The 71,098-nt window shown below is 40.0% G+C and overlaps 1 protein-coding gene and 2 pseudogenes across 1 annotated transcript; 1 reads left to right on the forward strand and 2 right to left on the reverse strand.

The window, feature by feature from the left end:
• Nucleotides 1-21,731: 21,731 nt before the first annotated feature.
• On the reverse strand, nt 21,732-23,112 carry LOC148691534 (uncharacterized; annotated as a pseudogene).
• An 18,735-nt stretch (nt 23,113-41,847) lies between these two features.
• Nucleotides 41,848-44,776, reverse strand: LOC137735968 (protein disulfide isomerase pTAC5, chloroplastic-like; annotated as a pseudogene).
• Nucleotides 44,777-45,489: 713 nt separating this feature from the next.
• LOC148691535 (E3 ubiquitin-protein ligase PRT1-like) lies at nt 45,490-50,761 on the forward strand. Its single transcript, XM_088682188.1, has 8 exons — nt 45,490-45,766; nt 46,151-46,179; nt 46,257-46,436; nt 47,646-47,773; nt 47,853-48,006; nt 48,089-48,256; nt 48,808-48,917; nt 50,172-50,761. The coding sequence occupies exons 1-8, from the start codon at nt 45,633-45,635 to the stop codon at nt 50,544-50,546; spliced, it is 1,278 nt and encodes a 425-aa protein (XP_088538314.1). The 5' UTR covers nt 45,490-45,632; the 3' UTR covers nt 50,547-50,761.
• The last annotated feature ends 20,337 nt before the right edge of the window (nt 50,762-71,098 follow it).

A 71,098-nucleotide genomic window follows, 5' to 3' on the forward strand; every position in this document is an offset into this window, starting at 1 on the left:
GCAGATCAGATAGAAAAAGAATGCCCATAAGGTATAACGGACTCGTTAAAATAGGAAGGATAGATGGGGAGAGAGGAAGCAAAAGGAACGGAAGGAGGAAAAAGAAAGAAAGCGGCCAGATCTTCCACCGACCCTTGCCACGACGAGAGCCGGTAGCAATGAAATCGACGGGTTGGAAGCTACTCACACTAATGGTGGGAAGGACTCTCAAGAAGACAAAACCTCTCACACTCGGAGAGAATGAAATTAAACAACTTTGGTACCAAATAATATATGCATACTAGGAGAGAATGAAATTAATGCCTCTCGCATGCATGTGAGCGGGTGCGGAGAGGCTAGTATGCATAGTATTATCTGGTACCAAAGCTATTTAATTTAATTCTCCCCGAAGATGTGTTGTTTTAGCTATTCTTATATTTCTTAAGTGATTATTTTATAAATTGTGGGTGTGTCCATCACAACAATTTCTTATTATTTTCAATCATCTAAGTTAGTACCAGTTTGGTACTGCTTAAATTTTTTTTAAAAGCAAGGATGAAAATAAGTTAAGCTCAATATTGTGTTTGGTAACTCAGCAACAAAGCACTTATTTTCAAAATTGCTACGAGAAATAGCTAGAAAGTGGAAGCAACTATTTGCTGCTTTCAAAAACTAACTTTTTATCTTAGAAACACGGGTGAACAGTAATGTTTAATGAAAGTTTTCAAATGCCGATCCCACCCTCACCCCTCGTGTTGTCCTCTTCCTTGCTCTAGCATCTCACTAGTTCTTTCCCTCCCATCTCACTCATTCACACCCAACTCGTCGCCCCAAACCCAATCCCCAACCTGAAACTTCCTTCCTCCCAGCGATCTCTCTCGTTCTCCAGGTTGCGTTCTCCGACTCGGCGTCCTTCCTCTGGTAAGCTTCTCTTGTCTAAAATTTCGTTATTTATTTGTTTGTATTTTTAAATTTGGGAATGGGAGAGTGAGTGAAAGAGGGGTGGGAAGAGTGAAGGGATGAGTGTATGGGTGTCGGGAAAAAAAAATGCGGATGGAGGGTTAGGAAAAAATTAATTGGGGAAAGGTGATATGGTTTGTGGAAAAAAATTAATTGGGGAAAAAATTAGGGTTTGTGGAGGAAACAAGAAAAATTGAGAGAGAAGTAAGAAAAATTGATTAATTCTCTATTCATTTTTTTTAAAAGGTCTGGAGGAAACATGTTTATAGTTGTTGATTACATTTTTTAGATTAATTTCTTGTTTGTCATTATCTCAATTGCTCTGTGAACTGCTCTGAATTGGTCTGTGAACTCTGCTTCTAATTTATCTTAGGGTTTAGGTATATATTCTGTAGTGAAAAGGTGTGACCTTGAACCTCCCCTTAAGTGTATAAGCCTACCCATCCTTCAATTCTACAAATACATGTAGTAGGACCGCTCTGCCTGCAACAAAGCTTGTTGTTCGAGCCGCTAGAACTGAGTCCAAAGGGGTCTCTCTGGGGTTCCGAGCTCCCAATTTTGAGGCACCACATATATACTTGTTCTTTTTAAATTGACCGTCTTGTTGAAGCTTATGAAACTAGGAGTTCTGCAAACTCATTGATGAGGCCGCTGCATATAGGCAGTAATATTCTAGAAGTGATAGCGACTATTGCACAATTGCCTGGTAATGAGCCACCGAGTTATGGTTGTTTGCTACATGTTTATTTTGTAGTGCAGAGAAGCGAGAGGTGTTTGCCACGATAAAAGATCCTGAAGTCTAGCTGACTTGGTTGAAATACATGTTCAACAAACAACAATAAGGAGCTAAAACTATGAATTAGGACTATGTGTGGTTTGTACTTTGCATTAAGGTTATGTGTTGAATGTTGCTTGTATGTTGTGTTTATTGAATGTTGGATTATGATTTCTTGTTAAACGTTGGATTATGACTTATTCTTGAATGTCGGATTATGACTTCTTAGTGATTGTTGGATTATGGCTTGTGGAATGTTGAATTATGTGTTAGGTTACATGTGTATATTCAATATGAACACCTCTGATGATGATGTTGAGGATTTGGAGGATGGTCTAATTATATGTGCTGTACCGAAAGCTGTTGAAACATATTATTTAAAATATGTCCACAAAACTCCGTGTATGAATTCTTCCCAAACAGGTAATATTTGGTTGATGGAAGTACTACAAGGAATGATGTGCGATGCTATAGAATGTTTAGGATGAACAAAGATGTCTTTTATAGATTATCCAATGACTTGTAAACTAATTATGGATTGAAAGGTTTAAGGAGAATGAGTGCAACTGAAATATTAGGAATGTTCTTGCATATGTTGGGACATGTGTGAAAAATAGATTAGCGCAAGAGAGATTTCAACATTCTGGTGAGACTGTTGGTAGATATTTTGTTGCTATATTGGATATCGTATGTAAGATGGCAATAGATATTATCAAACCGTTGGATTCGGAGTTTTGTGGCATTCCCCAAGAAATAAGGAGAGATACAAGATACATGCCTCATTTTAAGGTAAAGTTTGACTCGTCTTCTAACTTATTTGCAAACTATAAGTGTTTGCATACTATACGTGTAGGTTGATGGTTTTCGTCTATGTTATTATTTTTAGGATTGTATTGGCGCCATAGATGGAGTAAATGTTGAGGCTTCAATGCCACCTCCGGATCAAGTTCTATACATTGGTAAGAAAGGAATGTCGACTCAAACTTTTATGGCTGCATGTAATTTTGACATGCAATTCATATTTCCTTGTGCCATATGGGAAAGCACTGCACATGATACAAGGGTTTTTCTATCCATGCTACTGACACACCCCGACCTAAATCGAGGCATGTTCGCTGTCACGTGAGGGTGACGTAGGTGATAATGATACGAAAATGTGAGTAATTAAAAACCAAAACGAACTAATTTACACAACGTAAGTATAGAAGTGCGAGTGAAGATGTTTAAAGCACAAATACACATTATCATAGCATGGATAACCTAAGTGCAGTCCAGCAGACAAAATATTAATTATATAGTATATGAAAAAAAACCCTACATTAATTGGAGTCTATCAAAACTGCCGTAGAGTCCTCGTAAGCCACCAACACGAAAATTTAACTAAAACCTGGAGGGGCACAAAACAGAAAACGTGAGTGGGCAAAAACAAAGCTTTTAAAAACCTTTTCACTTTTCAAAAGTAATAACCCCTCACCATAAAACCCGTATAATTTCCCAAAAAATAATAATACATATGTATTTATAGAAATCAAGCTCGAGAGTAAAGAAAACCAAGTATATGCCATGTCACTATCTCAGCAGTAAATATGTAAGCCAGGTGATATAAATCAATGTAAAAGTTATATGCTAGCCGTAGTCACCTAATGTGACATGTACGGCTGAACCTATTGCTCATCAATCCAGCCGGAGTCACCTCATGTGACCTGTACGACTCTAAACTTGCACATGAGTCGAAACCACCTAATGTGGTCTGTACGCTTAAGTGCTATGATCACTTGAAGGTTGCGACGAATTGCAAGTCACCTACGAGTCAGAACCACCTAATGTGGTCTGCACAACAGGCTGGCACCTGACTTGAATCCAAGTTGAGAGTGTGGTAAGGGAGGTGAACGATCATGTGAAGGCTAGGCCCTGGCCACGGGCGAAGCACTAACACTGGGGTACATGACAATGAGCTCTACGTGCATCAACTCATAATCAACTACCATGCAACCATACCGTCAATATATACTCACCTAAACTTACCTGGGCCTCCGTAGCATCATGTAATATTATGCAAAGCTATACTAATGCATATGCTAAAATGTAAAGCAAATACGACATGGCATTTTAAATGAAATTTCATTTAAAGCAAATTATGGGAAACGCCTATGTGTGTGTGTGTGTGTGTGTGTGTATAGATAGAAAACCAAAAGCTCACTCACTAGTATGTAGCAGGGTCTAAATCCCCAATTCTCGCCCGGCTGCGCTCGTCATCCGGAAACGTCTCTCCTATATGTGAAACAACTATTTTAACATTAATTCTAAGCACATAATCAAAACGGTGTAACTTCTCATACTTGCTCAATTGGGGTGCTTGAATATACCATCGTGGCCTACTCAACACCATGAGCATCCCTATATTTTTAGAATAATTTTCCAATGACCCACGCGTCGGCCACGCGCAGTTACTTGCCTGGCACATGGACGGAATATTTAACGCCGTTAGGGAATATTCTGTTAAATAGTAGCATATACCGTTAACTTTTACCTGACACCATTAGTATATTATGTCAAAGTTGATGGACTATTCTCCTTCCTTCTCCTATGGTTCACCAGAATCCAGCGCTGGCCACCGCTGCATTGCCCAAAACTGGAAAATCGTAAAACTTCAATATCTTCTTCATTTTTTAACCAAATTCCACAAATTTTATATCAATTTGAAACCCTAAACTAGTAGAACATGATCTCACCTCTTAGAGGTCCTAAAACCGACGAAAAATGGTCTGAAAATCCTTTGATATTCTGGCTAAATCTGCAACTCGTGGAACTAACCTATCCCGATGTCCAAATCTTCCCAAAAATTGGTCCCAAGTCTCTATGGAGTAATTTTAAGACTCCTTAAGCTTTAAAACTCCGTGAAATAACCACAATCACTGAGGACCAACAAAGCACCACGCCGGAGCTCTTAGGTTCTCGGGTTCCCGTGATCCGTTCTTTGATCCAATGGCACGGATGGGTTCGTGAAGTCACCAAAAACACGTTGGTGCAAAGCTCAAGCTCGATTGATGAAGTTTGGAAGATGTTTGAGGGTTAAAGGCTTGGATTGTATAGACAAAAGAGAGAGTTCGAGAAAGACGGAGAGGAAGAAGGAGGTTGGCATGTGTATGTGTGTATGTGTGTATGCCTCCGGATTGGGCAGAAATAAAAGAGTAGGGCCCTGATTGGTCCATAAGGTTTAAGGCTAGCAATTTAACTCAAAACAAACCCATAATTCTAATTGGACCCAAGAAAGTAGGAGGTATGATGATTGGTCCATTTCCTTAGCCCGATTACACGATCGTTTATTCGTAAGATTTTTGTTACGAACCCAACTTGGCCTTAAATCATGTCAACACTCTCGTGACATCAAGTATGATTTAATTATGTCAACAAGAAAATAATTTAAAACCATATACATACGTCCACGTCACTACAACTCGAGGGTAAACTCGTCCTTTCCACACATTCGAGGATAAATATATATATTAATTCGAGACGGGTTGTCATAACCTACCCCCCTCGAAATTTTGGTACACTAGCATACAACATATCAATATCCATAAAACAATTGTGGATACAAATCTCGCATATGATCCTTCATCTCCCAAGTAGCCTCTTCCACTGAGTGGTTCCACCACAAAACTTTCACCATGCGCACAGTTTTATTTCTAAGAACCTTATCCTTCTAGTCTAAGATCATCATTGGTTCTTCATCATATGTCAAGTCCGGATTAATTTCTAGTGGCTGAGCAGGTATCACATAGGATGGATCAGAGACATAATGATGAAGCATAGAAACATGAAAAACATCACGCACCCATGATAATTTTGGAGGTAACTCAAGTCTGTAGTTGACTTCACCAACTCGCTCGGTGATCTGGTATGGTCTAATGTAGCGAGGACTTAACTTACCTTTCTTACCAAACCGTATTACACCCTTCCATGCAGATAACTTCAAAAATACCCAATCTCCAACTTTATACACCCTATCAATGGCGTGCTTGTCAGAAAGGCTTTTCTATCAATCCTGGGCCATTTTTAGGTCAACTTTAATTACTTGAATATTCTAGGTAGTCTCATCAAGAATCTCTGGGCCCACTAACACCCTTTCACCAACTTCTGACCAACATAAAGGAGTACGACAGGATTTACCATAGAGTGCCTCGAAAGCTGACATACCAATACTAGAATGGTAGCTATTGTTGTAGGCAAACTCCATCAAATCTAAACGCTTATGCCAAGCATCGCCGAACTGTAGCACTGAAGATCTTAACATATCTTCTAACATCTGGATGGTTTTCTCGGATTGCCTATCTGTCTATGGATGATACGCTATATTATAGAGCAATCTCATACCAAGAGCTTCCTGAAATGCCATCCAAAACTTAGAAGTGAACCTACGATCCCGATCAGAAATAATACTAACCGGAACCCCGTGGTATTTAACAATCCCTGCGATAAATATGAGGAATCTACTGTTCACCTTTTCTTCGATTGTTGGATATCTAGGTAGTTGTGGAGGTGGTTAAGCCATCTCCAACTAAAGGGTCCAGAGGGCCAGAGGGCCGAAAATAGCCCGAAAACCGTCTCCAACCGAGGGCTAGGCCAGAGGGCCGGTGGCCCCCACGAAATCTGAAAGGGCCAAAGGGCTGGCCACATGCAACTAGCCAGCCAGCCCGAGGCTAGCCAAAAATTCAAAAATCATGTCGGTTATAACCGAAAGGAATGCTTAAACAAAAATTTGAATCTAACGGCTAGCTGACTAGCCGTTGTATTCAAATTTTTTTTTGTTTTTTTTGTTTTTGGGTTTTTTACACCATTTTTTTTTAATTCTTAAAAATTCTATTTTCCCCCCCTATAAATACCTAAACCATTCATTAAATTTAAGTTCTAATTTTTTTGGATTTTTGGGCTAGTTACCGTTGTAGTTTTTAAATTTAAGTTGTTGTTGGATTTGAATTTAAGTTGTTGTAGTTTTTAAATTTAAATAATAAATTATGTTTGGCCCTATGGCCTTTTGGCCCTCGGTTGGAAACGGTTTTTTGTGACAGGGCTAAAACGAGCCCTATGGCCCTTTAGCCCTCGGTTGGAGACGGAGGAAAATATGGCCCTATACTGTTCATTAAAATATTAATATCTTAGAGGGCCAGAGGGCTAAAATGAGCCCTCTGGCTAACCCTCGGTTGGAGATGGCCTTAGCATGTCGATTTGGTACCTCTTTGTTTTTTTGTTCCTGATTTTCTGGCTATTTTTTGAGATGTCTAAATGCGTAATCCTTTTCCCAACAGTTGCACAGTCTTTGCATTTTGCAAGTCTTTCTACTATTTCGGCAATTTAAAAAGCTCGAAATAAGTTTATTTTTTAGGGTCGCCAAATCTATTTTCATCATCTTTGCATGTCTACCAGTTCTAGGATTGTTCATGGTTGGAAGTTTATTCCTAGTTATTCTCAGGGTTTTGACCCTCGTATCATTTCTTCTTTGGGGATCCAACCTATCCCTCGCAAGGCGTCATCTATTCTTCCTATAATTTATATTCTTCGTGGTTTCCTTGGATTAAACTTAATACAGATGGTTTGTCTAAAGGATATCCTGGTCCTGCTACTTGTGGAGGAGTTTTCAAGGATTACCATGGTCAATTTCTTGGTGATTTATGCCAAGGGATTAACCATCGCAACTCTTTGTTTGCAGAATTATCAGCAATTATTATTTGTGTAAAGTTTGCATATCAGCGAGGTTGTCATTTGGCAGGAAAGTGACTCTTTTAGTGTAATTTTGCTCTCAATTCGGATAATTTTGATCCTCCTTGCCTCTTCGATGCAATTGTCTATCTATTTGGATTGCACTCGGAAGATGACTTTTTACGCTTCTCACATATCTCGCGAAGGAAATGTTGTTGCATACAATTTTGCTAACATGGGATTGTCTTCTCCAACTTTAGTATTGCATGATTCTCCTCTGTTGGCAGCTCGTGCTACTTTGTTTTAAACTATGATGGCTTTCCTAGCTTCTACTTCTCAACTTAATATGCATCTCAATATACAGGTTTGTCTCACTTTTTTTTTTTCTTAACCTTGTGATGTTACTCCATTTGTTTTGCAGGTTTATACCTTTAAGTTTTGACACACCCCGACCCAAAATGTCCACTAAGATCCCAAATCGAGCTGTGCTGGCCGACACCTGGAAGGTGAAGAAGTCATAAAGTGTGATAGTGTATAAAATGTGAATAAATTAAAACCTAAAAGTGCTTAAATACACGAGTGCGTGATGAGCGGGTCTAGACCCATTTCATGTGTGATACAGAGCATAGGTATAGTACAGTAAGGTAAGATAATGATTATACCATCATAAGAAGACATCTGTACTGAAAAGTGCCATGAATCCTTGTTGATACAGAACTCTGCTGCTAGAACCTGGAGGGGTGCAAAAATAGAAAATGTGAGTAAGTGAAATAAAACTTTTCAACCCAATTTCAATTACCAAAGGTAGTAACCCCTCGCCGTAACACCTGTATAATTTCCTAGAAAATAATAGGCGTGACTATAACTCTAAAGTTTAACCAAAATAACCGTCTCATAGTTATGCCATGTCATATATCTCAACAAGAATAAGTAATCCAGGTGAAATAAATCAAAATGAAATGTTATGTCAACCGGATCCAACTATTGTGACATGTGCGGCTGAACCAATAGCTCATCAACATGCTAGTCGGAGTCACCTCACATGACTTGTACGGCTGCATCAGTAGCTCATCAATCAATGCTAGCATATAAGTCGAAAGTCACCTATAGTGACCTGTACGACTTATCCATATCTCATCAATCAATGCTAGTTAATAGCTCAATAACATGTTAGCCAATAGGTCAATAACATGCTAGCCTATAGCTCATCAACATGCTAGCCAATAACTCATCAACAAGCTAGGCAATTGCTCAATAACATGCTAGTCAATAGCTTAATAACATGCTAGCCAATAGCTCATCAATATGCCAGCCAATAACTCAATAAGTATACCTGCACACGAGTCGGAACCACCTAAAGCGGTCTGTACGACAGGACTGGGTGTAAATAAATACGCTCAAGTGCTATGATCACGTGAAGACTGTGTGAATAATCGCGGGTCACCTACGAGTCGAAACCACCTATTGTGGTCTGGACGATAGGACAGTGCACCTACCTTGGATCCAAGGTGAGCGTAAGGTGCGGGAGGTGAACATCATATGAAGAACTGTGCCCTGGCCACGGGGGGGAGCACTAACACCGGGGTGCTGGATTATGAGCTCTAACTGCATCTAATATAACATGTACGACTCATGGGCAACCTGTACGACAAGGTCGGAGTTGTCTATTATTGCAACATGTACGACAATGTTGAAGTTGCCTAAAACATAAATGTAGTCATGCCATAACTCCATCATTTTAACCAATACTATAAACTCACCTAAACTTACCTGTGTGTCCTGCGTTCACCTTTGCACTTCAAAGTATTCACAATAATTATGTGCAGATAATATACATATGGATATGCCATGATGCAATCTAATACTCAACCATAACATAGTGTTTCTAAATATATATATACAACATGGGATGAAATGCATAATCTATAACGCCCCACTTCTAAACTATTTATTTTTTGGAATAATTGTCGGTGATAAGCCCAACTAAACACTAGTTTAATTAACTATCATTACTTACGTTTCCTTACTTTAATTTCTTGATTCTTCACACATTGATTTATGACCAAAATTTAACCACCAAATCATAAGGTTAAATCTCACATTTTCCACCAATGTCCCTCACATTGCTCAATTCCCCAAACAAGGCTATTGTCTCAATTATTATATGGTTGCATCTAACGTCTTGTTAGACTGCCTACGTACCCCAAATAGGGATCAAGCCATTCGTAGTTCGTACTAGTCCTCCAAGGCATTCACAATAATTATATGAAATATTGATGTGATAAATAATAGCACTCAAATTAAACCCTCTTATTGACAATTGTAGTAAAGATGTAAGTAGGGATCGTTCTAGGCCGGGGATTAGGAGAGATTGCTAATCCAATACAACTGACTCAAGAATACAAAACTAAGCTTGAACACACTTAAATAGACTCAAAGACTCTTAACTAAACTTATATGACTCAAAACAAATTGAAAAGACTCAAAACAACACAAAACAATGAAATAGACTCAAACTAGACTATAGGACTTAATTTGGACGAAAATAGAATTGGTTTTGACTCAAAACACTTAAAAACACAAATTGGATAGATTCTAGCTATTTAGACACAACAAAGTAAAGGGGATTGGGTTTTTGGACGAATTTAAAGTTGAACAAGTAACTTAAAGACTTAAACAAAGTTTGGACGAATTTGGGGAAAAACTATGGATGATTAGCTAGCTAGAGGATTCTTTTCCACACTTGATACATTTGAATACAAATTGATTTCTAGTTGCTTTCTCAATAAACCACGAACCTCAACACCCCAGATTAATCGTGACATCACTAATTAATCCTTAGATTGTCCTTTAGTTATTGGATTGGATGACATCATTCAACAACCCAAAACATTCTTCAAAAGTTCCCTACATGACATCATAATAGAGATACAATCAAAGATCATTACGTTCTATGAAAATCATAAGTATTGACAAAGCATTCGTAACTATGACATCATGATACTCATGCCAGGAATTTAACTTAACATGATTGTGATAAACAACCTTAACTACTTGTGAATATAAGTTTGTAACAATTATGTGAAACTCCCTTATATTCTAGCATCAAATTCAAGCATGCAAACTAAGTAGGCCTCCTTAATCAACGTACAAGAATAAGTTCTCAATCAAACGATTAAGTACATTGCATTCACAATTTATGAAATCACAACTGCAATTAATCAATTTATATCACAAATATAATCATGGTTTCAAAGCCTCCCCTAGCTAAAACGGGTTTAGCCTCTCATGTTCACAGCAAAACAAAGAAAACTTAAATTAAACATTGAAAACAAAAGATAGATTACACCTAAAAACGTTCCAACAATCCAACTTAAATGCAAATACATCCAAGGCTTCTTCTATTCTCCTTCTTCCTTGCTAGGCTACGGCACAAAGGTTTTGGGGATGATTTTGGATGTGTTTCTGGGTTAGGAATGGCTTGGGTTGGTAAAAGATTTCGGCAAAGTAGAGGAATAGTGTATGGATGTGTGGTTGAAGGTATGAATGTATGGGGATGGTGGAGAATGAATGTAGGCTACAGCTTGATGTGTGTTAGGATGATGGCTGAATGAATGGAGAGTGATGATTTATGAGTATGGATGTCTAGATGGCAGGTTGTGTATATGAGTGAATATATGTGTGTATGGTGCGGCAAAGTGTTAGGAAAGGTCATTGAAACTTAGCTATTTTGTCCAAGAGCATTAAGGGTCAGAATCTCCTCAGAATAAGTAAATACCATCAGAAATTAAAGGAAATAGGAAGGTGACATGCGGCAAGAAAAGGGAAGGAAAGATTAAAACCAGAAATTAGGAGAGAAAAGGAATGTAGGGTGCGGCATTGACTAGGATTAAGAAGGAATGTGATCTTGGGACACAAAATAGGGAAGAAACGATCTCCTGGCACGGCAAGGATTTAGAATGGGATAGGAATGTGTTTAAAGGCTGAAATTAGGCAAGGATTTAGACTACCTTGTGTGGCAAGGAATAAAGAAAGGGAAAGGGGTACGGCAAGGGCTAGAATGGTGCAAGGAAGGTTTAGTTTGTGTCCTAAAATGCATAAGAGACCTTCAATGTTGCTGGAACTTAGAGACATTTAGGATTAGGAAAGGTCAAACCAAAATAAGAAATCTTGGCTTAACTATCCTACTTCAAGTAGGAAACCTTCTTTGATTATGAATCCTTGCATCTTTAGGTCTTCAAATTCGTCCAATCCTTTTGCTCCAAGCATATGCTATCCATTCCAAGTCCAATTTTGCTCCAAAAGGCTCCAAAATGCACCTTCTTGCTACTTTAGCCATATGGACCTACAAACACACAAAAATAGCTTAAAATACTAAAATAACTATGAACTAACAACATAAATGTAAAAAAAAAAGCTAAGTCGCCTAAATATGCTCCTATCAAATGTTCAATTTATAAACGTTTGTGTAGATGTCAATCTTTTATATATATATATATATATATATATATATATATATATAGAGAGAGAGAGAGAGAGAGAGAGAGAGAGAGAGAGAGAGAGAAAGAAAGAAAGAGAGATATACGATAGAAGGGAAAAGACCAACTTACCTTAGGTCCGCGCTACAGCTCCCAAGCACAAATATCGAGACGTCACGAGCGATCCTCACCTAGAACAATTATTCAGTCATGTCTCAGAACTCTTATCCATAGAACTCATAGTTTACATAAAACACATCCCAATGACGTTCTAGAATGATTTGAGATCCATTGACCAAAAGTCAACCGTCGGTCAAAGATCAACGGTAGGGTCCACAACCCTATATAACTCAATCTGAAATATCCACATCTCGGATTTCCAATCCATAACTTGCAAAGATCCACAACGTGCTTCTAAAACATCATACTAAAGTTTCATTATGATCCAACGGTTGGATCTCCGCCAATCGTCAATTCAAGTGGCGGTCAATGTTTTATTTTACAAACTTACAAATCTAATTCAGGAAGATCCATATGTCAGATTCCCAATTCGTAAGTTTCTAATATTCTCAAATATTACATACCATAATGTATTAAAGTTTGATGACGATCCAATGGTCAGATCGTCAATTCATGCAAGGACCTCGTGGTGGCCAACTAGGTGATCAACTACGAATTTTCATTAAAACACTAAAATTTCACTATGAAAATGACAAATATGGAATCGGGTCATCAAAATAAGCCTACGATGGTCATGTGGGGTCTCAGCCCACGCGCCGCAGCGCGTGGTGGCTGGCTGTCATGGTTCGTTGGAAAAATTCAACTATCTCCTAAAATTCTCAAATTTCATAGAAATGAAGATCTCAATGAGAGGAACAACTTTCATACCTATGGCCAAGGCCAATTTGACCGAGAAACACCTCAAATTCTCCTAAATCCGTCTTAAACCCTAAAATGGGCGAGCTTTGATTCTCATTCCTCGGTGTTCCAACGCCCCTACAACTGGTTGGGTCTTGTTCCTGGGTCCAAGGGAAGTTGATTTAGGGTGATAGTGGGTAATGAAACTCACCGGAACGGTGAAATCGACTTCGAACACCTCTGGTGCTCCGGCACTGTTCTTGGTGATTTTGGACTTAACAGCCCACGAATTTGGGTGAAGATGGAAGATGTGGCAGGTGTTGTATGGTGATGATTCGAAGGAAGAAATGGCAAAAATCGCCAGAATTTAGCTTGGGTGGCGCACAGGTGTATGGACGGGAAAGCTGGGCTTTCCCCCCCCCCCCCTTTTTTTTTTTTTTCTTCTCCTCTCCTTTCTGTTTGGTCAACCTTCTTTTATTTGATTGGTCACTTTTCTTCCCTTAAAAACCGATTGGCTTCCTTCCCATAAAATGGGAGCTTAAATTATTTATCTAACTTTAAATAATAAATTTCAAACATCTATAACTATACCGTTATAATCCGGACTCGCAAACAGCTTTCGCCTACGCATTCGTACCAACAAATACTACGAGGATACACTAAAAGAATAAGTCTCACATCTCGTCAGTGGTAAAGAAATCATAGAAAAATCCTTAACAAACCGTCGATAATACCCTGCTAATCCAAGGAAACTCCTCACCTCATTGACGGTTCCCGGTTGCTCCCATTTCTCCACAGCTGCCACCCTTTGAGGATCCACCAAAATACCTTAAGCTAAAATAACGTGCCCCAAAAACGCAACTTGGTCTAACCAAAACTGGCACTTGCTAAACTTAGCATACAATTGGTGTTCCCTCAACCTTTTCAACACCAAGGTAAGATGTCGAACATGCTCCGCTTTAGACTTAGAGTACACTAGAATGTCGTCGATGAAAAGAATAACAAATCTATCCAAATATGGTTGAAATACTCGGTTCATCAAATCCATGAAAGCAGCTGGTGCATTTGTCAATCCAAATGGCATAACCAGAAACTCGTAATGACCATAACGAGTCCTGAACGCCGTCTTAGGAACATCATCCTTACTAATCTTCAGCTGATAATATCCAGACCTCAGGTCAATCTTGGAGAATACACAAGCACCTCGAAGCTGATCAAATAAATCATCGATACGTGGCAACGGATAACAGTTTTTAATCATCACCTGATTCAGTTGCCGGTAATCAATACATAGCCTTAAAGTCCCGTCTTTCTTCCTCACAAACAACACTGGAGCTCCCCAAGGTGAAGTACTAGGCTGAATAAAACCTTTATCCACTAATTCCTGCAACTGAACTTTCAATTCCCGTAACTCAGCGGGAGCCATACGATAAGGAGTCAAGGAAATAGGATTAGTACCTGGAACAACTCAATAGTGAACTCCATGTCTCGATCTGGCGGCAACGCCACGTCTCACCCCACACTGCTCACCTACAAAAGTAACCACAGGTAATCCAGGACGATGGAACGTAACTATTTTCCCGTAACAATCAATATTGACACGATAGAAATGCAACCAATCTGTGCCCAAAATCACATCAAAGTCAGCAATATCCAACAGGATAAAATCGGCTGGCATAACAACATCCTCCACAATCACTGGACATCCTGGGTACACACGATCTACGATACATCTCTCCCCTCTAGGCATAGCCAACTCTAAATCATACCCTAGAGGTGTGGGGCGAGGTTGCATCACTTGAGCAAATGTATGAGAAATCACAGAATGTGTAGCACCATAATCAATTAATACTCTAGCAAAATAACCTAGGATATTTAACGTACCCATGATCAAATCTGGATTGTTTTAAGCGTCTTGCAGAGAAATGTTATGAATACGCCCCTGGGTCTGCTCGACCTCTGCTCGTCTGGCCACCACGACTCTGAGTACCACGCCCCTGACTGGGCGAACTAGGTTGCCTCGAAGACCCCGCACTACTCGAAGCAATCTCCCCCTGCTGCGTCTGTCCTCCCTGAAACCACTGAGACCCGCCAGCTGAGACTGGAGGATACGGCATATAGCCACCCGAATACTGAGGATAACCATCTTGAGAATATGGATCCTGGGGATACTGATACTGTCCCGGGGCATAAGGAACAGCATCGCCCTGATAGTAAAAGGCACCACCTCGACCCGTCTGCCCATAGCTACTAGGACCAGGAATCTGCTGGATCGGTGCAGGTGGTGGCAAGAAAGTCTGCTGTGGCTTCTGCTGACTCTGGGGACAATTTGCAGCTCGATGTCCCATTTGCCCACAAGTAAAGCAACCACTGCTGCCACGCCTACACTCACCAAAATGCCGATTATTGCACCTGCGGCAAAGTGGGGCCCTACCTCTACCACCATCACCCTGTCTCTGGCCTCTAGCACCACTAACAAACCTACCACCACAGCCCTGACCAGTGGCGCTAAAACCACCGCTAGAAGAGCTAGAACTAGTGCCACCCCTCTTGAAGTTTTGAGTCTGACGAGGCCCTAACGACGCTTGACCTTTACCCTTATCATCTTGCTTCTGATTACCATCTTTCTCTTCCTCTTCACTCTCGCTTGACATATTTTCTGAATCCTCAATTCTCAGTAGAATCTCATAAAACTTCTGGTAGGTATCACAATGGGTAGTGGTCGCCATTGAACGCCACTTCTTCTTAGTGCCTAAACGGAAACGACGAAGCATCTCCGCTGGATTGCCAGCAACATCCGGATGATAGCGAGACAAATCAGTGAACCTCCTGTAGTACTCATTTCCTGTCAGCTTCCCCTATCTCAACTCAGTAAATTCCTGCTTCTTACGGTCAATATACTCCGGTGGTACAAACCTCCTCCTGAACAACTCATTGAAAACATCCCAATCAGTCATCTCCGCTGGAGTCAAACGACGAAGTTCCTGCTCCCACCAGGATGCAGAATCCTTACCCAAAAACCACGAGGTCGTCTTTACCCACTTCTCGACAGAGAGATTCCCCTGATTATGCAAAACACGAAACGTCTTCTCAATATGCTCTAGCCACCGCTTCGCACCCTCAAAGCCCTTGTTGCCTTCGAACTTGTCCAACTTCAAATTGTACATAGTCTCCAGAGGAGTCCTCTGGGGAGGGCGGAGCACCGAATGAATAGCTGTAGCGATAGCTTCCCCCAGCTGAGCTACATCGGGGAAACTAGGCTCAGCAGAGCGACGTGGTTCCCGACGAGGCGGCATAATTCTGACAAAAGACACCAAAACCATTAGAATACTCACAAAAGTACAGGACTGCGAAAACCTATGCTCTGAACCCGACCGAGATCAAAGCATGCTGGTCGTCACGTGGAAGTGACGTAACCATGTGCACAGTGCGGAAGCTAAATAAATAACAATAATAAATGTACGAATAAATAAATTCCGGATTGACACAAGGTAAAGATACACATGTGCAAGCAAAGTGTAAAAACAAATTTCAGAGCACGAAGACCTAATGCAGTCTGGGAGAAAACGACACAACAAAAGTACACCCGAAGGTGGTCCTACACTGGTGACGGTTTGTCAGATATGCAGGGGAAATCCTCAGGGAATCCACCAAACGTGCTAGCCAACTAGAACCTGGAGGGGCGCAAAACAAAAGTGTGAGTGGGCAAAAACAAAGCTTTTCAAAACAAGTTCCAACCCCTCGTCGTAAAACCTGTATACATCCCAGAAACATAATATACATATATATAATCATGCTCGAAAACTGTGCCATGCTAAATGCCTCGAATATATGCAAGTGCTCAGGAATGTCAAAATCAAGGCTATGAAAACTATCAGCCGGAGTCACCTAACGTGACCTGTACGGCTGAAACTAGAGCTCAAATCTCCATCTCACTAACTATACCTGCACACGAGTCGGAACCACCTAAAGTGGTCTGTACAACAGGCCTGGGTGTAATATAAGTACGCTCGAGTGCTACGATCATGTGAAGGATGGGCGAGTGATCGCGGGTCACCTACGAGTCGGAACCACCTAAAGTGGTATGTACGACAGGACTATGCACCTATCTTGGATCCAAGATAAGCGTATAGTGCGGGAGGTGAACATCACGTGAAGGACTGTGCCCTACTCTGGGCGGGAGCACTAACACTGGGGGTGCAGGTTATGAGCTCTTTATGTATCTAGAATCACTACTGAACGTAAATGTAAATCATACTCACGTGGCACTTACCCATGCGTCCGCATCGCCAAACATATATATATATATATACACATGCAACTACTAATGCATAAATGATGGCAAACAATAGACATGGCGTAATAACGAATAAACGTCTCAAATTAATTTTTGGGAAAACATGAGTATATAGGTATATACGGAAAACCAAAAGCCCACTCACTGGTATGTAGAAGGGTCGTAACCCCCTTGCCTTGAGTGACCACGCTCGTCCTCAAGATACGTCTCACCTATATGCGAAACAACTACAAAAACGTTAATTTTAAAGCACATAACCAACCTTATAAAATAACTTCTCATATAATGCTCAAACGGGGTGTATGAATACACCAACGTGATCTACTCAACCTCAGGAAAATCCCCATTTTTTTAGAAAAATTTTCCACCGTCGCACGCGTTGGCCAAGCGCAGGCACATGCCTGGCATGCTGACGGCGTCAGTTAACGCCGTCAGGAATATTCCGTTAATTTTAACAGATTTCGTTAACGCCGTTAGGAATATTCCGTCAGTTTTGACGGAATATTCCGTCAGTTTTGACGGAATATTCCGTCGTCTTCTCCGGACGGTGCCGGAAAATCGAGAAATTTTCAAATCGTGATATCTTCTTCGTTTTTCAACCAAATTTCACAAAATTGGTACCAAATTGAAGCTTACAACGAGAGGAACAAGTTCATACCACTTTCAAGTGCTAAAATCCACGAAATCTCGCTGGGAAAACACCACCATCTCCGGCCAACCTCGAAACTCACTATCCCGACGTCCAAAACCTTCAAACGAACCACTCCGAGCCTCCTAAGGACCTCACCAAGCTTCCTACAAGCTTGAAATTCCCAAAAACATAAGAATTTACGTGTGCATGATGTTGGAAATGTGCCCTAAAACCAATCATATGATGATACTTTACGGACATTTCAAACTAATGTAGTTCATTTCAAACTAATGTAGTTTAAATGTAAAGGGCAAAGATTATTGTTTGAGCCGTCTAATATAAATGTTATATGCTTAAACGATAAGTCCAAGGAATATGTGATTGGAAGAATGCGATCTAAAGAAGTTAGATTCATGAGACCATTCTTTCGTTGACACATCCTAAACGTTCCTGATCATAGGATTGTCAATTGGGCATTGACAGTCCGTTAAGATCAGTACGTGCTATGTCTTCTCTCAGGGAGAGTGACTAGTCTCGAGTCATTGGTGTGTGTGACATCAAGACAAGTACGTAGGTGCTCAATAGAGAATGAGTTCACTGAACACGATCAACGAAGAGTTCTCATATTCATGTCACATGAGAACTCATGGTTGGGATAATGCAAATTAGTCTTTTGACCTGAGGCATCACAGTTGTCTTGTGGTTAGGTCCTTAATCTTTGATTATGTCAAAGTCACTCTATCAGGGTGTCCACGGCATCGTTGGGGTTAAGCCACTTAGCCATGGAGGCAAGTGAATGCGCAACAAGGGATCTCTAACCTTCAAACTGTTTGAGGGAGAATACTCTATGATATGATTTAGAATCTCTGGCCAGAGTATGAATGAGATGTTGGAATGCGTTCCAGATCACATTCAAGGTAATCATATAAGTACAAGATTCACATTGGATAGTAGACATGAATAAACTATCAAACCAAACAATGTGGTCAAGAGTATTGTATTAGAGAAAGACCGTATTGCATTTGTAATCCTAAACTGAATAGGTTCTCCACCTCTTCTGATTAGCTTGGGTAACCATGATATGCTGCTAGGTGTCACTCATGGTTTGTGGAAGCCCTAAAAGTGTATTATCACTAACGGGAGAATTGAAAGTAAGTTTCAATTCACAATCGATTTGAAAGAGTTTGAATCGCCCACTGCCTCGCTAAAAGGAACCTAATGGATCGTACACCGTGTAAGGTAGAGTTTGAAGAAACAACGGAGATGAGTAAGAATAATTAAATGGTTTAATTATTTATCTAAGGCTAGGATTAATTAATATGTTAATTAATCAAACGAATAAGTTCGTTAAAGACCTCGGGTTAGTTTTGGGCCGCAAGGCCCAATGGGATTTGAATGTCAAGCCCATTAACTCAAGTTGTATGACAACTTGAATAAAACAAAGGGCTTGAAAGCCCAATAAACCTATAGGCTAGCCATGTGTAAAAGAATAGGGCTTTTGGTCCATTAGGTCACTTATTTGAAGGGACTATATAAAGGACTTTATAGCCTAAAATTTACTAAGGGGTTATTTTTGGGGAAAGGATGAGAACACAAGCTCTCATTTCTCTCTAAAATTTTGGCCAATCTAGAGGGGAATAGCTAGCAATCTTACTTCCTCTAGGTCACTCATTTCTTCTACAATATACCTTGGTGTGGAGACTTAGAGGTTCTCAATTTTGGGAACTTGGAGAAACCTTTTCATCCATCCAAATCCATGGATCCAAGATGCAAGGAATGAAGGCCCTCTCTTTGGGTGATTAGCCTTTGCTTATGCAAAGAGGAATCTACAAAGGTATTGATTTCTCAACTCACTTTGTTTTGAGTTGAGTCTTGGTTCACCTATCTACTAGGCTTTGAATTTCATGGGTAAATGTTTTGTTTTAAGTGCATACAAGCATGATTCCGCCTTTAATTGTTAATTGCATGCTATTGATGTTGCTTAAATGAACATGTTTTTCACAAATTTTCCTTCACATGAACAGTGACAAAAATCGGGTATCCCGAGTTCGACGTGAAAACGAAGGTACCCTTACCTAAAATGGGTATGGTTAGACTCATACGGACCTCACGAGCGTGAATATGTAACTTGTTTCCTCGATCTATGAAGATTTGATGGGTTTTGGGGTATGTCCGTACGTATTGGATGGAAAAGAGAGGGAGAGGGAGCTCGGGACAGGGTGCAAGGTTGGAGAAAAGGGTGTGGGGTGTGGAAGAGTGTGTGTGTAGTCCAAAACTTGCCAACAAAACCCCAAAAATAACCACACACGAAAAATCACCCCAGGGGCAAAATCGTCTTTTCACACATACATTTTAAAATTTCTGGAACGGGCTGTCACATGATTGGTACCAATCCAATGGATTTGTATTTATCCAATCACTTAGTGAATTAAAACTTACTTTTAATTCTCCTTCTTTGATGACTACTTATTCAATCATCAAGAAGGACCCACAAGCCACGAGTGAAATCTAACCATATTTCATGGCTACCCAAGCTAATGTAGAATTTGGTCGGAGAACCTACTCAGTTGGAATTACAATGTAATTCGATCCTTCTCTAAATCAATACTCTCAATCACATTACTAGGGTATGGATACTTTATGTCAATCCCCTAATGTGATTAAACTATGTCATATGATTCAATTGAGTCATATAGGAATGCCTTCCATCATTACGCTCGATTCATCAGCCGAAGATTCCCGAATCATATCTTAGAGTATTCTTCTTCTCGTACAGAGGATTAGAGATTCCTTGTTGAACATTCACATGTCTACATGATTAGGCAACTTAACCTCAACAATGTTGTGGACACTCTAGAACGGAATGCCTTTGACACTATCAAAGACCAAGGACCTAACCACTGGACAACTATGATGTCTCAGGTTAAAGGACTTGCATTATTCCAACCAATTGAGTTACTTGCTTGATGTGTGAGTAGACCTCCATGCAAGTACTCTCTTTTGATTGTGTTTAGTGGACTCATTCCCTTAACGAGCACCTACATACTTGTCTTAGTGTTTCTACACGAATGGCTTGAGACTTGCCATCCTACCAATTGAAGCAGACATACTATGTATTGGTCTATCCGGATTCTCAGCGTCCCTCTAACAATCGTATGACTAGGAACCTTTTTGGACATTATGGTTACGTGAAGAAGGTCTTAGTAGTCTAACATCTTTAGATTACTTCTTCCATTGATCCATTGTCCATGGACTCACCATTTTGGACGTGTATCATTCATCAAGATAGTCTTAATAAGTGACTTTGCCCCTTTTAATGTATTAGACTTAACCATACATTCAGACATTGTCCTGAAAGGTTTCTTCCAAAGATTGACTTTCAGGGCATATCTCCAACACTTTTTCCTTCTTTCTTCATCTTCACTCTTCAAATCTAAGAAAAACATAAAACTAAGTGAAACAAACTAAATTCACTCAAAAACATAACAAGAACCTAAACTAAAGGGCATGAAAATGTACGCAATTATGGTTATATCACTAACCCTAAGCCTACCAATGCAAATCAATGCTTAGCAAGTCAAGCTTTCTTGACATGCTATGCTTCCCTACGGAAGCTACAACATCTTTTCCATCTTCCTTTAGGGAAACTCATTGGCAAAGTGCCAAGCGACATGATCAGCTATTTTCCCCAAGAAAGCAAACGGAAGCTCAAGCCTGTGTCTCAAAACCTAAACATAACTTCATCCAGCAAATTCTCATGCACTTAAAGTAAGAAAAAGCCAATGTCATTGCAAGATTAAAGACATTGCAAGCATTATGCTAAGATCAATATTAGCATCCAAAGCCAAAGGAAGAAGTCAAAGGCAAATAAGCAAAATACAAAGAAAAGCAGCCCCATGCCCATTGTTCGAAAAGCAATAAACTAGCTGTCCAAATGGAAATTACAAATAAAATTAAAGGTGGAGTAAGGAAAGCAATCTTCTTCATGGTACGCTACTTCAACATCTCAAGGTTCATGCTTTGCTAAGAAAAAGAAGGGATGGTTAGAAAAATTCAAATAGTCATGCAAAGCGCGCAACTGAGGAAAGGTGAGGAGTTAAGCTCAAAACACCACCTCTTGGAGGAACTACTAAAGGTGCCAGCATGCAACTGATCCGCAACAAGTTGAAGGCATGCCACTATTTCCTTAGAGCTCTTACATACCAACTTCTTCAACTTGAGCTTCTAAACCTCTAGTTTCTTATGTTGCAGCTCAAGAGCATGCATCAACTTGTTGAATTTGATGAATGGGTCTAAGAAACCCTTCTCATTTTCAAGTCCAAACACGGTATCGTGCAACTCTCCCATCTTCTCACTAGAGAACCCACCGCCACACCCAAAGCAGCTACATCACTGATAATATCTCGCCAACATAACAGTCTGTGCTCGATGAGTTCTAATGGGGAAGTGTGCTCCATACCATAAAGTAGGAGCCCGAGTTCTTCGAAGATCACCCCACACATAAAAGGAGATAAACCTACCAAGCTCACATCTGCATCCCCAACACGCTCAAAGAACTAGCCAAGTGCCTCAGCTAGCCTGGAACGAACCTTCACTCCCCTAAAGTCAACCCTGGAAGAAAAAGCCTCGCTGGAAGGAATCAGTTCCTTAATCAAACTTAACACCCTGACTTTATTAGCAATACTATGCTTGAGCTTTTCGAGGGCTTCATGCCATGATGCCCATTCCTTAACCAAAGCCTACTTCTCAGGGGAAAGATCCTCTTCAAGAAAAACTGTATGCTTGGGAAGAACGCAACTGGGGGTTTGAACATTTTCTATAGCCTCTGCAGCACCATTTTTCACCTACAAGGAAAGCAAAGAAAGCACGCACAAGTAAGGAAACATATAAAAAAGCAGAGACGCATAGTATCACGGCTCACAAGAGGTATCCAAGGCAAAATTCCAACAGATCAACATGCTTATACATGCACATGCAAAAACAGGAAGTAAACATGCTAGAAGAAGTTTAGTTACTTCTTACAAACGCATGTAAGCTTAATCAAAATTTTCAAAGGCTTAAAAGGAAAGATGGCAATAGCAAATTCATGCAAGGTTAAGCATTAATAGAGAATAGGAAGGCATACCTTTGTATTTAAAAACCCATAAACTTTATCGAGATCAACATCCTCTGCTACCTTGTTGCCATCCTTGTTGCTTGGTTCTCTACCGCAGTTTTCATCCTTCCCTAGGAAAGCTTGATGATGTTCCCCACTCCCAAGGTCAGACTTGGCACTTGTATTGCTACTTTCTTCGACGACTAAACCCCATCCAGTTGCCTCATCGCCTTTAATTTCCCCAGCACTCCGCTCTTCCTCATTTACCTCAGTAATATCAAGGAACTCAGGAGGCTTGGGAGTGCTGGAAGAGGCAGACGCTTGAGCACTTATGGTCATACGTGTAGAGCCAGCGGGAGCTACTTCCTTGGTAGGAGTTTTGACTATAATAAAATTTATAATCAGCACACAACCAAAAACAATGGAAGCAAGAAACAAGGGAATATGACTCATTACCAAGCTTTGGCTTCCCCGAGGAACTTTCACTCTTTGATTTCTTTGGAGTAAGGGAAGCATTAGGCTTATTGTTGGGAAGGTCGTCCTTTACCATGCAAGGCCTGAAGTGTTTCATTGCATCATCTAAGGCATAACATATAAAGTGCTTAGGAAAAACATGCAAAATGAAGATTGGCAAGAGAAGTGAAGATAAGAAATATACCCAAAGCTGCTTTCTTCCCATGACCTGCAAACTTTCCTTTGCCAAAACCTGACGACGTACTCTTCTTAGTGCTCTAGAAAGAGTCACTCGAAGCATTGCTTTCCTCAGCTGCAGTAGGGCATCGGCGCTTCGAACCAGAAGCAGCAGTCATACGCTCTAACACTAGCTTGGGATGGATGACAACGCTGAGAGACAATTGCTGCTGCTTGTCACCATGAAACTTGGCGATAACAGAGAAACACTTCAACCAATAAGCAGCATAGCCGTTAGAGATGCCACCCGAGTCGGTTGGTAATATACTGGAAAAGGCGAAAACATTCCGGAGGCACATACACAAAACTCCAAAACAGATTGTTGAAAGAGGTCTTAGCTTTAATGGGGAAAGACATTGGCACACCTTGGTCAAAGCCCAGTTGCCGTCGCATTCGGAAAGGAGAGTAAAATGCACTCATTTCCTCACTATCTTCCCCCTAGAAATAAGAAGAATGAGCCAACATAGTCAATGGATTTTTAGTAAATGAAAAGAAATCTAGATTCTCGAAGAGAGGAATTGACATCACACTTAGATCATCATCATAAACAACATTGATAAAAAACATCACGGAGGCAAAACCTTCGGGGATTGACATGTATGGATGGAAAACAAAGCTGTTCATGTCATCTAAAAGCTCCAAGATGTCCTGCTTCTTTGCTGGAATCTTCCCAAACCAGCGACAAGCCAGATGGAGCTTCTCAGGTAAATAAGATGAGGAGTCAATAACAAAATGGTTTTTCACCGTCCGAGAGTGGTAATGAGTTATCTTTAAACCTTTGATACGCTCCTGCAAGAAAATTTGTAGGAAGCCAAAAAAAAAAACTTTTTAACAGGGCACTACCCGTGGCTTGCTCTACCAAAGTGTGAAGCTGGTCCAGTTCATGGTAGAAGAGCCCGAGAAACAGTGAAACCAGCGGAACCACTTGGCCGTATGAGATTGCCATGGCCTAAGGAATCACTTAACGACTGAAGGTATCCTTGTTATCACAGAAGACGAAGTGGCCTAGCCATAAACATAACATGGCCTCGAACTTGCAGTTCAGCTCTTGTTTGTTTTGCCAAAAGTATTTGATCCATTTGCTGAAGTGAAATGCCTTGCTCTGAGAGGTAGAAGCACCTTTCTTCAAAACATAAAAAATGTATGTGTCTGTAAAAGGAATGATGTAACGGAAGGGATTTATTTTACCCGCAATTGGAAGATGCATAATATTGGCAACATCTTCCAGGGTAGGGGTAAATTCTCCCTAAGCACAAACAAAAGTATGGGTCTTTGTACTCCACTGCCTAACCACGTGGCAAAGAAATTTAGGCTCGAGACGAACAACTTGCTTCTTGGTCATGAAGACAACGTTCAAAACCTTGGCCTTTGCTAAGTTTGCACACTGGTTTGCAAAGCTAGGCTTAGTATCCACCCAATTTGCCTAGCCAGTGGCCTCACCACAGAAGAACTCGAAATGGATAGGCACGGCGGGAAACAACCCACTCTCAATGTAGCACTGAGAAAAATGTTTGGGATCAATAGGAGGGACCGAATTTAAGGAAGGCAGCACTGCGAAAAACATTTGGGATTAATAGGAGGGACTGAATCTAAGGAAGGCTCTTCCCCCTTGAAAGCCTTGCTTTGAGAACCAAGAGGAGGAGGCGGCTTGCCTTGTCAAAGTCGATCCTCAGTAGTAATGGACCCATCAACCGTAGTTAGGTACTTTGCTGACTCCGCAGCCATAATGCACCTATGGAAAACAAACGTCAAACCATAGATATCATAAGCCAGTGCAACATGCAAGAAGAAACGTGCAAGTATACAAGGTGAAACACGATAAGGAATCTACCCCAGGAAGGCAAAATGGTACGTGTATAAAATCAAAGCCCTTCATGCAAAAGTCTAGGACTTTAGTATGGGACTATTTTCCCTACATGATATCACACAAACACATGAATCTTTCCCTGCACATGCCATGCTATCAAAGTCCTAAAATATCTAGCCAGCGAAAGTGCTCAAGTGTGCACCAACATGTAAAGAGGCAAGGCAAAATGACAATTGCATAGCATACATGGAAAGTATGATAATGCGAACTAAGTAAGCACACAAATTAAAACCCTCTTGTGACAATTGTAGTATATGAATAAGTAGGGATCGTTCTTAACCGGGGATTAGGAGGGATTGCAAAATCACTTGGAGATTGACTCAAAAACGTAAAATAAAGTTTGAAAACACTAAACTAGACTCAAAGAATGCAAACTAAACGATAAAACACTAAAACAAATCAAAAGACTCAAAGAATACAAAACACTAATGAACACAAACTAAGACACTTTCTAACTAAATTAGACACTCAAGTAAAGGGGGATTGAGGTTTTGACGAAAATAAATTAAATGCACAAATTGTAATTTAAATGCAGAATTTAAATATGAATGTGATGAAATATGGAATGAATGCTAGCTAGAAGGTTCTTCTCCACACATGTCACACTTGCATACAAAATGATTTTCAGTTGGTCTTTCGATGAATTATGAAACTCGACACTCCAAGTTAATTAGGTCCGCTTAAATTAACCTTCAAATTTCCCTAGAATCATTGAATTGGATGAATATGCATCGCAAACAAATTATTTCTAACAAGTTCTCTATATGAACAGCATGATAAAGATACAAGTTAGAATCATTACGTTCTTTGGAAATTATAAGCATCGACAAGGCATTTGTAACTATGAAAAGCATGATACTCTTGCCAGGAATTCAATTAACGCGATTGTTTATAAGCAACCTCCACTACTTGTGAATATAAGTTCATAACTATTAGGTGAAACTCACTTATATTCTAGCGTCAAATTCATGCATGAACATTAAGCGTGCACTCTCAATAAACATACACAAACAAGTTATCAATCAAACAGTTAAATGAATTGAATCCAACATTCATGAAATTCCAACCAAAAGTAATCAATTCATATTGCAAATATAACCATGGTTTCGAATCACCCCCTAGCTAACTAGGGGGATTTAGCCTCTCATATTCGCAAAAAGAGAAATACAATTGAATTTAAACATAAAGAACAAAGGATGGATTACACCTAGAACGCCCAACGAATCCACTTGAATTTCTGCGCGTCGAAGCTCCTCTTTCCTCTTCTCCTTGCTGCGACAGTGAGGTTAAATGGTGTTTTTGGTTGATTTTCTGGTTTGGGAATGGGTTTAAGGTAGTGTGGTGGTGCGGCAAGGTGGTGGAGTGATGGAGGAAGGTTGGTATGGTGGCTGGAAGGGTGGAGGAAGGCTGCGGCTGGAATGAATTAAATGTGGAAGTTGCGGCTGCACAGTTTTTTTGGGAGAATGGTGGCTGCGGCCATTAGGTTTTGGGTGATGGGATAATTAGGTTGTTGTGTTAGGCTTTTTAATGGGGGGGAGGGGAATGCACGGGTTGAATTTGATAATGGGAATGGGCTGAATATTAAAATGGCATGCACCGCTTGTTGATTAATGGCCTGCGGCTAACAAAAAAGAATGGGATGTGTTGCGGCTATTGGAGACCAAAAATGAGAGATGTGTGCACGGCATTTTTTAGTGAACTAGGGTTATGGCTTTTTGTGAATTAATTATGGAGATATTGGTTGCACGGATTGATGGGGGAGAAATAAGGGGAGTCACGGCTGAGAAGAAAAATATCCAAAATCTGGTGCGGCTTAGAATAATAATAATATATGGTGAATGGGAGTTTTTGCGGCTAGGTTGAAATTAGGGTGATAATTCAATGGGGTTTAAGTGAATGATTTTGGACACAAATGGCCCCCCTTGCACGGCAAGGGAAGGGAGAAGGGAAAAGTCACGGCTAAGGCTATGTAATTGGGCTAGGGCCATGATTTTGTGTCCTAAATTGCATACGAGGCATATAAAGTGGCTAGAAAATATGGACGTTTAGAATTAGGAAAGGTTACCAAAACGGGAAACTTAGGGTCAACTTTCCTAAAATAGGAAGCCTTGTTTGAGTAGGATTCTTCGTTTTGGTAAGAATTCATCGTTGGCGTAGGAATTCGTCATTTCTTCAAGTCTTCAACTCATCCATTCCTCTTTCGCTCCAAAAGACTCCAATTTGCATCTTCTTGCACACTTTGGCCTTATAATCTGAAAATACACAAAAGTGGCCTTAAACACTGAAATAGATAAGTAAACACAACATAAATGCACGAGAACAAGCTAATTAAGTCGCATGAATATGCTCCTATCATATAAGAGAAATCGCAGAGGCCAAACACACAGAATTTCGAAGTAGCAAGGCTACCCAAGAAGTTGAGTCTGAGTTCTCGAAGGAAAGATCCACACCCCTTCCACGTCCATGGAGAAACCCCAGAATCTTTGAAACACACAATCAAAAAAGGAAAGATGCATGCCTAATTTCTTCACATGGCAAATGCAAAAGACAAAAAGGAGAAGAAAAATCCGAAAGGGGGTCAAGGGAAGAATTTCCTTACCTGGATAAAGCCTTATCGCAAAACTCGAAGAAATATGAACGAGATGACACAACCCAGCGTAGAAAGCAAAGAAAAATTTGGAGAAAAAAAAAAGCAGTTATGAAAATTTGAAGGAGGAATGAGAATTCAAGGAGGAGAGGGAGAGCAAGGGCAAATTAAATACTTGTACTAGGGAGAAGAGCAGTTTGTAACAGTTACCAAGTGGATGCGGGGAGTACCCAGAGTTTCTCTGTATGATTGGACGTGCACGGGAAGCAAGGGAGCACAACGGCAAGGAGTGATCAGCTGCCAAGCAGGAAGAGGAAGAGTCCCATAACCCGCTCAAAGTATCTTATAGCCCAAATAATCAAGGGGGCTAATGTTGGGGCCCAAAAATGTCACACACCAATCCAATCAAGTCTCAAGGCCCAAATGTCATGCAAAGCCTACATTCAAGCCCAAGCACATGCCAAGGCATAGGATCGATGAAGAATATATTTACAAGCATGCCATGCCGTGGTGATTAAGTGGTGTAAACTTGCAAGTGCACAAGATAGTCGTAATATAGCGTTTGGCAAGTCCAAGTATCGTTCCCATGAGGATAAACTAAACCAAATCTAATTATATTAAAGACACACAAACCTAAAAATATAAACCCAAACAACGAACTAGACTCGATCTTAATTATCAATTCAACCAAAGATGTGAAGAGTTTGTTGTGATGATCTTATAAGTGACAAAAAACATAACCTAAAATTAAAACTAAGATTAAAGAGAAGAAAACGTTGAGTTTTAAGGCAAGTGATGAAAATCTAGGGATTCAGAATCAACTACAACCAATCCAATTCAAGTTCAATTCATTCAATAGGAATATTTCATCTCTTAGATGACAATTCCTATATCTAAATCTGATTAAGGCACTATAGACCATGGTTCTCCATAGTATATGATTCTCTCCGATTAAGGCAGAGATATTATATCCTAACATGCAATCTATCTAGTTTGGGCATAAATTTAACATGTAGAACTCATTACGTACAAGTGAACCAAAGAATCATGCAAACCATAAAGCTAGTTCAAATTATATTGCAGTTATGCCTCAAATCCGCCTTCAAATTACTATATGCAAAGCCCTAAGGTGATCAATCGAAGAACTTCAATGCATTCAAGTCTTGAAGTGAATAAGAATTCATCAAATAAAACTAAATATCCATCAATAGTCATTGAAAACTGTAAACATTCATGCTAGGGCATCATCCTAGCCATAGAAAAAGGGTTTAGTTATTCATAGAGTACCAAAACATAATGAAAAGTCTAGAAAAGAACATGAAAAACTTATGAACGATATTGAAATATAGAAGAACTGAACGATGGTAGATGGTTGCTGCTTCCCTCCTTAAAATGTCACAGAGAATCCCCCAAAAGAACGTCCCATGGCTTCATACAATCTCTCCTTGATATATTCGTCAAAATCCTAGCATGATTAGGTCTTTTACAATATTTTCCTCATTTGTATTGGACAACTAACGATGTGGTGAGCAAACTTCCCATGTAAATTACTCCAGACCCATTTGAAACAGGATTAAAGTCATCTCCAACATGTTTCAGTTGAATTGTGACTTGAAAAAAACCAACAGAGTTTGCAATTTCCACTTAGACTTGGCTCACCAACGTTTTGCATGAAATCTTCATAAAATTGTCTAGAAAACATGAAATCGGAGTCCGTAAAATTCCTCTGAAAGCTAACATACATATCTTTCTAATGGTATAAAGCTCAACATCTCATGGCCCAATCAGAGTCGGGTGTGTAGAGAAAATGTTGTGGAGGAATAAGGGAGTTGTGGGTTGTTTTGATTTAAATTGTTAGCCTTAAATCTCATAGCCCAATCAGGGCCCTACTCCTTCTATTTCTTCCCAATCCCGTGAGACACACACACCTACACACGTGCTCCTTCTTCCCTAACTCTCTCATTTTCTCAAACTTTCTCTTTCTGTACAACCTGAGCTCATAGCTCTCAAAACCCTTCAAAAGCTTATAGATCAAGCGTAAGGATAACACTATTATGCTTCTCTTGACCTCAAGAGTTAAGCCGTACCCTTGGTTTGAAGGGAAGATTGGTAGAACTCGAGAAACCCGAGCTCCGGCAAGGAGTGTAATTTTCTCCAACGTGATCGTCGAGGTTTACTTTCTATTTAGACTTGGAAAGGTATTGTTACAACTCCTCTAGTGTTTTAGACTACTTTTGGTTAAGTTGGACATCAAAATAACCTCGGTAGTGGGTTACAGGTTTAGTTGGAATGTCAAGGGTTTTTCAGACAATTTCTTGCCGTATTTAGGACCCCAAATAGGTAAGATCGTGTTCTTCTAGCTCAGGGCTTCAATTTGATATAAAATTTGTGAAATTTGGTGTTGAACCGATGGAGATATTGAGATTCAAAGTTTTTCCAGAAACTGGCGAGTGCAGCGGCGAAAGCCGGTGAAGTATTTCGGCGAACCACAAGAGAAGACAGAGAATATTCCGTCAACTTTGACGGAATATTCTTAACGGCGTCAGGTATATTTATCGGAATATCCTATTATTTAACGAAATATTCCCCAACGAATTTAGGGTTACCGTCAGCATGCTAGGCACGTGACTGCGAGTGGCCGGCGCATGAGGGTTCGTGGGACGTCGAAATTTTTTTCTAAAAATATGAGGATGCTCGTGGTGTGGAATAGGCCATGATGGTATATTCAAATACCTTAATTGAGCAACGTATGAGAAATTATTACACGATTTTGGTTATGTACTTAAAATTGACGTTAAAATAGTGGTTCCATATATAGGTAAGACGTTTTCGGAGGACGAGCGCAGCCAGGCGAGACTTGGGGGTTACGACCCAACTACATACCAGTGAGTGGGCTTTTGGTTTTCTATATATACGTATATATGCTTTACATTTTCCCAGAAATAGTTTTAAATGGTCTTTATGTTCAAAATGCCATGTCATAATTGCTTTATATGGGGATGCTCAGGTAAGCCTCAGGTAACCTTCACATGATCATTCACCTCCCACACCACACGCTCACCTTGGATCCAAGGCAAGTGTCAGCCTGTCGTACAGACCGCGTTTGGTGGTTGCAACTCGTAGGTGACTTGCGATACTTCGCACAGCCTTCACGTGATCGTAGCACTTGAGTGTATTCATTTACACCTAGCCTGTCGTATAGAACACATTTGGTGGTTCTGAATCGTGTGCCGGACTTGATTGATGAGTTATAGACTCAGCCGTACAGGTCACGTTAGGTGACTTCGGTTGACATGTTATTTTATATTGAGTTATTCAACCTAGCTTACTTATTCATGGTTGAGATGATTAACATGGGATATATCCGATTCTTGTTACTTTTGAGCAGGGTTATTATATACGTATATGGTACTGTTTTCTGGGAAATTATATGGGGTTTTACGGTGAGGGGTTATTATATTTGAAAAGATAAATGGTTTTGTTTTTGCCCACACACACTTTATATTTTGCGCCCCTCCAGGTTCTAGATAGAAGTTCATGTTGGTGGCTCACGAGGACTTCACCGCGGTTCTGATAGACATCCACTAGTGTAGGGTTTCTTTTATGATATGTATAATTAGGAATTATACTTCTGGACTGCATTCTGATACATGCGCTCTGGTTTTGTGTATGTACTTACACTCTAAGCACTTCCACTCGCACTAATATGCTAGCCTAGTGTCAATTAGCTAGTTGGTTTTTATTTACCTATACTTTTCTATCACTATCACTTCCGCACTGCGCACATGGCTACGTCAACCCCATGTGACGGCTAGCATGCCTCAATTTAGGTCGGGGTGTGTCAGCTTAGTATCATAGCCTAGGTTTAGCAGTCCTACATATTTTGTGAGTATTCTAATTATTTTGATGTCTTATATCAGAACTATACCGCCTCATAGAGAGCTTTGCACTTCATCTGAGTCTAACTTCCCCGATATTACTCAACTTGGGAGGCTATTGCTAATGCCATTCAGTCCTCCTTTCGTCCTAACCAGTGGACTCCTTTGGAGACAGTATGTGATTTGAAGTTGAATAATTTTATTGGTACTAAAGGGCCCGAGGAAGCCGAGCGTTGGCTTAATCATGTTGATAAAACTTATCAAGTGATGTAGAGGCAGGGGAACTTCCCTGAGGATAGATGGGTACAGAAGACCACTTGGTTTTTAGGTGAGGAGTCTGCATCCTGGTGGAGGCAAGAATATTTTCAGTTGACACCAGAGGAAGCTGCAGACTGGGAGATTTTTAAGCAACTATTCCATAAGAGATTTCTCTAGAGTATATAGATCGTAAGAAGCCAGAATTCACGCATCTAAAGCAAGGGAAAATGTCAGCTAATGAGTACTAGAGAAAGTTCATTGATTTGTCTCGGGATTGTCCAGAGATTGGTGAGAACCCTACTGAGATGCTACGACAATTTAAATTGGGTACTAGGAAGAAATGGATTCTATGGCGACCATGACTCCCTACACTACCTATTAGGAGTTTAATAAGATTCTATTACGAATTGAGGATTCTGAAAACATGCCCAGTAATAGTGAAGGAGAAGCAGAAAAAGATAACAGCCAGGAGAAAAACGATAATAAAGATAAAGGATAGTCATCACAGAGACCTCACATGATGCAGAGTTTTAAGAAAAATGGTGCTAGTTCCAGTTCGTCTAGTGGAGGTTTGAGTTCCACCGCGCAACAGAGGGGGGGCCGTTCAGGCGGTTCTCGCTTCCAGGGTCAGAGAGGTTTTAGTGGTTATGGTGGTCCATTTTGCAGTAGATGTAACAGTCAACATTTTGGGGAGTGTAGGCAAGGTAACATAGGATGTTTTACTTGTGGCCGGATGGGACATCGGGCTATCCAGTGCCGACAGAATCAACAGAAATCCCAGCCATCTGCCTTGCCACCACCAGTTTCTATCCAGCAGATTCAGGGGTCCAGTGGTTATACCTAGATGGGTTATGGTGGAGCCTACCACCATCAGGGTGTTATAGCTCCATATTCTAGAGGACAATATCAGTATCTACATGACTTGTATCATCAGGGAAGTTATCCTCAGTACCTAGGAGGTTATACTCCATATCCTTCGTATTCAGCTGTGGACCACAGTGGTATCCCGGATGACAGTCTCAGAATGTTGAAGTTGCTTTTAGCAGTGCAGGATCATCGAGATAGCCTAACCAGCCTGGTCAGGGACGAGGTGCATAGGGATGTGGAAATCAAGCTAATAGAGGTCATAGAGGATGGCAACAGAAAAAAGGCCGTGTTCACCATATCTCCTTACATGATGCTCAGAATAACCCCGATCTGATTACGAGGACGTTAAATCTCCTTGGCCATTTTACTAGAGTATTAATTGATTATAGGGTAACACACTCTGTTATTTCTCATACATTCGTTCAGACGACGCAACCCTACCCTACACCTCTTGGGTATGAGTTACAGTTTTCGATGCCTAGAGGTGAGACGTGTTATGTTAGTGGGGTATATCGGGGATGTCCTGTTTTGGTGGAGGACATCGTTATGCCGGCTAATTTGGTTCCATTAGATATAGTTGATTTTCATGTTATTCTGGGCATGGATTGGTTACACTACAATCGTGCCAAGCATGATTGTTATGAGAAGATAGTCGATTTTCATCGGCCAGGCTTGCCTGTGGTTACATTTGTGGGTGTACGTAGTGGATTAAAGCATGACATCATTTCTTCTGTGAGGGCTAAGCAGCTATTAAGGAAAGGTTGTCAATTTTATTTGGCTCATGTGGTATTGAATGAGGATACTCCTATTCGTGTGGAGGATGTTCGAGTAGTTAGACATTTCCCTAATGTTTTCCCTGACGATTTGCTTGGATTACCACCAGATAGAAAAGTGGAGTTCATTATTGAATTACTCCCAGGTACATATCCTATTTCCTTAACTCCTTATGGAATGGCTCCACAGAGTTGCAGGAATTGAAAACTCAGTTGCAAGAATTGGTTGATAAGGGTTTCATTCAACCTAGTACTTCACCTTGGGGAGCTCCAGTTTAATTTGTATGGAAGAAAGACGGAACTTTGAGGTTGTGTATAGATTATCGACGGCTGAATCGGGTAACGATTAAAAACTGTTATCCATTACCGCGTATAGATGATCTAATTAATCAGCTTCGAGCGGCCTGCGTGTATTCCAAGATTGATTTGAGATCCGGGTACTATCAATTAATGATTAGAAGTGAAGATGTTCATAAGACAACTTTTAGGACTTGCTATGGTCATTATGAGTTCTTTGTGATGCCATTCGGGTTAACTAATGCACCAACAACTTTTATGGGCCTAATGAATCGAGTATTTAAGCCATACCTCGACATGTTTGTTATCGTTTTCATTGATGATATTTTGGTGTATTCTAAGTCTACAGCAGACCATACTTAACATCTCACTCTGGTTTTGAAGAAATTGAGGGAACACCAATTATATGCTAAGTTTAGCAAATGCCAGTTTTGATTAAATCAAGTGGCATTCTTGGCGCATGTAATATCAACCCAGGGTATATAGGTGGACTCGTAGAAATAGCTGTAGTTGAAAATTGGGAGCAGCCATGAACCGTCACTGAGGTACGAAGTTTTCTTGGTTTAGCGGGTTACTATCGATGGTTTGTTAACGATTTCTCTACTATAGCTTTACCACTAACGAGGTTAACTAGAAAAGATGTCAGATTTGAGTGGGACGATGATTGTGATGAAGTTTCCAGCAGCTAAAGTATTATCTCACCCACACACCTGTTTTGGTGCTTCCAGACAACGATGGTAATTTTGAGATTTACAATGATGCTTCCTTAAATAGCTTAGGCTGCGTATTAATGCAGCATGGTAGGGTGATTGCATATGCCTCACAATAGTTGAAGCCACACGAGATGAATTACCCTACCTATAATCTCAAGCTAGTAGCCATCATTTTTGCTCTAAAGATTTGGAGACATTACTTATATGGAGAAAAGTGCAAGATTTTCACAGATCATTAAAGCCTTCAGTACCTATTCACCATGAAAGATCTTAACCTTCAACAAAAGAGATGGATATAATTACTTAGTGATTATGATAGCATGATTGAGTATCACCTTGGTCGTGCAAATGTGGTGGCAGATGCACTTAATAAGAAATGACACGGTTGACTTAATGCTTTATATGCTTGCCATATCCCTTTCCTTGTAGAATTGAGATCTACTAGAGTTGATTTGGGAGTAATAGATCGGGAAGAAGCCTTACTTGCCAGTTTCTAGGTCAAACCAATTTTAATTGGTCGTGTGCTAGAGGCTCAAGCAGAGGATAAGGAATCCCAGGAATTAGCAAAGGCAATGTCACGAGGGAAGAAGAAAGATATTAGAATTCGGGAATCAAATGGCATGCTTATGCAGGGAAGTAGAATGTACGTGCCGAATATTGCAGAACTAAAGAAAGATATTCTCAATGAAGCACATATATCGGCTTATGCGATGCATCCTGGGAGTACCAAGATGTATCATACCATTAGACCTTTCTATTATTAGCTGGGCATGAAAAGAGAGATTGTTGAATATGTGAGTAAGTATGCAATTTGCCAGCAAGTTAAAGCTGAAAAAAAGAAACCTTTTGGGTTGATGCAGCCACTTTCTGTTCCCCTGTGGAAATGGGAAAATATTACTATGGATTTCATGTACAAGCTTCCTCATACACGAAATGGATATAATGGCATATGGGTGATAGTGGATCGGCTTTCTAAGTCAACACATTTTATATCGGTTCAAGAGAACTATTCCTTAAGTCGATTAGCTGAGTTATTTATAATAGGGATTGTTAAATACCACGGGGTTCCAGTTAGTATTATTTCTGATCAGGATCTTAGGTTCACTTCTAAGTTTTGGGTGGCATTTCAGGAAGCTCTTGGTTCGAGATTGCTTTACAGTACGGCGTATCATCCGCAGACAGATGGGCAATCCGAGAGAACCATCCAAACATTAGAAGATATGTTGAGATCTTCAGTGCTACAGTTCGGCAACGCTTGGATAAGCGTTTAGATTTGATGGAGTTTGCCTACAATAATAGCTATCATTCTAGCATCGGGCTGTCACCTTTCGAGGGATTATACGGTAAATATTGTTGTACTCCTCTTTGTTGGTCAGAAGTTGGTGAGCGGGAATTAGTAGGCCAAGATATTGTGGATGAGACTACCCATAAAGTTCAGATAATTAAAGCTAACCTTAAAGCAGCCCAGGATCGATAAAAAAGTCTAGTTGATAAGCACGCTACTGATAGGGTGTATAATGTGGGAGATTGGGTATTTTTTAAATTATCTCCATGGAAAAGCGTACTGCGGTTTGCTAAGAAGGGTAAGTTGAGTCCTCGCTACATCGGACCTTACTAGATCACCGAGCGAGTCGGTGAAGTTGCTTACAGACTGGAGTTGCCTCCGAAACTGGCAAAAATACATGATGTTTTTATGTTTCTATGCTTCCCCATTATGTTGGTGATATGTCACACGTATTACCTCCTCAACCATTAGAAATTAATCCAGATTTGACTTATGACGAGGAGCTAGTGACGATTTTGGATTGGAAGGATAAAGTTCTAAAGAACAAAACTGTTCGCTTGGTGAAAGTTTTATGGAGAAACCATTCAGTGGAAAAGGCTACTTGGGTAATAGAGGATCGTATGCGAGATCTGTAACCACGTTTGTTTTATGGATATTGATATGTTGTATGCTGGTGTAAGAAATTTCAGGGACGAAATTTTTCTTAAGGGTGTGACGACTCGTCCCAAATTAAAATATATTTTATCCTTGAATGTGTGGAAATGGTGAGTATACCCTTGAGTTGTAGTGATGTTGATATACGTTTTTAGTTTTAAATTATTTGTAGCGGGAGTGAGTAAATTATACGCGACGTTACGAGAGCGTGGATGCAAGTTTGGGCCAAGCCGGGTGTGTAGAGAAAATGTTGTGGAGGAATAAGGGAGTTGTGGGTTGTTTTGATTTAAATTCTTAGCCTTAAATCTCATGACCCAATCAGGGCCCTACTCCTTCTATTTCTTCCCAATCCTGTGAGACACACACACCTACACACGTGCTTCTTCTTCCTTAACTCTCTCTCTTTTTCTCGAACTCTGTCTTTCCGTACAACCCTAGCTTGTAGCTCTCAAAACCCTTCAAAACCTCATAGATTGAGTGTAAGGATAACACTATTGTGCTTCCCTCGACCTCACAAGTCAAGCCGTACCCTTGGTATGAAGGGCAGATTGGTAGAACTCGAGATAACCAAGCTCCGACAAGGGGTGTAATTTTCTCCGACGTGATCGTCGAGATTTACTTGCTATTGAGACTTAGAAAGGTATTGTTACAACTCCTTTAGTGTTTTAGACTACTTTGGTTAAGTTGGATGTCGAAATATGCTTGGTAGTGGGTTGCAGCTTTAGTTGGAATTTCAAGGGATTTTCTAACAATTTATCGTTGGATTTAGGACCCCAAATAGGTAAGATCGTGTTCTTCTAGTTCAAGGCTTCAATTTGATATAAAATTCGTGAGATTTGGTGTTGAACTGACGGAGATATTGAGATTCAAAGTTTTTCCAAAAACCGACGAGTGCAGCATCGACCAGCGAAGTATTCTTGCAACCCACTGGAGAAGACAAAGCATATTCCGTCAACTTTGACGAAATATTCTTAACAGTGTCAGGTATATTTATCAGAATATCCTATTATTTAACGGAGTATTCCTTAACGGTGTTAGGCTTACTGTCAGCTTGCCAAGCACATGCCTGCGTGACACGCCCCGATCCTAATATTCCCCAAATACTAGGATAGGCACGCGTTGGCCGATACCCGAGGGTGACGAAAGCCATTTATTGAGTGCAAATGCTGAAAACAAGGGGTAGATAAGGCTTATAAATATAAAAGAATAATGAATATACGACTAAGTAAAACACTAAAAGAAATAATATAAAATTGAATGAATTAAAAAAATGGGTCCTACGACGAGAGGACTCGAAGATGCTGATGTGAAAGTCCTTTGACGCCGGGATTGTACGCCTCAATTCTAAGTCTTGAAAGGGCGCAAAACGAACATGAGTGGACCAAGTTGATATATATATAATAATATAACAGTTATCAACGTACTAACCCCCAGGTTTTATGAAAACACACATATCATGATAAATATAGGTTTTCCAAAACCTAGCATGTCGTGCAACGTCCCAAATCTTGTATATATACTAATCACTAGTGAATGTTCAATAACCCCCAGGCCTTATGCTGGCTCCCCGTCTCTAACCAGATAGTTAAAGGAAAATACACTCCAGGCCCCATGCTGGCTCCCATCCCTGTGCTAATAGCCAAAGGAAACACACTCCAGGCCCTATGCCAACACCAAACCATCGCTCGGGATGGACCAGAATCTATCCCTACATCCCAAAGCGGAATAAGGACCACTAGGTAAGTACAATACATATATTGAAAAGCAACTTCATAGGATAAAGTCATCCATCATCTATACTATAAAGAGGTGTTCTATACATGTTCTAAATATCATATCATCATCCATCAGATATTTTATAAGAACACAGGTTATAGGAAAAATAGTAATAATTCAAACTAGCCTTAGTAAGCATGTTATCTCATAAAACATAGTCATCAAATCATGCTTTTCATGTATGCATTTCTACTATCAAAACATGCATTTTTAGAAGGGCACTCACAGTACTTAGCTGCCAAAGAGCCACGCAACTGGCAAAGACGGAAATGCCATAATTAATTGCCCCTAAGCACATAAAGGGTACATTTAGTCAAACTCCACTAAAAAGATTGAATTTCGGAAAAGGGACATCGGAAACAGGTTCAGGACATCGAAATTAGCCTAAGAAGGGTCCCACACGAAAACCCAAAAAGTCAACGGTCAAAGTCAACTCTGACAATTGACTGGGTTAACGGTCAGACCGGGTCAAAGTCAACGGATCCAGGTCAAGGGTATTGGGTTAGACCGGGTTGGGTCAAAGGGTTTGGACTTGGGTTTGGGTTCTGATGGGTTTAGGTTTTAAAAGGGATTGGGCTTGGGTCATAAAGGCCCAAGGTTTTGGTTTAAAAGGGACTTGGGTTTTGATGGGTTTGGAACCTGGGCTGGGCCTACGGCTTAGGTTCAGCCCTAAAGGCTTGGCCCAAGGGCTTGGGTAAAATGGCTGGGTAACCTGGCCCAAAGGCCTAGGTTGAGGGTAGTTTTCAGGCCACCATTTGGTCGATTTCTGGGCAAACTTCAAATGCCCATAACTTCTTCGTTACTCAACCAAATCAAGTTATCCGAAAATGAAAGTCATAGTTCTCGAAGAAAGGAAAAGAATGGTACCTTGCATGATGGCTAACTCACGGTGGTTTGGCCAGAAAACACCTCGAAAGCCTCGGAGGTTGCCGGAAACTTGGTAAGATTCAAATGGATATAACTTCTTCAATACTCAATGAAATTAAGTGAAACAAAAAGTTGTAGTACTCCGCAAGACAAAGAGATTGATACCTTGCATGCCGACCAACTTGCCGTGGTTTGGCCGAAAATTGGCTCGAAAGCTGTCAGACTCACTAGTAAAACTGGGAAAACACCCTTCGAGCTGTTCCTCACTACAAACCTTCACCAAAGCACCTAAAATGAGTCCTAACTAGAGTTTGATTGATCTAAAAGAAAGATTAGAGAGAGAGTCCCGAAACTTACCAAGGTCGAGGGTTCATCGTTGTGGTTCCCTAAGATTATGGGTTGGAAGACTGGTATCTGTTCCTTCCTCCGCTGAGATGGTGACTAGGTGTAACCATGTAAGTATGTATGTGTAGGTATGTGTGTATGTGTTGTTTTCAAAGAGGAGGGGGACAACGCAAAGAAGGGAGAGAGAGTTGTAGAGAGAGTTTTGGGGGAGAGAAAAGAGAGAAAAGTAAGGGAGAGAGATGAGTCCACGGGGAAAGGGGAAACCAAGGACATAAAACAGGGGTGGGCCCCTTGGGCACACCATTTAAGACCCAAAAACCATTTTTAAAAGGAAAATATCCCCCAAGCTTAGTGAAAATACAAAAATACCCTTTTTCTTCCGTAAATCCCAAGATGGGTTGTTACACTGCGCGTGGCCGCATGGGACGTCGGAAATTTTTTCTAAAAATATGGGGATGCTAGTGGTGTTGAGTAGGCCACGATGGTATATTCAAATACCTCAATTGAGCAACGTATGAGAAATTATTACAAGGTTTTGGTTATGTACTTAAAATTGACCTTAAAATAGTGGTTTCACATATAAGTGAGACGTTTCCAAAGGACACGCACAGCAAGGCGAGACTTGGGGATTACAACCCAGCTACATACCAGTGAGTGGGCTTTTGGTTTACTATATATAGGTATATATGCTTTACGTTTTCCCATAAATAGTTTTAAATGGTCTTTACATTTAAAATGTCATGTCATAATTGCTTTATATTTTAGCATATGAATTTAGTATAGCTTTGCATGATGTTGCATGATGCTGGGGACGCTCAGGTAAGCTTCAAGTGAGTATATATTGATGGTAGCGACGATAATGAGTATGATTATGATGAGTTGCATTAGTGATTAATATCCTGCATCTTGGTGTTAATGCTCCACCCGAGGCCAGGGCCTAGCCTTCATGTGATCGTTCACCTTCCGCACCACACGTTCACCTTGGATCCAAGGTAGATGCCAGCCTGTCGTACAAACCACGTTAGGTGGTTCCAACTCGTAGGTGACTTACGATACTTCATACAGCCTTCACATGATCGTAGCACTTAAGCGTATTCATTTACACCTAGCCTATCGTACAGACCACATTTGGTGGTTTCGACTCATATGCAAGACTTGATTGATGAGTTATAGACTCAGCCGTACAAGTCACGTTAGGTGACTCCGGCTGACATGTTATTTTATATTGAGTTATTCCACCTGGCTTACTTATTCATGGTTGAGATGATTGACATGGCATATATCTGATTCTTGTTACTTTTGAGCAGGGTTATTATATACGTATATGGTACTATTTTCTGGGAAATTATACAAGTTTTACGGTGAGGGGTGATTATATTTGAAAATATAAATGGTTTTGAAAAGTTTTTTTTTTCTGCCCACTCACATTTTTTGTTTTGCGCCCCTCCAGGTTCTAGATAGAAGTTCGTGTTGGTGGCTCATGAGGACTTCACGGCGGTTCTGACAGACATCCACCAATGTAGGGTTTCTTTTATGATATGTATAATTAGGAATTAGACTTCTAGATTGCATTCTGATACCTACGCTCTGGTTGTGTGTATGTACCTACACTCTAAGCATTTCCACTCGCACTGATATGCTAGTCTAGTGTCAATTAGCTAGTTGGTTTTTATTTACCCGTATTATCACTTCCGTACTGCGCAGTTGGCTACGTCACCCCCATGTGACATCCATCATGCCTCGATTTAGGTCTGGGTGTGTCACAATACATGTAGCTACAAATGCCATGCAACCATGCCAACCTTCTCTGTCGTGTAAACTGATAATCTTGTAGCTTCCACACCACTTTTCACTTGAGCAAGTCATTATCTTGATCTTTCCTGCTATGTTCGAGCCGTTGATGTTACCAAGGTATTTCCTAAGACAAGCTATCACTTTCGAGATATCCCGGGACTTGTTGCGAACTCGTACCAAGGGAGATAAGAGGACATTCTCAAAGCTTAAGTCCAACTCGACCTAAAAGTCCTCTAACAAACAAAATCTTAACTCTTTCAACCAAGATTTTGTAGGATGGTGCGGGGAGAACATACAATAGATGTACATTTTCCGCATTCGTGTATAAATCTAAATACATTGTCACTAAACAGCCAAATACATGCACTATAGCATAAAACTGCACATGTACCGAATTGTACAAGTATGTATTTCAGGGCTAAACTACTGATTTCCATTGTATACATCGCAAATCGTATATCCTTGACCTTCACAATATGAACATTTTGCTCCCTCCTCCACCCAATCCAAGAACTTTTATCATTCAACCCAATGATTACTGTGTAAAATCATCTCACATGTTCTTCGATGTTTGGTTCGCCTGTTCCGTCACATTCTACACATGTAAACACTGCCACTTACTAAATGCCATTGTTGTTTAATTTTCTTTTAAAAAGTGAACGAAGATACACACGCGTATGAAGTAGGGTTGGATTGAGTGCAGTGAACTTGAATCGTGACAAAGTCAGAAGACAGGCAGGAAGTACCTGTACATAATATGTCGCCATCCCCTCGACATGTAAGGCACCCTGCTGAGGTACCTGCCATCTTGCCGTCACCACTTTTTTTTCTTGTTGGTTATAAGTCTAGTAGAATCTTCTCAGCGATTCTCTCTTAAGAGGAAAACTCGACGGCGGGATACCTCTACTTCTTACTGCCTTCTTCTTTCACTACTATTTGTTGGATCTCTGATATGTCAGTTGCAAAAGTAACTGTAGCTCCATTTGCATCTTCCTAAATAGCACAACCAACTCAACCATTAGAAGCATCATTACAATGTTTCAAGTTGCTAGCTAAAGCTCAACCACAAAACTTCGTTTCCAATTTAGCAGAATAGTTAGAGATTTATGTCAGTTTCGCAACTAAGTATGAGTGCTTGTTTTTCAAAAAGTACGATTGTTTATTTGGTATATGAAGGCACAATTTGCTTTAAGTTGAACAATCAGACGAGTTTTTGGTTCCTAACGATGCAAACTGTTATTTTTCACTGAAGTGAGGCATGCAAGTAAATGACTTATCAAACCATTATGTTAGTTCGAAGCATGATTCCGATGGATATATTGATACTGAAACTTAAAACATCAGTTGTTTCCTTTTAGTAAAGGTTGATGCAGTACATCCCGTAACTAATGTATGAATGCTGCTAGCCTAGAACCTTATGTTCCCAACATACCTTTGGTGTAGTCGCCCTTTTGTCATCTGCACCCTCAATTTGTTGATCTGCATACACAAGAAGTTATGCAACCACTATTCTGTCTTGAGGAACGTCTAAGGAGGCCTGTTGAACAAGTTATTACAAGTTCAGTAACCCACATAAAACTTTCCACTGCCATTGTTTTATTTAACCTTATTGTTCTGAAATTTCTCTCTTTACAAATGATGCGCAGTCACATACAACGAATCTGAAACTTACTTGCCAAGTCTTGACATCATGTTCTGTCCTGCTTGAGAAGTTGGAAAACTCCATGTCTTCCTCACCCGAATAAAACCCCAATTTTAGCAATGCTTCATGTCATCAACAATTCAAACAATCGAATATTGGAACATGTCTAAATGCAGAATAAGAAAGAGAAACCCAATTGCAAAATTTTTACACCTTTCTAGTTTCTACTATGAAAGAGTTAATGCATTTAGTTAATTGTAAGCTCAGGAATCGTAGAAACCAAAAAAATAAAACTCTCATTTCAAAAGTAAGCTGCATTGCTTGAACCTCTTCACCTTCCAATCCTTTCTGCAAAGCACTTCTGCACCTTGTCATTTTCCTCTTAGTAATCACCTCCTCCTGAATCTCCTAAATTTCTTGATGATCCAATTCCACGGTTTTGGGACTCAACCCTGTATCCGCTATCAAATCCTTCTCCTTGAGCATCTGAAACAAACCGGTGACGCTGGCAATGGTGTCAAACTCCGACACCATAGAAGCCCCTCCTCTTAGTACTCTCTGGCGTTCGAGAGCCTGGATTTTGAGCTTAAGCTCAGCAATCTCATGGAGGAGTGTGTCGTGATCGCACACCCAACGTTGTTCCTCCTGGAGCCACTTTTGCTCCTCACAGAGCCATCATAGCTCTTTGCAGAGCCACTGGGCTTTTTGCTGTCGTTGTGAGAATAATTTGAAGAGAAGCAAATGATGTTGAGGGGTTTTAAGGATTTGAGAGAGAGAGAGAGAGAGAGAGAGAGTGGGGAGAAAGAGTAGTAGTGGTGGCACTTGGGGAGAAGAGGGGGAAGATGAGGTGAAGAAAGAGAGTGAGGGAGGAAGCTGCAGACATCTAAGAGAAATTACAAACAAAAATTGAAATAAAGAAGAAAAAAAAAGAAGATATGAGCGGGTGAAGAGTGAAAGCAATGATATATTTGAGTGGATATCAATCAAGTGCTCTCCCAATTGTCACCATTTGGCAATTGCCATTGTAACCGTCCAACGGTCTTTTTTCCTCACGACTTTAGCTAGTTTTTTCGGGTCTATTTTTTGCTCACCATCCTTAAGTAGTGTATTAGAACCAAATTCAAGCACTGCTGCAGACGGAGGAAGTGAGCAAGTCCGACTACCTGTAAGTAAGCAAACAATCGAAGTCAGAGCAACAGTAGGTACCAGCCAAAGGCTCTCTAACGGTCAAGTTAGTAAGCAATATTGAGATTCGAGCAATGGGTAAGAGAATAATGAATGCATTATGGAAGTGTTACTAGAGATTTGCCCAAGATGAGGGTATTTATACTAGTCGGGACATAGGCGCTTTATGATTTGGAATTCGTATTAACCGAGAGAATCCAAGAGGAAATCTAAGGTTAGATATTGTTTCCTCATATGAGTGTGATTACTTGTGGCACACGTCAATCCCTAAATTTTAGGAATCTCCAAGAATATTGGAGGCCTTTTTGATCCCTAATTGGATTAGGTTTTCATGTGTTGCAGAACAAGAATGGTTACTCTTAGCGAAATCAGTGGACTTCACCTACCTTTCCAGAGTATAGCAAGATTTGGTGGCATTACTAGTCCATTTGAGCAGCTCAACCTGATTTGGAGTTGTTGAGTCCATGACTGGACTTCAGAGATACGCATATTCTGATCTGCCTTATTCTGGCCCTGGAAAATCATGGTTCCACAATTGTCCTTAACTATACATCTGATAGAGCGTTCTACTTGATGATGGATATTTTTTACGACCCATGCCTAATTTTTTCTATTTTATTCTCCAAAGGTGGGAAATGACAAAAATGTCCCTTAGGCTAAGTGGAATCTTATTTGTAGCTCAATTTGTTTTTGTTTCCTTTCCTGTTGTATATTTGTAGAACTCGTCGATCGATACGAACGCGTGAACACAAGTGGATCCAAATTTGAAGCTAGAATGAAGATTTTACAAAATATCGAATGTCAAGGGCAATTTGGTAATTTTACAAAACATGGAATGTTAAGGGCAATTTGGTCTCAACAGCATTGAGAAGAGTGCGTATGGAGTCGCAAAGGGTGATGTCGTCAATGATGAGAAGATAGAAGAGTGTGAATGGTTTGGAGACTCTCGACTCTGGGAGAGAGGATGGGGTCCCGATGGACTAGGGTAGGGAGAATTAACGGTTGAAATTCCATTCATTACATTTAGAAACAAGTTGGTCCAACGTCACTTTATTCTAAATATTAGGACTCAGCCCACCCCTAAATATCAACGCCGTGTCTTGCCCCAATTATCCTCGAAAAAAATTGGACCTGTTCCGTACCCGCCCTAAACCTTGTCTACCCATCCTAACCTACGGTTCCTCTACCCGTTTGCCCACCCCCAATTTTAATGGAATAAGATAGAAAATCGAAGTCTTGACCCCATCTTGCAAATTACAAAAACTTGAAGGGGGTAAAATAGTATGCCGATGAAGTGTGGGTCGAGGCGCCCCCATTACCCGCCACTGAGATTTCTGTAACATCATCCCCCTCCCTGTCCGACTCTCAGATTTTATGCGAAATGGAAGACGATAAAACCCTAATCAAACAATACGATATGGAAGACGAGAAAACCCTGATCAAACAACAGCAGGAACAGCAAGAGGAGCTCGAAGACGAGGAATTCCGAAAAGAGTTTGAATGCTGCATTTGCCTGTCAGTTTCTGAATCTATTTATTCAATTTCTTCAATTCTTGCAATTTCATAATTTGTTTGTTTGTTTCACTGATTAGGTGTTTAATTTACAATCAGTTCGCTTGAAATTTCATTTATTTGTTTAATTTTTATAATTAGCTGCTGGCAAGTTTTGTTTGATGATTTAGCACTTTATGAATATTTTAGTGTATGAAGAATTATAGGCAGCTTCATCACATGTATTTTTTAAAACTGAGTAGAATAAAAGCATGATTCTGCTGTCGGTTAGTCTGATCGAGTGAGCTTAAATTGGCTATACTGGTTGCTTAATTTATAGTTGAATTAACTTTTTATTCTGCGGTTTTTCGTGATAAATCCCTAAAGGCGATTTCTTTTACTTTGCAGGGATCTTCTTTACAAGCCAGTTGTATTAGGTGATGAATCATGCCATTGAACAACATTTTGAAATATATGTTTCATTCCCTTTTTGATGACTTTATGATGTTTGCAGGTTGTGGCCACATTTCATGCTTCTGGTGTGTCTTTAACACCATGAATGCTTTTCATGAGTCCTATTGTCCCATTTGTCGGGACCCATTCAATCATTTTCCGAGTATCTGTCAGTTGATGCATTTCTTGCTCCAGAAGTTGTATCCTGGAGTGTACGAAAGAAGAGGAAAACAAGTGGAAGGTGTGCTTTACCGAATCTCTTGAACATTTACCGTCTTGAATCTCTTACCATTTTGTATGATTTACTATGCTCACTACTTTCTATCTCTACTTATAGACTCACTTTGCCTTTGAAATTGTCTTCATAAAAAGTAGTTTTTTTATGAGCACGAATCCTTTAGAATCTACATTGGTTCCGCAGAGTGTTAAGTAATATGTAAGGGCTGCTTGTGATACCAGTAAAATGATGGAGAATATAAGTGAATTTTTAGGTCTTGGTTCACTATGTGGGCATCACACTGAAGTTCCCTTCAAAGGAACAAGTCCAAAAAACTTCCGATAGTAGTTGTATTCATTCATCAGCATTCTCCATTGAATTCAAGGGAAGAATTTATAAAATTAATAGGCGTAGTCCTGCTAGACAAGGGAATTTAATAAAGTAAATGAGAAACTAATGACAGAAATCTGCTCCAAAGTCTAATCCAACCACAATGATAGGACTGAATAATGTAGCTTCTTCTTCCATCAATTTTGATGGTGTTCTGTTATCCTTTCAGGAGTATAAGTGATCATAAAAAGGAAACCTATTAGTTTTGCACCAAAGATCTCAAAAATCCATGATTGCAACAAATGGTTTTTACCTCTATGCCTTGGAGAGTGGCAGAATGGCATGGGATTGACTGGGTTTTCTGGAATATGGTACTTTGCAAGTGCAAAGTGGCCTTTCGTTAAACTCAAAATTGTGCATTTTTACTCCTTTTAGACTGCTGTAACGTATAATATGTGTATATCCTGGTAAGTAATTTCTGGAAACTGATATGGTTGTATCCAGATCCGTTGTATCCAATAAGACAAGACATCTCTATATTTTGTAGGAGTGGATGAAGGGTCACATAACCTTCAACAAATTATAGTATTTATAAATAAAATTCATATTAGAAGTGCAATAATGGTTTGGAAACCTTCAAACAATGGTTAGGCTCTTTTAATGCGATGTGCTGGTGGATAGTAGATTTGGAAGTGTTACATTGTCTTTTCTGTATCATTTGGTTCTTCTGTTTGGGGTTGACACTTAAAGAATGATGTTCTTTATATTGATGGGTGTCCATATTATTTTGACATTCTGAATAATCATACTTTGTGCTGAAGCTTTAGTTGATTTGTATGGCAGTTGCAATCTCACAGAGTATGTGTTAAATAATTTATTGCATTTCTTCCTTGGCTCTATCAGAAGAAGAAAAGGAAGTTGGTTTCTTCTCGCCTCAATTTGATAATTCACTATCCGGGTCACATCGTATTGAGGAGTCAAATATTCTGGGCAATGTTCACTCAAAGAACTCTGAAAGTTGTTCTTCTGGGGTAGGACAATCTTCCTGACTTGTAAATTCTCCAGGAACAATGTTAGATTATGAAGTTAATATTTCAAGCCCTGCAACAGAATGAAGCTACTGGAAATGCAGCAATCCAAGAAGGCTGTTCACGTGATTGCAATCTTGGAAATGGAACTCACCAGAGAGTTTCTGTTTCTGATCTACTGTGTGCTGCATGCAAGAACCTGCTCTTTCAACCTGTTGTTCTCAATTGTGGTCATGGTAACCATATCATTTAACTGTATGTTGTAGTCAGAGTTATGCGCATGTGAATATATACTAATTTAGACTTTCTTTTGTGCAGTATATTGTGAGTCCTGTATCAACATTCCAGCTGATGGAATTTATAAGTGTCAGATTTGTCAAAGCATGCATCCGAAGGGGTTCCCTAGTGTTTGCGAAATTTTAGAGCACTTCTTGGAGGAGCAATATCCTGAAATTTATTTGCAGCGACGAGTATCATCACTAAAACGTATGACAGTCTTAAGAATTTTTATTATTTTGATGCTTCTTTATTTTCCAATAGCATTATTATTATCTAGAATAGGAGCATTGATTATGTCTCGGAAATTGGTATTGTAACAAAACCGGACTGTTCTAAGCTATAACTGGAAATTAAATAAATAGTCAAATATCTTATTTAATAATCAGAGTTACAGATCGTTCTTGTTTTCCATTTTCTCCTAAAACCAAATTTCTTTTGGTAAAATATTACTTGAAATTTTTAAAATTTTTGTTTATATCAGGCATCTTATTTTAGTCTTATCTATAAATGGTATAAAACAGAGAGAAACATCATGTTGGAAGATCGTTCAGATTCAGGGTTTGAATTCAATATTTTAATGTTGCACTCAACTATGTCGATGATATAATTAGTCATAGACTCATACTGCAGTTATATTGATTTAGTACTACCGATGTTTCGAGTACTCTTTCCTTTTTCTTCTTAATTGCTTTTCCTGCATTTCTTATTTCCGTCTTGTTTCTGGCGCTCAAATGAGATTAAATTGATTTTACGTTCAGTGCATGTTCGTCAACGTGCTGACCAGTCATCTTCGACACTTTCTGATGAGTACTTATCTTGCTGGGCTGGGCAGAAAGTTCATTACGGAGTTGGTTGTGATTGCTGTGGGGTAATGTCCTTTGTCCTTCTTTAATTCATATCAACTTTACATTTAGGAATAAGGGCCAGGGGCTTGCTTCATTTGTTGTTAACTTGATCTTAAAAGTCAATGGATCAAACTTAAATTTGTAGGTCCCAAGAGATTTTTCTAGCAATTACCCAATACTGTAGGAGATGGGTGTGGGGGATATCACCTGTTCGGAGGATATCATGTATTATGGTTCATTTTTGTGAAAAAATAAAAATAAAAAAACCACTTTTCTATTAGGAATTGACTCGTCAATGGTTGTGTCCTATTTTATTAGGGATTGTATTAGGAAAGCTAAAGGTGCACATCTTCTTGTCCTACAAGGATTAAGAAAGAATTAAGTTTTCTTGTACAATTAGATTCAGAATCCTAGAAGCAGAAACGCTATAGGAATTTAAGTGGACTTCCTATTCCAAATAGAATGGGAGTCCTAATCAGTAAATAGGTGTGTAACCCGCACCCTATACTCATAAATAGGGTGCAGCAAGGGGCAAAGAGAACAAGACCAAGAGAAAGAGAGGGATTAGTTCTAGGGTTTACAAAAGCACTGTTTACTCTCTATTAATTAAAGAAGCTGTCATTTCTCTATCCAGATAACCACAACTGGACGTAGGCAAAAAGTTCTGCCGAACCAGATTAAATCTTGTGTGTTTGTAGTTATTCTCTATTCTCTGAGTTTAGTCTATTGCCAGATACATTAAAGAACAAGATCTAGAGTGGAGTCGAAAATTATAACATTTTCCCCTGCACTGCAAAATCCTATAAAGTTTTTCTTTTCCAAATTTTCACCAATATCAAATAATAAATTGATATTTCTGGTATAAGAGTGTTCATGATATGATGCAAGTTAAAGAGAGAAGACTTAACTGGACATTTTTGAGAAGCTGGCTGACCAGTGGAAAATTTGGAATGAATTATTTGATAATCAAATAAATAATATGCTATGGATACATTTTTCTTGTTTTGATTTCATGTATATAATCACTCAACTAGTTTGACCTGTGTCTACACTTCTGCCACGTCTGTACTCCTTTCTGTAAGCAAATGGGGTGAACTTTTAAGCATTCAAATGATCAGAGTATGGGACACAGTTGGAAACAATTGTTGTGTTGATAAAGTGTTCAGAAAAGAATAATTTAATAATAAAATAACTGGGAGTTCCCCGCAAATCATAGTAAGAAGTGCTGTATTATTTCTTGTCTTTTGACTTGTAAGGCACTATGCTCTTCTTTGCAGGTATCTCCAATTATTGGGGAGAGGTACAAATGCAAAGACTGCGTGGAGAAAATAGGTTTTGACTTATGTGGAGCATGCTACAATGAGCCTTCTAATATCCCTGGCCGATTCAATCAGCAACATAAACCAGAACACAAGCTTGAGCTTGTACCTCCAGGGAGACTACCTGTGCTTCTCTATCAATTAGATGACGACGGTGCTGTGTTTCAGGAAGACCTAGAAACCGTCACTGCTGCTCCCATTCCAGAAGATCCAGAAAATGGCCCTAGCAATGTGCAAAATGGTTCTCCTGCTTTTGTATTCTCAGCTGATAGCTCTGTAGATCTGGATGATGATTCTGATGGCAGTGCTTTACCAGACTTAATGCAAGAATGAGAAGGTACCAACGAGCCTACAGTCTAACCAAAACAGCAAATCATGTGTCCATTTTTTTATGTTTGATTTGTTGAATGAGAATTCCCTGTTTCGAAATTGTTTCTGCATGTTTATAATGTATGTTTACAGCCAAATTCAGCACAGAAACACTGTTATAGTTTGATAGAAAATATTTTCTTTGCTTTTTGTAAAAATGCAACTCCCATCTTCTTGAAGGCTGCTTTGGTTTTTGCTACCGTAATTGCTAAGGTGCTTTCTGGTAAGTCACCCTGATTTTGAAGTTTTAGTAATTCCTCCCTCCCTTGCTGCTATGTAGTATACAGTAGGATCTTTGGTTTAACTGTTTCTGCCAGAAACTAGTTTCAGATAAATTCTCGTTGTCTTTTTTAAGTTACTTTGATAGTACCACTTTCTTAAGAGTATTTGATAACCATTTTGATTTTTGATTTTTGTTTTTTATTTTTTTGCTGGAATTTTGGGGGGGGGGTTGGTTTCAACTTTTCAAAATCATTAATTTGTTATTTCACTCTTCCCGTTAAATTTTTCATTCATGTCTTGGACATGATTTGGTTTCACGGTTATTTCGGACTTTTTAATATTATAAAAAGCAAACGAGGATATATATATGTGAGTTGGGATGAGTGAGATTTCAAGGAGCATGTGACTGCTCACGTGTGGGTTATACAATCGGTAACCCTAATTATGCAAGAAGATTGATGGGATTCGTGGGTAGGATTATTGGCTGTTGAGGAATTAAACAGGTTTTTTTATAAATCCTATCCGTAGAAAGGAAGTTTTATTACAAAAGTTAACTACAAGATGAAGCCCACAAAAAAATATTAACAAGACAAAAAGGGGCCATCCAAATTTTGATATAGAGCTCCAGAACATTCCAGATTGCTCCCACTACCGCAATAGTTCTTCCCGATCACCCAAAACCGATTTCCCAAATCGATGCCACAACTCCCACCAAGCAGCATCGTAGAGATGAAATGAAGTCACACCCAGTCTCCCAGCCACGAACGCTGCACCGGTCTCAGCCAAAAATTGAAAGAAGCCCGTTAGATTACAATGGACAACATCGCCAACAAAGGTAGATAGAGAGAAGGAGGTGGTGTTGTAAACACCCGACCCGGCATAACCAGAACTCTACCCACCTTCTCGAAAGAGCGCATCAAAATGCGTTGAAAGCCGATTGCAGATCAGATAGAAAAAGAATGCCCATAAGGTATAACGGACTCGTTAAAATAGGAAGGATAGATGGGGAGAGAGGAAGCAAAAGGAACGGAAGGAGGAAAAAGAAAGAAAGCGGCCAGATCTTCCACCGACCCTTGCCACGACGAGAGCCGGCAGCAATGAAATCGACGGGTTGGAAGCTACTCACACTAATGGTGGGAAGGACTCTCAAGAAGACAAAACCTCTCACACTCGGAGAGAATGAAATTAAACAACTTTGGTACCAAATAATATATGCATACTAGGAGAGAATGAAATTAATGCCTCTCGCATGCATGTGAGCGGGTGCGGAGAGGCTAGTATGCATAGTATTATCTGGTACCAAAGCTATTTAATTTAATTCTCCCCGAAGATGTGTTGTTTTAGCTATTCTTATATTTCTTAAGTGATTATTTTATAAATTGTGGGTGTGTCCATCACAACAATTTCTTATTATTTTCAATCATCTAAGTTAGTACCAGTTTGGTACTGCTTAAATTTTTTTTAAAAGCAAGGATGAAAATAAGTTAAGCTCAATATTGTGTTTGGTAACTCAGCAACAAAGCACTTATTTTCAAAATTGCTGCGAGAAATAGCTAGAAAGTGGAAGCAACTATTTGCTGCTTTCAAAAACTAACTTTTTATCTTAGAAACACGGGTGAACAGTAATGTTTAATGAAAGTTTTCAAATGCCGATCCCACCCTCACCCCTCGTGTTGTCCTCTTCCTTGCTCTAGCATCTCACTAGTTCTTTCCCTCCCATCTCACTCATTCACACCCAACTCGTCGCCCCAAACCCAATCCCCAACCTGAAACTTCCTTCCTCCCAGCGATCTCTCTCGTTCTCCAGGTTGCGTTCTCCGACTCGGCGTCCTTCCTCTGGTAAGCTTCTCTTGTCTAAAATTTCGTTATTTATTTGTTTGTATTTTTAAATTTGGGAATGGGAGAGTGAGTGAAAGAGGGGTGGGAAGAGTGAAGGGATGAGTGTATGGGTGTCGGGAAAAAAAAATGCGGATGGAGGGTTAGGAAAAAATTAATTGGGGAAAGGTGATATGGTTTGTGGAAAAAAATTAATTGGGGAAAAAATTAGGGTTTGTGGAGGAAACAAGAAAAATTGAGAGAGAAGTAAGAAAAATTGATTAATTCTCTATTCATTTTTTTTAAAAGGTCTGGAGGAAACATGTTTATAGTTGTTGATTACATTTTTTAGATTAATTTCTTGTTTGTCATTATCTCAATTGCTCTGTGAACTGCTCTGAATTGGTCTGTGAACTCTGCTTCTAATTTATCTTAGGGTTTAGGTATATATTCTGTAGTGAAAAGGTGTGACCTTGAACCTCCCCTTAAGTGTATAAGCCTACCCATCCTTCAATTCTACAAATACATGTAGTAGGACCGCTCTGCCTGCAACAAAGCTTGTTGTTCGAGCCGCTAGAACTGAGTCCAAAGGGGTCTCTCTGGGGTTCCGAGCTCCCAATTTTGAGGCACCACATATATACTTGTTCTTTTTAAATTGACCGTCTTGTTGAAGCTTATGAAACTAGGAGTTCTGCAAACTCATTGATGAGGCCGCTGCATATAGGCAGTAATATTCTGGAAGTGATAGCGACTATTGCACAATTGCCTGGTAATGAGCCACCGAGTTATGGTTGTTTGCTACATGTTTATTTTGTAGTGCAGAGAAGCGAGAGGTGTTTGCCACGATAAAAGATCCTGAAGTCTAGCTGACTTGGTTGAAATACATGTTCAACAAACAACAATAAGGAGCTAAAACTATGAATTAGGACTATGTGTGGTTTGTACTTTGCATTAAGGTTATGTGTTGAATGTTGCTTGTATGTTGTGTTTATTGAATGTTGGATTATGATTTCTTGTTAAACGTTGGATTATGACTTATTCTTGAATGTCGGATTATGACTTCTTAGTGATTGTTGGATTATGGCTTGTGGAATGTTGAATTATGTGTTAGGTTACATGTGTATATTCAATATGAACACCTCTGATGATGATGTTGAGGATTTGGAGGATGGTCTAATTATATGTGCTGTACCGAAAGCTGTTGAAACATATTATTTAAAATATGTCCACAAAACTCCGTGTATGAATTCTTCCCAAACAGGTAATATTTGGTTGATGGAAGTACTACAAGGAATGATGTGCGATGCTATAGAATGTTTAGGATGAACAAAGATGTCTTTTATAGATTATCCAATGACTTGTAAACTAATTATGGATTGAAAGGTTTAAGGAGAATGAGTGCAACTGAAATATTAGGAATGTTCTTGCATATGTTGGGACATGTGTGAAAAATAGATTAGCGCAAGAGAGATTTCAACATTCTGGTGAGACTGTTGGTAGATATTTTGTTGCTATATTGGATATCGTATGTAAGATGGCAATAGATATTATCAAACCGTTGGATTCGGAGTTTTGTGGCATTCTTCAAGAAATAAGGAGAGATACAAGATACATGCCTCATTTTAAGGTAAAGTTTGACTCGTCTTCTAACTTATTTGCAAACTATAAGTGTTTGCATACTATACGTGTAGGTTGATGGTTTTCGTCTATGTTATTATTTTTAGGATTGTATTGGTGCCATAGATGGAGTAAATGTTGAGGCTTCAATGCCACCTCCGGATCAAGTTCTATACATTGGTAAGAAAGGAATGTCGACTCAAACCTTTATGGCTGCATGTAATTTTGACATGCAATTCATATTTCCTTGTGCCATATGGGAAAGCACTGCACATGATACAAGGGTTTTTCTATCCGTGCTACTGACAGACCCCGACCTAAATCGAGGCATGTTCGCTGTCACGTGAGGGTGACGTAGGTGATAATGATATGAAAATGTGAGTAATTAAAAACCAAAACGAACTAATTTACACAACGTAAGTATAGAAGTGCGAGTGAAGATGTTTAAAGCACAAATACACATTATCACAGCATGGATAACCTAAGTGCAGTCCAGCAGACAAAATATTAATTATACAGTATATGAAAAAAAACCCTACATTAATTGGAGTCTATCAAAATTGCCGTAGAGTCCTCGTAAGCCACCAACACGAACATTTAACTAAAACCTGGAGGGGCACAAAACAGAAAACGTGAGTGGGCAAAAACAAAGCTTTTAAAAACCTTTTCACTTTTCAAAAGTAATAACCCCTCACCATAAAACCCGTATAATTTCCCAAAAAATAATAATACATATGTATTTATAGAAATCAAGCTCGAGAGTAAAGAAAACCAAGTATATGCCATGTCACTATCTCAGCAGTAAATATGTAAGCCAGGTGATATAAATCAATGTAAAAGTTATATGCTAGCCGTAGTCACCTAATGTGACCTGTACGGCTGAACCTATTGCTCATCAATCCAGCCGGAGTCACCTCATGTGACCTGTACGGCTCTAAACTTGCACATGAGTCGAAACCACCTAATGTGGTCTGTACGCTTAAGTGCTATGATCACTTGAAGGTTGCGACGAATTGCAAGTCACCTACGAGTCAGAACCACCTAATGTGGTCTGCACAACAGGCTGGCACCTGACTTGAATCCAAGTTGAGAGTGTGGTAAGGGAGGTGAACGATCATGTGAAGGCTAGGCCCTGGCCACGGGCGAAGCACTAACACTGGGGTACATGACAATGAGCTCTACGTGCATCAACTCATAATCAACTACCATGCAACCATACCGTCAATATATACTCACCTAAACTTACCTGGGCCTCCGTAGCATCATGTAATATTATGCAAAGCTATACTAATGCATATGCTAAAATGTAAAGCAAATACGACATGGCATTTTAAATGAAATTCCATTTAAAGCAAATTATGGGAAACGCCTATGTGTGTGTGTGTGTGTGTGTATAGATAGAAAACCAAAAGCCCACTCACTAGTATGTAGCAGGTCTAAATCCCCAATTCTCGCCCGGCTGCGCTCGTCATCCGGAAACGTCTCACCTATATGTGAAACAACTATTTTAACATTAATTCTAAGCACATAATCAAAACGGTGTAACTTCTCATACTTGCTCAATTGGGGTGCTTGAATATACCATCGTGGCCTACTCAACACCATGAGCATCCCTATATTTTTAGAATAATTTTCCAATGACCCACGCGTCGGCCACGCGCAGTTACTTGCCTGGCACATGGACGGAATATTTAACGCCGTTAGGCAATATTCTGTTAAATAGTAGCATATACCGTTAACTTTTACCTGACACCGTTAGTATATTATGTCAAAGTTGATGGACTATTCTCCTTCCTTCTCCTATGGTTCACCAGAATCCAGCGCTGGCCACCGCTGCATTGCCCAAAACTGGAAAATCGTAAAACTTCAATATCTTCTTCATTTTTTAACCAAATTCCACAAATTTTATATCAATTTGAAACCCTAAACTAGTAGAACATGATCTCACCTCTTAGAGGTCCTAAAACCGACGAAAAATGGTCTGAAAATCCTTTGATATTCTGGCTAAATCTGCAACTCGTGGAACTAATCTATCCCGATGTCCAAATCTTCCCAAAAATTGGTCCCAAGTCTCTATGGAGTAATTTTAAGACTCCTTAAGCTTTAAAACTCCGTGAAATAACCACGATCACTGAGGACCAACAAAGCACCACGCCGGAGCTCTTAGGTTCTCGGGTTCCCGTGATCCGTTCTTTGATCCAATGGCACGGATGGGTTCGTGAAGTCACCAAAAACACGTTGGTGCAAAGCTCAAGCTCGATTGATGAAGTTTGGAAGATGTTTGAGGGTTAAAGGCTTGGATTGTACAGACAAAAGAGAGAGTTCGAGAAAGACGGAGAGGAAGAAGGAGGTTGGCATGTGTATGTGTGTATGTGTGTATGCCTCCGGATTGGGCAGAAATAAAAGAGTAGGGCCCTGATTGGTCCATAAGGTTTAAGGCTAGCAATTTAACTCAAAACAAACCCATAATTCTAATTGGACCCAAGAAAGTAGGAGGTATGATGATTGGTCCATTTCCTTAGCCCGATTACACGATCGTTTATTCGTAAGATTTTCGTTACGAACCCAACTTGGCCTTAAATCATGTCAACACTCTCGTGACATCAAGTATGATTTAATTATGTCAACAAGAAAATAATTTAAAACCATATACATACGTCCACGTCACTACAACTCGAGGGTAAACTCGTCCTTTCCACACATTCGAGGATAAATATATATATTAATTCGAGACGGGTTGTCATAACCTACCCCCCTCGAAATTTTGGTACACTAGCATACAACATATCAATATCCATAAAACAATTGTGGATACAAATCTCGCATATGATCCTTCATCTCCCAAGTAGCCTCTTCCACTGAGTGGTTCCACCACAAAACTTTCACCATGTGCACAGTTTTATTTCTAAGAACCTTATCCTTCTAGTCTAAGATCATCATTGGTTCTTCATCATATGTCAAGTCCGGATTAATTTCTAGTGGCTGAGCAGGTATCACATAGGATGGATCAGAGACATAATGATGAAGCATAGAAACATGAAAAACATCACGCACCCATGATAATTTTGGAGGTAACTCAAGTCTGTAGTTGACTTCACCAACTCACTCGGTGATCTGGTATGGTCTAATGTAGCGAGGACTTAACTTACCTTTCTTACCAAACCGTATTACACCCTTCCATGCAGATAACTTCAAAAATACCCAATCTCCAACTTTATACACCCTATCAATGGCGTGCTTGTCAGAAAGGCTTTTCTATCAATCCTGGGCCATTTTTAGGTCAACTTTAATTACCTGAATATTCTAGGTAGTCTCATCAAGAATCTCTGGGCCCACTAACACCCTTTCACCAACTTCTGACCAACATAAAGGAGTACGACAGGATTTACCATAGAGTGCCTCGAAAACTTAGAAGTGAACCTACGATCCCGATCAGAAATAATACTAACCGGAACCCCGTGGTATTTAACAATCCCTGCGATAAATATGAGGAATCTACTGTTCACCTTTTCTTCGATTGTTGGATATCTAGGTAGTTGTGGAGGTGGTTAAGCCATCTCCAACTAAAGGGTCCAGAGGGCCAGAGGGCCGAAAATAGCCCGAAAACCGTCTCCAACCGAGGGCTAGGCCAGAGGGCCTGTGGCCCCCACGAAATCTGAAAGGGCCAAAGGGCTGGCCACATGCAACTAGCCAGCCAGCCCGAGGCTAGCCAAAAATTCAAAAATCATGTCGGTTATAACCGAAAGGAATGCTTAAACAAAAATTTGAATCCAACGGCTAGCTGACTAGCCGTTGTATTCAAATTTTTTTTTGTTTTTGGGTTTTTTACACCATTTTTTTTTAATTCTTAAAAATTCTATTTTTCCCCCCTATAAATACCTAAACCATTCATTAAATTTAAGTTCTAATTTTTTTGGATTTTTGGGCTAGTTACCGTTGTAGTTTTTAAATTTAAGTTGTTGTTGGATTTGAATTTAAGTTGTTGTAGTTTTTAAATTTAAATAATAAATTATGTTTGGCCCTATGGCCTTTTGGCCCTCGGTTGGAAACGGTTTTTTGTGACAGGGCTAAAACGAGCCCTATGGCCCTTTAGCCCTCGGTTGGAGACGGAGGAAAATATGGCCCTATACTGTTCATTAAAATATTAATATCTTAGAGGGCCAGAGGGCTAAAATGAGCCCTCTGGCTAACCCTCGGTTGGAGATGGCCTTAGCATGTCGATTTGGTACCTCTTTGTTTTTTTGTTCCTGATTTTCTGGCTATTTTTTGAGATGTCTAAATGCGTAATCCTTTTCCCAACAGTTGCACAGTCTTTGCATTTTGCAAGTCTTTCTACTATTTCGGCAATTTAAAAAGCTCGAAATAAGTTTATTTTTTAGGGTCGCCAAATCTATTTTCATCATCTTTGCATGTCTACCAGTTCTAGGATTGTTCATGGTTGGAAGTTTATTCCTAGTTATTCTCAGGGTTTTGACCCTCGTATCATTTCTTCTTTGGGGATCCAACCTATCCCTCGCAAGGCGTCATCTATTCTTCCTATAATTTATATTCTTCGTGGTTTCCTTGGATTAAACTTAATACAGATGGTTTGTCTAAAGGATATCCTGGTCCTGCTACTTGTGGAGGAGTTTTCAAGGATTACCATGGTCAATTTCTTGGTGATTTATGCCAAGGGATTAACCATCGCAACTCTTTGTTTGCAGAATTATCAGCAATTATTATTTGTGTAAAGTTTGCATATCAGCGAGGTTGTCATTTGGCAGGAAAGTGACTCTTTTAGTGTAATTCTGCTCTCAATTCGGATAATTTTGATCCTCCTTGCCTCTTCGATGCAATTGTCTATCTATTTGGATTGCACTCGGAAGATGACTTTTTACGCTTCTCACATATCTCGCGAAGGAAATGTTGTTGCATACAATTTTGCTAACATGGGATTGTCTTCTCCAACTTTAGTATTGCATGATTCTCCTCTGTTGGCAGCTCGTGCTACTTTGTTTTAAACTATGATGGCTTTCCTAGCTTCTACTTCTCAACTTAATATGCATCTCAATATACAGGTTTGTCTCACTTTTTTTTTTTTTTTCTTAACCTTGTGATGTTACTCCATTTGTTTTGCAGGTTTATACCTTTAAGTTTTGACACACCCCGACCCAAAATGTCCACTAAGATCCCAAATCGAGCTGTGCTGGCCGACACCTGGAAGGTGAAGAAGTCATAAAGTGTGATAGTGTATAAAATGTGAATAAATTAAAACCTAAAAGTGCTTAAATACACGAGTGCGTGATGAGCGGGTCTAGACCCATTTCATGTGTGATACAGAGCATAGGTATAGTACAGTAAGGTAAGATAATGATTATACCATCATAAGAAGACATCTGTACTGAAAAGTACCATGAATCCTTGTTGATACAGAACTCTGCTGCTAGAACCTGGAGGGGTGCAAAAATAGAAAATGTGAGTAAGTGAAATAAAACTTTTCAACCCAATTTCAATTACCAAAGGTAGTAACCCCTCGCCGTAACACCTGTATAATTTCCTAGAAAATAATAGGCGTGACTATAACTCTAAAGTTTAACCAAAATAACCGTCTCATAGTTATGCCATGTCATATATCTCAACAAGAATAAGTAATCCAGGTGAAATAAATCAAAATGAAATGTTATGTCAACCGGATCCAACTATTGTGACATGTGCGGCTGAACCAATAGCTCATCAACATGCTAGTCGGAGTCACCTCACATGACTTGTACGGCTGCATCAGTAGCTCATCAATCAATGCTAGCATATAAGTCGAAAGTCACCTATAGTGACCTGTACGACTTATCCATATCTCATCAATCAATGCTAGTTAATAGCTCAATAACATGTTAGCCAATAGGTCAATAACATGCTAGCCTATAGCTCATCAACATGCTAGCCAATAACTCATCAACAAGCTAGGCAATTGCTCAATAACATGCTAGTCAATAGCTTAATAACATGCTAGCCAATAGCTCATCAATATGCCAGCCAATAACTCAATAAGTATACCTGCACACGAGTCGGAACCACCTAAAGCGGTCTGTACGACAGGACTGGGTGTAAATAAATACGCTCAAGTGCTATGATCACGTGAAGACTGTGTGAATAATCGCGGGTCACCTACGAGTCGAAACCACCTATTGTGGTCTGGACGATAGGATAGTGCACCTACCTTGGATCCAAGGTGAGCGTAAGGTGCGGGAGGTGAACATCATATGAAGAACTGTGCCCTGGCCACGGGGGGGAGCACTAACACCGGGGTGCTGGATTATGAGCTCTAACTGCATCTAATATAACATGTACGACTCATGGGCAACCTGTACGACAAGGTCGGAGTTGCCTATTATTGCAACATGTACGACAATGTTGAAGTTGCCTAAAACATAAATGTAGTCATGCCATAACTCCATCATTTTAACCAATACTATAAACTCACCTAAACTTACCTGTGTGTCCTGCGTTCACCTTTGCACTTCAAAGTATTCACAATAATTATGTGCAGATAATATACATATGGATATGCCATGATGCAATCTAATACTCAACCATAACATAGTGTTTCTAAATATATATATACAACATGGGATGAAATGCATAATCTATAACGCCCCACTTCTAAACTATTTATTTTTTGGAATAATTGTCGGTGATAAGCCCAACTAAACACTAGTTTAATTAACTATCATTACTTACGTTTCCTTACTTTAATTTCTTGATTCTTCACACATTGATTTATGACCAAAATTTAACCACCAAATCATAAGGTTAAATCTCACATTTTCCACCAATGTCCCTCACATTGCTCAATTCCCCAAACAAGGCTATTGTCTCAATTATTATATGGTTGCATCTAACGTCTTGTTAGACTGCCTACGTACCCCAAATAGGGATCAAGCCATTCGTAGTTCGTACTAGTCCTCCAAGGCATTCACAATAATTATATGAAATATTGATGTGATAAATAATAGCACTCAAATTAAACCCTCTTATTGACAATTGTAGTAAAGATGTAAGTAGGGATCGTTCTAGGCCGGGGATTAGGAGAGATTGCTAATCCAATAAAACTGACTCAAGAATACAAAACTAAGCTTGAACACACTTAAATAGACTCAAAGACTCTTAACTAAACTTATATGACTCAAAACAAATTGAAAAGACTCAAAACAACACAAAACAATGAAATAGACTCAAACTAGACTATAGGACTTAATTTGGACGAAAATAGAATTGGTTTTGACTCAAAACACTTAAAAACACAAATTGGACAGATTCTAGCTATTTAGACACAACAAAGTAAAGGGGATTGGGTTTTTGGACGAATTTAAAGTTGAACAAGTAACTTAAAGACTTAAACAAAGTTTGGACGAATTTGGGGAAAAACTATGGATGATTAGCTAGCTAGAGGATTCTTTTCCACACTTGATACATTTGAATACAAATTGATTTCTAGTTGCTTTCTCAATAAACCACGAACCTCAACACCCCAGATTAACCGTGACATCACTAATTAATCCTCAGATTTTCCTTTAGTTATTGGATTGGATGACATCATTCAACAACCCAAAACATTCTTCAAAAGTTCCCTACATGACATCATAATAGAGATACAATCAAAGATCATTACGTTCTATGAAAATCATAAGTATTGACAAAGCATTCGTAACTATGACATCATGATACTCATGCCAGGAATTTAACTTAACATGATTGTGATAAACAACCTTAACTACTTGTGAATATAAGTTTGTAACAATTATGTGAAACTCCCTTATATTCTAGCATCAAATTCAAGCATGCAAACTAAGTAGGCCTCCTTAATCAACGTACAAGAATAAGTTCTCAATCAAACGATTAAGTAAATTGCATTCACAATTTATGAAATCACAACTGCAATTAATCAATTTATATCACAAATATAATCATGGTTTCAAAGCCTCCCCTAGCTAAAACGGGTTTAGCCTCTCATGTTCACAGCAAAACAAAGAAAACTTAAATTAAACATTGAAAACAAAAGATAGATTACACCTAAAAAAGTTCCAACAATCCAACTTAAATGCAAATACATCCAAGGCTTCTTCTATTCTCCTTCTTCCTTGCTAGGCTATGGCACAAAGGTTTTGGGGATGATTTTGGATGTGTTTCTGGGTTAGGAATGGCTTGGGTTGGTAAAAGATTTCGGCAAAGTAGAGGAATAGTGTATGGATGTGTGGTTGAAGGTATGAATGTATGGGGATGGTGGAGAATGAATGTAGGCTACAGCTTGATGTGTGTTAGGATGATGGCTGAATGAATGGAGAGTGATGATTTATGAGTATGGATGTCTAGATGGCAGGTTGTGTATATGAGTGAATATATGTGTGTATGGTGCGGCAAAGTGTTAGGAAAGGTCATTGAAACTTAGCTATTTTGTCCAAGAGCATTAAGGGTCAGAATCTCCTCAGAATAAGTAAATACCATCAGAAATTAAAGGAAATAGGAAGGTGACATGCGGCAAGAAAAGGGAAGGAAAGATTAAAACCAGAAATTAGGAGAGAAAAGGAATGTAGGGTGCGGCATTGACTAGGATTAAGAAGGAATGTGATCTTGGGACACAAAATAGGGAAGAAACGATCTCCTGGCACGGCAAGGATTTAGAATGGGATAGGAATGTGTTTAAAGGCTGAAATTAGGCAAGGATTTAGACTACCTTGTGTGGCAAGGAATAAAGAAAGGGAAAGGGGTACGGCAAGGGCTAGAATGGTGCAAGGAAGGTTTAGTTTGTGTCCTAAAATGCATAAGAGACCTTCAATGTTGCTGGAACTTAGAGACATTTAGGATTAGGAAAGGTCAAACCAAAATAAGAAATCTTGGCTTAACTATCCTACTTCAAGTAGGAAACCTTCTTTGATTATGAATCCTTGCATCTTTAGGTCTTCAAATTCATCCAATCCTTTTGCTCCAAGCATATGCTATCCATTCCAAGTCCAATTTTGCTCCAAAAGGCTCCAAAATGCACCTTCTTGCTACTTTAGCCATATGGACCTACAAACATACAAAAATAGCTTAAAATACTAAAATAACTATGAACTAACAACATAAATGTAAAAAAAAAAGCTAAGTCGCCTAAATATGCTCCTATCAAATGTTCAATTTATAAACGTTTGTGTAGATGTCAATCTTTTATATATATATATATATATATATATAGAGAGAGAGAGAGAGAGAGAGAGAGAGAAAGAAAGAAAGAGAGATATACGATAGAAGGGAAAAGACCAACTCACCTTAGGTCCGCGCTACAGCTCCCAAGCACAAATATCGAGACGTCACGAGCGATCTTCACCTAGAACAATTATTCAGTCATGTCTCAGAACTCTTATCCATAGAACTCATAGTTTACATAAAACACATCCCAATGACGTTCTAGAATGATTTGAGATCCATTGACCAAAAGTCAACCGTCGGTCAAAGATCAACGGTAGGGTCCACAACCCTATATAACTCAATCTGAAATATCCACATCTCGGATTTCCAATCCATAACTTGCAAAGATCCACAACGTGCTTCTAAAACATCATACTAAAGTTTCATTATGATCCAACGGTTGGATCTCCGCCAATCGTCAATTCAAGTGGCGGTCAATGTTTTATTTTACAAACTTACAAATCTAATTCAGGAAGATCCATATGTCAGATTCCCAATCCGTAAGTTTCTAATATTCTCAAATATTACATACCATAATGTATTAAAGTTTGATGACGATCCAACGGTCAGATCATCAATTCATGCAAGGACCTCGTGGTGGCCAACTAGGTGATCAACTACGAATTTTCATTAAAACACTAAAATTTCACTATGAAAATGACAAATATGGAATCGGGTCATCAAAATAAGCCTACGATGGTCATGTGGGGTCTCAGCCCACGCGCCGCAGCGCGTAGTGGCTGGCTGTCATGGTTCGTTGGAAAAATTCAACTATCTCCTAAAATTCTCAAATTTCATAGAAATGAAGATCTCAATGAGAGGAACAACTTTCATACCTATGGCCAAGGCCAATTTGACCGAGAAACACCTCAAATTCTCCTAAATCCGTCTTAAACCCTAAAATGGGCGAGCTTTGATTCTCATTCCTCGGTGTTCCAACGCCCCTACAACTGGTTGGGTCTTGTTCCTGGGTCCAAGGGAAGTTGATTTAGGGTGATAGTGGGTAATGAAACTCACCGGAACGGTGAAATCGACTTCGAACACCTCTGGTGCTCCGGCACTGTTCTTGGTGATTTTGGACTTAACAGCCCACGAATTTGGGTGAAGATGGAAGATGTGGCAGGTGTTGTATGGTGATGATTCGAAGGAAGAAATGGCAAAAATCGCCGAAATTTAGCTTGGGTGGCGCACAGGTGTATGGACGGGAAAGCTGGGCTTTCCCCCCCCCCCCCCCTTTTTTTTTTTTTTCTTCTCCTCTCCTTTCTGTTTGGTCAACCTTCTTTTATTTGATTGGTCACTTTTCTTCCCTTAAAAACCGATTGGCTTCCTTCCCATAAAATGGGAGCTTAAATTATTTATCTAACTTTAAATAATAAATTTCAAACATCTATAACTATACCGTTATAATCCGGACTCGCAAACAGCTTTCGCCTACGCATTCGTACCAACAAATACTACGAGGATACACTAAAAGAATAAGTCTCACATCTCGTCAGTGGTAAAGAAATCATAGAAAAATCCTTAACAAACCGTCGATAATACCCTGCTAATCCAAGGAAACTCCTCACCTCATTGACGGTTCGCGGTTGCTCCCATTTCTCCACAGCTGCCACCCTTTGAGGATCCACCAAAATACCTTAAGCTAAAATAACGTGCCCCAAAAACGCAACTTGGTCTAACCAAAACTGGCACTTGCTACACTTAGCATACAATTGGTGTTCCCTCAACCTTTTCAACACCAAGGTAAGATGTCGAACATGCTCCGCTTTAGACTTAGAGTACACTAGAATGTCGTCGATGAAAACAATAACAAATCTATCCAAATATGGTTGAAATACTCGGTTCATCAAATCCATGAAAGCAGCTGGTGCATTTGTCAATCCAAATGGCATAACCAGAAACTCGTAATGACCATAATGAGTCCTGAACGCCGTCTTAGGAACATCATCCTTACTAATCTTCAGCTGATAATATCCAGACCTCAGGTCAATCTTGGAGAATACACAAGCACCTCGAAGCTGATCAAATAAATCATCGATACGTGGCAACGGATAACAGTTTTTAATTATCACCCGATTCAGTTGCCGGTAATCAATACATAGCCTTAAAGTCCCGTCTTTCTTCCTCACAAACAACACTGGAGCTCCCCAAGGTGAAGTACTAGGCTGAATAAAACCTTTATCCACTAATTCCTGCAACTGAACTTTCAATTCCCGTAACTCAGCGGGAGCCATACGATAAGGAGTCAAGGAAATAGGATTAGTACCTGGAACAACTCAATAGTGAACTCCATGTCTCGATCTGGCGGTAACGCCATGTCTCACCCCACACTGCTCACCTACAAAAGTAACCACAGATAATCCAGGACGATGGAACGTAACTATTTTCCCGTAACAATCAATATTGGCACGATAGAAATGCAACCAATCTGTGCCCAAAATCACATCAAAGTCAGCAATATCCAACAGGATAAAATCGGCTAGCATAACAACATCCTCCACAATCACTAGACGTCCTGGGTACACACGATCTACGATACATCTCTCCCCTCTAGGCATAGCCAACTCTAAATCATACCCTAGAGGTGTGGGGCGAGGTTGCATCACTTGAGCAAATGTATGAGAAATCACAGAATGTGTAGCACCACAATCAATTAATACTCTAGCAAAATAACCTAGGATATTTAACGTACCCATGATCAAATCTGGATTGTTTTGAGCGTCTTGCAGAGAAATGTTATGAATACGCCCCTGGGTCTGCTCGACCTCTGCTCATCTGGCCACCACGACTCTGAGTACCACGCCCCTGACTGGGCGAACTAGGTTGCCTCGAAGACCCCGCACTACTCGAAGCAATCTCCCCCTGCTGCGTCTGTCCTCCCTGAAACCACTGAGACCCGCCAGCTGAGACTGGAGGATACGGCATATAGCCACCCGAATACTGAGGATAACCATCCTGAGAATATGGATCCTGGGGATACTGATACTGTCCTGGGGCATAAGGAACAGCATCGCCCTGATAGTAAAAGGCACCACCTCGACCCGTCTGCCCATAGCTACTAGGACCAGGAATCTGCTGGATCGGTGCAAGTGGTGGCAAGAAAGTCTGCTGTGGCTTCTGCTGACTCTGGGGACAATTTGCAGCCCGATGTGCCATTTGCCCACAAGTAAAGCAACCACTGCTGCCATGCCTACACTCACCAAAATGCCGATTATTACACCTGCGGCAAAGTGGGGCCCTACCTCTACCACCATCACCCTGTCTCTGGCCTCTAGCACCACTAACAAACCTACCACCACAGCCCTGACCAGTGGCGCTAAAACCACCGCTAGAAGAGCTAGAACTAGTGCCACCCCTCTTGAAGTTTTGAGTCTGACGAGGCCCTAACGACGCTTGACCTTTACCCTTATCATCTTGCTTCTGATTACCGTCTTTCTCTTCCTCTTCACTCTCGCTTGACATATTTTATGAATCCTCAATTCTCAGTAGAATCTCATAAAACTTCTGGTAGGTATCACAATGGGTAGTGGTCGCCATTGAACGCCACTTCTTCTTAGTGCCTAAACGGAAACGACGAAGCATCTCCGCTGGATTGCCAGCAACATCCGGATGATAGCGAGACAAATCAGTGAACCTCCTGTAGTACTCATTTCCTGTCAGCTTCCCCTGTCTCAACTCAGTAAATTCCTGCTTCTTACGGTCAATATACTCCGGTGGTACAAACCTCCTCCTGAACAACTCATTGAAAACATCCCAATCAGTCCTCTCCGCTGGAGTCAAACGACGAAGTTCCTGCTCCCACCAGGATGCAGAATCCTTACCCAAAAACCACGAGGTCGTCTTTACCCACTTCTCGACAGAGAGATTCCCCTGATTATGCAAAACACGAAACGTCTTCTCAATATGCTCTAGCCACCGCTTCGCACCCTCAAAGCCCTCGTTGCCTTCGAACTTGTCCAACTTCAAATTGTACATAGTCTCCAGAGGAGTCCTCTGGGGAGGGCGGACCACCGAATGAATAGCTGTAGCGATAGCTTCCCCCAGCTGAGCTACATCGGGGAAACTAGGCTCAGCAGAGCGACGTGGTTCCTGACGGGGCGGCATAATTCTGACAAAAGACACCAAAACCATTAGAATACTCACAAAAGTACAGGACTGCGAAAACCTATGCTCTGAACCCGACCGAGATCAAAGCATGCTGGTCGTCACGTGGAAGTGACGTAACCATGTGCACAGTGCGGAAGCTAAATAAATAACAATAATAAATGTACGAATAAATAAATTCCGGATTGACACAAGGTAAAGATACACATGTGCAAGCAAAGTGTAAAAACAAATTTCAGAGCACGAAGACCTAATGCAGTCTGGGAGAAAACGACACAACAAAAGTACACCCGAAGGTGGTCCTACATTGGTGACGGTTTGTCAGATATGCAGGGGAAATCCTCAGGGAATCCACCAAACGTGCTAGCCAACTAGAACCTGGAGGGGCGCAAAACAAAAGTGTGAGTGGGCAAAAACAAAGCTTTTCAAAACAAGTTCCAACCCCTCGTCGTAAAACCTGTATACATCCCAGAAACATAATATACATATATATAATCATGCTCGAAAACTGTGCCATGCTAAATGCCTCGAATATATGCAAGTGCTCAGGAATGTCAAAATCAAGGCTATGAAAACTATCAGTCGGAGTCACCTAACGTGACCTGTACGGCTGAAACTAGAGCTCAAATCTCCATCTCACTAACTATACCTGCACACGAGTCGGAACCACCTAAAGTGGTCTGTACGACAGGCCTGGGTGTAATATAAGTACGCTCGAGTGCTACGATCATGTGAAGGATGGGCGAGTGATCGCGGGTCACCTACGAGTCGGAACCACCTAAAGTGGTATGTACGACAGGACTATGCACCTAACTTGGATCCAAGATAAGCGTATAGTGCGGGAGGTGAACATCACGTGAAGGACTGTGCCTTACTCTGGGCGGGAGCACTAACACTGGGGGTGCAGGTTATGAGCTCTCTATGTATCTAGAATCACTACTGAACGTAAATGTAAATCATACTCACGTGGCACTTACCCATGCGTCCGCATTGCCAAACATATATATATATATATATACACATGCAACTACTAATGCATAAATGATGGCAAACAATAGACATGGCGTAATAACGAATAAACGTCTCAAATTAATTTTTGGGAAAACATGAGTATATAGGTATATACGGAAAACCAAAAGCCCACTCACTGGTATGTAGAAGGGTCGTAACCCCCTTGCCTTGAGTGACCACGCTCGTCCTCAAGATACGTCTCACCTATATGCGAAACAACTACAAAAATGTTAATTTTAAAGCACATAACCAACCTTATAAAATAACTTCTCATATAATGCTCAAACGGGGTGTATGAATACACCAACGTGATCTACTCAACCTCAGGAAAATCCCCATTTTTTTAGAAAAATTTTCCACCGTCGCACGCGTCGGCCAAGCGCAGGCACATGCCTGGCATGCTGACGGCGTCAGTTAACGCCGTCAGGAATATTCCGTTAATTTTAACAGATTTCGTTAACGCCGTTAGGAATATTCCGTCAGTTTTGACGGAATATTCCGTCGTCTTCTCCGGACGGTGCCGGAAAATCGAGAAATTTTCAAATCGTGATATCTTCTTCGTTTTTCAACCAAATTTCACAAAATTGGTACCAAATTGAAGCTTACAACGAGAGGAACAAGTTCATACCACTTTCAAGTGCTAAAATCCACGAAATCTCGCTGGGAAAACACCACCATCTCCAGCCAACCTCGAAACTCACTATCCCGACGTCCAAAACCTTCAAACGAACCACTCCGACCCTCCTAAGGACCTCACCAAGCTTCCTACAAGCTTGAAATTCCCAAAAACATAAGAATTTACGTGTGCATGAACAGTGACAAAAATCGGGTATCCCGAGTTCGACGTGAAAACAAAGGTACCCTTACCTAAAATGGGTATGGTTAGACTCATACGGACCTCACGAGCATGAATATGTAACTTGTTTCCTCGATCTATGAAGATTTGATGGGTTTTGGGGTATGTCCGTACGTATTGGATGGAAAAGAGAGGGAGAGGGAGCTCGGGACAGGGTGCAAGGTTGGAGAAAAGGGTGTGGGGTGTGGAAGAGTGTGTGTGTAGCCCAAAACTTGCCAACAAAACCCCAAAAATAACCACACACGAAAAATCACCCCAGGGGCAAAATCATCTTTTCACACATACGTTTTAAAATTTCTGGAACGGGCTGTCACATGATTGGTACCAATCCAATGGATTTGTATTTATCCAATCACTTAGTGAATTAAAACTTACTTTTAATTCTCCTTCTTTGATGACTACTTATTCAATCATCAAGAAGGACCCACAAGCCACGAGTGAAATCTAACCATATTTCATGGCTACCCAAGCTAATGTAGAATTTGGTCGGAGAACCTACTCAGTTGGAATTACAATGTAATTCGATCCTTCTCTAAATCAATACTCTCAATCACATTACTAGGGTATGGATACTTTATGTCAAACCCCTAATGTGATTAAACTATGTCATATGATTCAATTGAGTCATATAGGAATGCCTTCCATCATTACGCTCGATTCGTCAGCCGAAGATTCCCGAATCATATCTTAGAGTATTCTTCTTCTCGTACAGAGGATTAGAGATTCCTTGTTGAACATTCACATGTCTACATGATTAGGCAACTTAACCTCAACAATGTTGTGGACACTCTAGAACGGAATGCCTTTGACACTATCAAAGATCAAGGACCTAACCACTGGACAACTATGATGTCTCAGGTTAAAGGACTTGCATTATTCCAACCAATTGAGTTACTTGCTTGATGTGTGAGTAGACCTCCATGCAAGTACTCTCTTTTGATTGTGTTTAGTGGACTCATTCCCTTAACGAGCACCTACATACTTGTCTTAGTGTTTCTACACGAATGGCTTGAGACTTGCCATCCTACCAATTGAAGCAGACATACTATGTATTGGTCTATCCGGATTCTCAGCGTCCCTCTAACAATCGTATGACTAGGAACCTTTTTGGACATTATGGTTACGTGAAGAAGGTCTTAGTAGTCTAACATCTTTAGATTACTTCTTCCATTGATCCATTGTCCATGGACTCACCATTTTGGACGTGTATCATTCATCAAGATAGTCTTAATAAGTGACTTTGCCCCTTTTAATGTATTAGACTTAACCATACATTTAGACATTGTCCTAAAAGGTTTCTTCCAAAGATTGACTTTCAGGGCATATCTCCAACACTTTTTCCTTCTTTCTTCATCTTCACTCTTCAAATCTAAGAAAAACATAAAACTAAGTGAAACAAACTAAATTCACTCAAAAACATAACAAGAACCTAAACTAAAGGGCATGAAAATGTACGCAATTATGGTTATATCACTAACCCTAAGCCTACCAATGCAAATCAATGCTTAGCAAGTCAAGCTTTCTTGACATGCTATGCTTCCCTACGGAAGCTACAACATCTTTTCCATCTTCCTTTAGGGAAACTCATTGGCAAAGTGCCAAGCGACATGATCAGCTATTTTCCCCAAGAAAGCAAACGGAAGCTCAAGCCTGTGTCTCAAAACCTAAACATAACTTCATCCAGCAAATT

This window comes from Pyrus communis, chromosome 13 (genome assembly GCF_041283825.1).
Source record: "Pyrus communis isolate YQ-2024b chromosome 13, ASM4128382v1, whole genome shotgun sequence".
Lineage (NCBI taxonomy): Eukaryota > Viridiplantae > Streptophyta > Magnoliopsida > Rosales > Rosaceae > Pyrus > Pyrus communis.

What these genes read in the sequence shown, in the direction of transcription:
- LOC148691535 (XM_088682188.1), top strand. Translation starts at nt 45,633, where the DNA reads ATGGAAGACGATAAAACCCTAATCAAACAATACGATATGGAAGACGAG. An exon ending in TGTTCTCAATTGTGGTCATG is followed by an intron (nt 48,007 to 48,088) that starts GTAACCATATCA and finishes TCTTTTGTGCAG; the next exon opens with TATATTGTGAGTCCTGTATC. An exon ending in TTGGTTGTGATTGCTGTGGG is followed by an intron (nt 48,918 to 50,171) that starts GTAATGTCCTTT and finishes TCTTCTTTGCAG; the next exon opens with GTATCTCCAATTATTGGGGA.